The sequence below is a fragment of the Microchirus variegatus genome, assembly GCF_963457635.1.
Source record: "Microchirus variegatus genome assembly, chromosome: 1".
Taxonomy (NCBI): Eukaryota; Metazoa; Chordata; class Actinopteri; order Pleuronectiformes; family Soleidae; genus Microchirus; species Microchirus variegatus.
In genome coordinates this window covers 17,612,352-17,684,440 of record NC_139802.1, presented here as the reverse complement: position 1 = coordinate 17,684,440, position 72,089 = coordinate 17,612,352, and the positions used below count along the sequence as shown (strand labels likewise).

At 39.5% G+C, this 72,089-nt stretch overlaps 2 protein-coding genes across 2 annotated transcripts; one reads left to right on the top strand and one right to left on the bottom strand.

Moving 5' to 3' along the window:
- The first annotated feature begins 31,343 nt into the window (after positions 1–31,343).
- Positions 31,344–47,771, top strand: cep162 (centrosomal protein 162). The gene is made up of 30 exons (XM_083890917.1): positions 31,344–31,434; positions 32,794–32,895; positions 33,171–33,306; positions 33,692–33,745; positions 34,072–34,218; positions 35,554–35,731; positions 36,387–36,460; positions 36,558–36,622; positions 37,065–37,095; positions 37,225–37,299; positions 37,760–37,972; positions 38,279–38,357; positions 38,768–39,044; positions 39,218–39,431; positions 39,982–40,109; positions 40,539–40,673; positions 41,004–41,135; positions 41,370–41,482; positions 41,748–41,847; positions 41,926–42,052; positions 42,242–42,405; positions 42,964–43,068; positions 43,155–43,394; positions 43,985–44,194; positions 44,331–44,649; positions 44,880–45,012; positions 45,086–45,227; positions 45,314–45,412; positions 46,342–46,476; positions 47,368–47,771. The coding sequence occupies exons 2-30, from the start codon at positions 32,836–32,838 to the stop codon at positions 47,584–47,586; spliced, it is 4,104 nt and encodes a 1,367-aa protein (XP_083747043.1). The 5' UTR covers positions 31,344–31,434; positions 32,794–32,835; the 3' UTR covers positions 47,587–47,771.
- Positions 47,772–48,575: 804 nt separating this feature from the next.
- On the bottom strand, positions 48,576–53,516 carry cyb5r4 (cytochrome b5 reductase 4). Its single transcript, XM_083890804.1, has 15 exons — positions 53,141–53,516; positions 52,753–52,906; positions 52,477–52,577; positions 52,254–52,338; positions 51,910–51,994; positions 51,764–51,821; positions 51,302–51,395; positions 50,846–50,878; positions 50,635–50,757; positions 50,374–50,514; positions 50,032–50,229; positions 49,824–49,968; positions 49,520–49,606; positions 49,255–49,416; positions 48,576–48,979 (listed from the first exon to the last, which is right to left on the bottom strand). Exons 1-15 carry the CDS (start codon positions 53,222–53,224, stop codon positions 48,925–48,927), a joined length of 1,605 nt encoding a protein of 534 aa, XP_083746930.1. The 5' UTR covers positions 53,225–53,516; the 3' UTR covers positions 48,576–48,924.
- Positions 53,517–72,089: the final 18,573 nt, after the last annotated feature.

The following is a 72,089-nucleotide window of genomic DNA, read 5'->3' as shown; positions in this document are numbered from 1 at the left end:
GTTGTTGTTTTTAGCCAGATTGTAAACATTGTAATGATTCCACTTTTCTTCATCTCTCTATGCCTGTGTCTCTGGATCTGGAGTAATCAGACATACAAACGTTATCTGTGTTATTATTTCCATGGATAATTTTACCTCTTTCACAGGCTTACATTTTTAGATTTGATAATTTTGTTTGTTTGGCAAAGTCCTAATCTAGCTTGCAATCCAACTTCTTTTTCAATTTGCAATCAGTCTTTTTTTGAAACTATTAACTAATTTTATCTGCAAGCTTTTTTATTCTGCACAATATTGTATTACATCTCATTGCTACAGAAACACATGTTCACTGTGAATATGACCCGATTCAGACCAGAATCAGAATTAATACCAATTCTGAGTGACCTGATCACGTGCAGATTGGAATACATTTTGAATGTGTCTTCTGATCTGATAACAAAAACACATTCTGAGATATTCTGGATATAACTGACGTAACTGATCCTAGGTCGAACTTTGATTCTCCTCTCACATCTGTACAGTCTGAAAACACAAATGTGCCCTCACAAACAGGGCAGGGAAACCAGATCCAATGTCTTATGCTCACAGGAGACCCATGTATTCCATTGCCAGCTGTGAACAGTCATACTTAGATCACTGTTGATGATCACGATAATAACAAGTGTCTGTGGAGCCCATAATATATTCTTTACCTGCAGCTCCCAGACCACCCACGACATTAAATCAGAAATCATGACTCGGAATATGTACTAGAGTGGGTCAATCCTCTGGTGGAGGTTTGATGTAGGGAACGTTTTGGTTTTACAGAAACATATTGATTTATGGAGATCATAATCTGATGTGGCACAGAGGAGGGAGAGGGGGGCTAATTCCGGTTTTGTGAGACTTACACTTTAATGAAGCCATTTATCTCTGATCTGAGGCTCTCTCTCATCACACAATCCACCTACACACACACAGACACACACACACTGACACTTTTGCAGGCTCTGATTACCAGGATGAGTCAGGACTACTGCAATAGCTGAGCCCTTCTTTTTTTAAAATGTCACCTCATTCAAGTCACTGTGTACTTTTTTTTTTTTACGCAGCATTCTCTTGCCCATTTGCATTTAGTCAAACCAGTACCGACTGTGAACATTAGGATGTATCAAAGCATACATATGTTTTGTAACTTGAAAGGTTAATACTACACACAAATGAACTATTACGAGTGCCACTAAATCCATTCCATGCAGCAAGTTTTCAGTAAGAAGTCAAACGTTCTTGTTTACACAGTGCCGGGGTTAGAGTATTGTGCATACAAGACACGGCCATTAATTTATCTGCTTTACCTCATCTCCTTACATTTTCCTCATTACACACTTGGTGCACTATCTGGTGCCCCAGGTATCCCAGTCTGAGAGAAGCCTTTCTACGATAAAGAAAAGGATGGATTTGGTCAATCACACTCACATATCTTATAAACCTCTGGTACCCTCTGTATCCAGCATAATAATGAATAATGCATGCTATTCTCAGCTTCCCATCTCGTTCTCATATGACCTATAGCCAAAATGATTATGCAGATTTAGGTAAATAAATAAATAATCAAATGTTATAAATGGTCACCTGGGGCATGGAGGACTACCATGCATTTATCAGTCTGTAGAGGACAGAAAGAAGGCACTGTTTCCTCTTGTTATTTCAGGGTCTTTTTTTTTTCAGTAGAAGTGATTGGCCTGTATTAACACACTAATGTGGTGGCTGTTGTTTGCACAGCCATTTAAAATGTAATTATTTTCAGCTTGGCAGACCGGCAAGGCAGCTGAGGGCTGCATCTCGTGGATTAGTTGCCTCAATAAAGCTTCAGATGCAGTCCTGCATTGCCAGTCAGTGGCTGAGAACAGAGAACACACACAGATGCACACAGACAGTCTGTGCCTGTACAGCAGTGTCCCGTTTCCACCCCGAAGACCCAGTTGGTTTAGTTTATTCTGAGCAATTCTTGTTTGGTTCAAATTGTCCAAATTAATGCACAACATGACCTGACGGTATAATTAGTTCGTTAAAGCTACATTAATCAATAGTTTTTGATCAAAGGTGATGAAATGACTGCATGCAATTTGAAGTGTGTGAAAAATTAACACCAAATTGTTAATTTCCCTCAGCTCCTATCAAGCTTAAAATGTGTCTTCAACCAACCATGCTAAGCTTCAAGACACATTTTGCATTGTTTATGATTGTTTATTTACTTGAATTCCCATTAGCCCCTGTGCTGTGGTAGTGCCTATGCTCTTATGGGGTACTTACAAGCTTTTATTGATTAAATTGGTGAGTTCTTGAATTTAAAGTAGTGGCCATAAATCTAATGACCTACTGCTTATGATTCTGTTATGTGTTTTACATAAGCTACAGTCTCCCAATGTATTTGTGAAATGTGAACGGCAAACATCCAAAAATCCCTAAACCCAATTCTCTGGCCACTGTCACATAATTCAGTGATTGTGAGTGTGATGGGCTCCAGGTATAACCTCCTGTAACTGGCTGGTGTGTATAATTGTGCATGGTTGGCGTTTTATGGGATTTAAGTTGAGCTTTCCACCAATCTATCAAGTTCACATCCTTAAACATGCCTTTACTCTTTGTACGTACTTTCATGTTGGATAATGTAAATGATGATTAAATAATGTTTTGGTGGGCAGAGCTAGGTTTTTGACTTTTCTATGTAGGTGTTCAGTTTGCATTTCAGTCGACCGCTGCTATGTTTGAATGGTAATTGCATATGTTTGGTTTGGTTTGATTTTTCACTGTTGTTCATTTGCTGTAGCTCACCATGAAGCCAAATGTTCAAAAACAGTAGCTTGTGCTTTCGGTGATTTTCTTTAGAACTTGAAAGATGGGAACATTTACATAATGTTCTGATGTTTCTTTCAGACCAGGATTGTGTGTGTGCCTTCTCTTGAAATAGAGGACACAAATCCAGCCATTGGCTATTTCAGCGCAGTTCAAAGGGCTTTGCTCTGAAATGAGGATGTAAGTGCTGTAACATTCAATTAAATTGCTTCAAACCACAGCTTGTCAACATACCCATACACCTTTAGTTAAAAGAACAAAAACAAACATTCTTGTTTTGTTCCTTTGTTTGTTTTAGTATCTTGGCCTAGTGACAATTCTGCTGGACTGAGTTGTTAGTCCGTGTGATTTCAGCCAGGTAATCACTGCTCCACACTCTGCGAACACGTTCTGTCAGATCATTTATGTTTTGTTACTCTGCATAGATTGTTAATGACATTGCATGCACATTATGCAGTCATTTGGGATTCCTGCTCTGCTACAAACGATGCCATGGCTGTTCACAATTCACCACTCTCGGTGGCAGAGTTGCCGTGCAGTTCACTCTTCACAAATTGCCGAACTGCAGTCATTTTGAGTTTACACTTCAAAGTAACAGTGTTGACAGGGGTCACACACAACATGATCTTCCAACCAGTAGATGCTCTGAGTAGTATCTGGTCTCCAAACTACATTTGATCATGACAAACACACAGAGAAAAGTGTCACTGGGAATGATTTATCTGAACTTATTTTGTAGCAGCACTGTCTGTGATCTCTGCCACATTTTGTTATGATAATCTAGGGTTGCTGAAGAATCTGATCGTGTCAGCATGCTGGAAATCAGATGTGTCGCATATTTGAATAGTTAACATAATGATGCAAGACTGCTGGTCAAATGCAGATCAGAGGTCAAGGTTTGTCCACCACAAGTTGTAAATAACTCATCACCCACTGAAAAAAGTTGTTACCTAATGCTGGTTCATCCACCCTTACCAATTGTTGAAAACAAAAATATTTTTTGAAAGATATTGTCACAGTTATTACCCATTGCAGATTCACTGCAGTCAGGCAGGAACAGTTTTAGCTTTTATCATAGGCTTAGCATAGCCAAACCATGAAAGTTTGTGGCAAATCTTATTTCATACACTTGGGGCAGAGCTCTATAGTTTTTTTATTTCATCAGTCAGAGCAGTTGAAAGTAAAATAGACAAAGTAATAATCACTGTGACATTGTCACTGAGCTCCATTGTGTTGTTATTTCTTGTTCTTCCTTTGACTCGCTTTGTTTCTGGCACATTCAGGACAACACAGTTCATGCAGGGGTGAAAAAGCACCACAGTGCAGACCGAACACTGTCAACTGGCAATGGTGATAATTGCTTCTTTTGGTGGGTTTGCCTAAATTCAAAAACCCCAGGTGTACTCACTTATTTTAGTATGAAAGAGGCTTTAGTGATTCACTCATAACTCATGTTCATGGTACTCCTGCTGCTGTGTGGTGAAACCCTGGAGTTCTATTAAGACTATCGCTGATGAAGTATAACCCCTGAAACGTCTCAGCACGGAGCCTTTTGCTTTCATAGTCCAAAAAAAGAGGTTTTGCCATTAATCTTTGAAGATATGACAAAGCATGTGTTCAGATCTTATTTGCAACCACTGTCGAGATTGCCATGCTTGCTATGAGGGAAATTAAACTGGATCATGTGTTGGAGGCAAGCAAGGCTTCTTCTTCCTTTATGAATGAAGGAATATCAAATTCTGCCTCAGAGATAAGAAGCTGCGAGTTCTCCTCATCTCCTCGTCTCTAAGATGAACTCAGGAAAGGAAATGTGTACTCACAAGCGACACAAAGTAATATCCTGTCCAAAGGTGCATCAGGGCAAAACATGACGTTCAACATCACTTTCTTTGCTCTCCCCGACTGATATGAGCGCTCTCTTTATTACATTCTTGTCAAATTATATTGATTCCTGTTCAGAGTCAATACCAAACATATTGTGGGTAAAATTAAAATTCCTATATGTGTGAGACACAGATTGTAAGAAAGAAAATGCCCAAAGCAGTGACCGTTCACATGCAGTGTAACAGCTATATAGTTGACTGCAAGCTGGCTGCAAATCATAATAATAACTTTTAGGAGTTTTAATTCCATCAAGTCCATCAAGTGTGCTTAAAGCTGCAGTAGGCAAGATCATTTCTCATCACCAGGATATTAAAATCCAGTTTGGCGTTTGCAGCTCACTGTTGTGACATATACCAAATCAATAACCCCGAATAGTCTTCAGAGTTAAAACTAGAACACGTTTTTTTTTCCTTTTAGGATGCTTTGCAGCATAGGCAATTGTTATTGATGATGGAATAGTGACCTTTGCCCCCTCTGTTGGTACAACAGACAATAGATGCGCCTTCTCACTCTAAACTCCTCTATAATTGGTCAATATCACAGTCAGAAGATTTCGAATCAGAACCAAGAGGAAGTGCAGAGGTCACCAAAAATATCCCAAAAATACCCCAGCTTTAATTGTATTTTACCTGCAGTCTAAGTGTACATTGTGCAAACACATGATGTTTTTTCTACATTCTGCATTTAGACTTTCTCTGTACACACATTTTGTCCATCTGTCCCATTTCTTTTTCTTTTTTTTTTTTGTGACAAATCTGAAATCAACTGAAACCAACAAATCATTTAACTCAAACCATTTCTCAATGCTGCACCCACCAACTGAGACAATGCTGGAATTCCAAGTGTGCATTGATTTCCCATCGTTCATGAAAGAAATGCATTGTGTAAATTGGCTGCTTGTCACTACTGTGAGGCATTAGCCTGGTGGTCAGAAGGGACATTTGTCCTGCCAGATTACAAGCACAGCAGCAGACAACAACATACCGGTTTGGCCACACACGCGGCCAGGGCATCCCACTGCATGCTGTCAGCTGAGGATATGTTGTCATAGCACCCATCAGGGATTATACATTTCAGAATGTAGGATCACCAAGAAAATGTTGAATGATATGTTTCATCATTGGATTGTGAAAGGGAACACATTATGCAAAATCAACTTTTTAATCATTTAAATCCTTTTAAATGCAGACTGATAGGACTCTGGAGGTCGGCAGCGGCCCGGTCGCCGTTGCAAATCGCTTCCATTCTAATCAATGAGAGCATTTCCACCAGACGCGTCTCAGCAGCGTCCCAGAAGCGGCTCGCCACGCCGCAGCGCTATCGATAGGAATCAGTTCTATTTTTTCCGTTGCCGCAGCTGAACCTCGTAAATTTCAACGAAGCAGATCGCACAAGACAGGAAGTCCGACACAGAATCTAAGTAAAACACTTCCGCCCCCCTTTCAAAATAAAACACAATACGCAGGTCATATAACCTGTCACAACTTCACATCAACATTACGTCGTGACCGGTGCTGCCAGGTCAACAGACAATGAATCAGAGCGTCTCGGAGAGTCATAATGTACGACGAGAGACTGATTGTTGAAGTGGAGAAACATAAAATCATTGATGACACCAGATCAACAGTTCTTCCACGTCGGAGAATGAAAGAAGCTGTGTTGTTGTTTCCTTTATACACACAGTCTATCGCTGGATCTCGCGAACTCGCGTCCGTTCAAGATTATTGCGTGATCTTCCGTAAATACCGCTGGCTCCCAAGGCACCGCGCCGCTGACGTAACGCGCCCGGTGGGGATTGCCGCCGGGCAGAGGACGAAGCAGAACCGCGCCACTGCCGTTCCGCGGCTGTTCCGCGTCCAGTGGAAATCCGGGGTTATGGTATTTTGACCAAAGCATATCACAGACATTTTTCATGAGGTTAACTTGGAGAAATAGGGTATGGGTAGGGTATGTCCCTTTTAAAATACTCTTTGAAAAACTAACAATGCTAATCATAAACTAATAAAATGAATACTAATAATATGTGACTCAGTTACTGCAGGTCACTATATTTATTGAATCTACATGGCAAGAAGTTTTCAGAGATATTTGCACTCAGACCAAGAAATGTGAAACATTTTATCCAAAGTTCAGTCACTGCCAGGTTTGGCTGTGTTCATTCATAGCTGACTGCTTTGAACAAGTTCCATTTGCTCATTTAGCCCACAGCTTACATAGTTCCTGAGAATGTAATGTGGTTATGAGACCATGGCTAGTTAGTTTGAAGTTAGCATAGCTCTGTTGAAAAGAAAAAAAAAACAGATCTACCAACGGCAAAGAGAACAATGTGAGTCTCGTCATCTGCAGGAAGTGAGGGCTTACATCGCAGTCTTTTATAGTACAATTCCTTATTTTTGTGACAACTCAGTCCACCCCAGTCTCCATGGTAATATGTTGTTATTCTAACCCACATATCGTTGTGCAAAACTAGGTCAACTCAATTAATAACATTAATGTGTAACTTGCATAGCCATGTCCAACATTGTAAACAAAATGAAAACAGTTTATTATGAATGAATGAATGAATGAAATGAAATGAAAAGGCTGTCTCAAATAAAACCTTTCAAAATTGCCGGCAGAGAAAAAATAAATACACTTCATATGAACCCAAAAGGAATATGTATGAAATTAATACGGAAACTAAGCACATTTTCGTACAATTTTAGTTTGTTTTATTAACACACAATTCATTTTCAATTAGGTATAGCAACCTTGGTGTGTAATAGGAATGGGGTAGGTATATATAAGTTTCTTATATGAATGTTGAACATTTTTGAGTGAAATGGGATTCAGTATACGATCAATGAATGCAACAGAGAAGTTTCCAGAAACTGAATTCCTGGTAAAAAAAAAATATATATGTGTTTGCTTCATGAGGCGAAACCAAAATTACCTTCAGTGTCCTCTGTTTTGTTGCAGTCATTTTATCTGCTTGATCTCCCTAAAAAAAAGACATTACTTCTCATTACCGCTTGCAATAACAAAGAGCCATAATGTTGACTGAGACCATGGGAACAGAGGCCTTGCGTTATTAGGATGTAGCTCTGCTTGACGGCGCTCATTAATGCTAATGAGGGCGAGCAGCGAGATCTACAGTAAAACTAGTTTAATCTTGGTCGCCGCTGTTTCAGCTCTGAACCCAACATGGGTTTGTAAATCCAGTTGTTCTGTCACCTCTCCAGCTGACTCACCGCTGTCTTCCTCATCACACGCCACAAACAAGGGAAGCTGGGGATTAGTCCCAGTTAAATACGCTAAGCTCATTTGATAACCGCAGCCTCTCCCCGATCTCCGCTAATTAACAATGAACGCGCAATTAATCTACATGAATGGCTGTGAGTCCCCATCAGTATTATCAGCGTTAACATGAATAGATTTTGTTCCTGAATTTCATGGCCTTTGTGGCGTTAAACTGTTCCTATCAAATTCCAGCTCACTGATATGCAGGTGGCTGAATATCACCACAGGGTGCCCTTAACACCATTCAAGGGTTTTACTGTACATCTTTTTTTTATTGAGTCAAATTAGCATATGACATATAGCATATTATGTTTGAGTGCTGCTGTTTCCATCTTGTTACTGAGCATAATAGCTGTGTCGCAATCCAGGGGACACTCGGGTCCCAGCACCCAAACAAAACGGGTAATTAGAGTATTTAACTCTTTGAACACAGAGCATTTTGGCTGTTTTTTTCTATTGCAACATACTGTATAAGCATACTGTACATAAACACACCTGAGCAAATCAAAATGTTTGAGATCGGATTGAATTTGGGAAATTTGGAAATACGTCACAGTTCAAAGTTCTCTTGGCAACAAAAAGAAAAGAAAAACATAAACATCTGCACAATTATTGCTTTATATCGCTACTAAATGCGACATAAAATGAACCATAACTTTGACTCAACACCACATAAGAAGATGAAAAAATTGCATTTTTTAAAGCCTGAATATGTGACCTATAATATATCCAGATTGAGGCTTCAGTGCATATAAGGAGTAATATTCCCATGGCAAATTGCCATGGGTGCACCTGCAGCACAGATCCTAAGCACTGAGCACTAAATGTTAAATTACAATAAGTTGTAAGAGCAGATTTTGACTTTTATTATCACTTTTTAGGTGAAATTTTAGGCCTTTACAGTAGATTTAAAAAGTGAAAGAGCATTGCTATTTGCAAATAGTGTTGTCAAAAATCAAATTGCTCAGCTCTAATCCACAAGGAGGAAGTCCAGTAACGTTCCACAACAACCTCTTGTTAGAAACTGAGCACCGAACCCTCCCGTATGTAACTTCTGTTAGCAAACCACTACTAGAATCACTAAGCCCACCATCTCTCCAGGCGCATGAAGAGAGCAGAGCACTGAATTAAAGACACTAAAGCTATTTTTCTCAGTTATTATCGAAAGCTGTTGGAAGTAAAACCAGACCAGAACTGAGCTTCTGTCTACAGCTTTAAATCTGGAGGTTCTGGAAAGCTGTTTTCTTACATCTATGTCACAAGGGGGGCTGCTGTCTGTGATCTTCACCACATGCTGCACATCCTTAATGTCTGCAACAGAAAATTCATTCAAACAGTGAAAAGGTAAAGGCTCAGATGTGTGACACATGCAGTAGTAATAGATTGTTGGCATTATTGTTGTTGATATCTTAGCTGAGTTCAGATCATTTTTATATTTCCAAATGACCTCACAAGTAATTAGTCTACATGACTACATGGGATGCTGGTTTACTATTCAAACAATTCAATATGGACACAATGTGTCCATCTTCACAAAGTTGGTTCCAAATTCACTGGGAGTTATTTCTCACCTTAAATTTATGCTTTTCTGCTACATTTTACATTGGATTGTAAGTATATAAGGGGACAAAAAAGCACTATAAATGATCACTGACTGAACCGTAAATACACAAATAAATCTTGTGAGAAATGGGCCCTAATAATACTGAGGTAAGAGGAAAGACAGAGGGAGGGAAAGTGTTTCTGCAGAAGTCCTGGGTGTAACAAACCACTTAATTTCAATTGGAGCCGAGAATGATAAACAAGTTGAATAATATAGCTGAAGTGGTCTAATCTCTTTAGGACAGAGCGAGCTGGAGGATAGAGGGCAAAACCGGTGAGGGGAACTGTTAATTTCATCAAAATGGCAAATCAAGGAGTTGAGGAGCCCGGAGATTAAGCCCACTGGGAAAGAACTCTCCCTCCGCCTTTATGCTGTTTCATATTACCACGTGTCCCACTGCTCAGCCTAATGCTTTAACTCAATTATTCCTCCCACAGTCACAACAGCCTCAATGGCTGGGGAGAGTGTTCTCTATTTCCCTGGATGCATGTGTACAAGTGGTGTATGCCTGTCGCCTAATGATACATTAAATAAGACGTTGTATTTTGTTTGTTCACTTGCTTGTGTACGACTATCCTCGATCTTCTGGACTGATTCAATGAGCCATTATGAGTTAGAATGTAAAATATACTATGGGGTAGTAGAGGATGGATTGAGTGAAGAGGACTAACATAGTTTTACTACTGTTAGATCCACAATACTGCATTTTTCACACCATCATCATCCTTGAGTCTCACCTGAAGGACAGAGATCAGCTGAGGTTCTTCGAGGGCATCTGATCAGGACGTGTAGTGGTTAACTCCTTTGACCATGGGGCAGGAACCAGAATGTGCTGCAGAGATTACATATCAAAGGTTGAGGGACTCTGTGTCAAATAGCATAGCAGGGAAAAGTGTGACCTTTTATCGAGTGAGGCGAGAAGACAGTGTGGGAGGTCAGGGTGGTTGGGCATTCCTCATAAAGACTGAAGCATTATGCTAATGATAATTATGTTACAGCTGCTTCACACTCATTGTGATTGATCTCAACTGACCAAAACCTCAAATTAGGGTTTTGAGGGACCAAAACCTGCACAAATTAAAGCTCCTAAATTAGTAATTAATTCTTCAACACCAAGCATTTGTTTGCCTTACTGCAATTACGCAAAGGTTTGTGCTGTCGGAAGAATTCCAACAATTTCTGAAAGCTGAGAAGTTGCACGTCAAAACCAACATGTGGTTATTATCCCTATAATGCCAAATGTATCACAAGTCATTCATACATGTGGGCCACTTCGCCCATGTGTACTGTGAGAAATGCAGAGTGCATCTTTGTCTGAACAATTGTTTTCAAGCCTACAGTCACTCAAAATAAAAAGGTTGTGAACCGCTTTCAGTTATTTAGTAAAAATAACTGAAATGCTGTCTTTCCGGATTTCCACCCTGCCAGTTCCATTGCTGCATTGTTTTTGTTGGATTTGTTTGTGTATTTTTTGTTCAAGAAAAAAAAAAATATATAATCATTGTGACCCGCTGTATCAAATATGACACAAATTAAAACTCCTATTTGGAAATTGATATTTGATTTTTGTTTTATTTGTTTGTTCAGAAGGACCAATAAAGTATTGGAATTTTCTGTCAATTATTTATTGGTTTAGGCTTTACAGGGTTAAGGTAATTTCACTCTCTCTGTTGCAGGAAGCCGCCGAGTCAGCATCTTTGTTACCAGATAGGAAAAAACGCTTGTACATAGTTTCCAGTTTTTGGCCCTTTTTTTGGACATTTTCAAATTTAACACGCAGAATCTGGTGTCCGTATATTACAACACATCTACAGTGTTTTTTTCCTCAATAAAACTTTTTGTTCTTCTATAAATAATAAGAAAAATGGGGAAAAGCACTTACTCTATTTCTAATTTGCTGACCCTTTATGGTTAAAATTAAATAATAGTAGTTTAATTTGTAATTATTGAAATAATGCACACATTAATTAATATATAACAACTAATTCTCTCCTTTAATTTAGTCAACTATTGTTCTCTTTTCCATTTCATTTTCAAACCTTAAATGAATAAACATATAAACGTATCTGTTGTATTATAGTTAGTGTTGACAGATTTTGCAATCCGTTCTCTGAACACAATGGGCGGACACAACTTTGAATAGTCATTTGGATTTATGGCATCATGGATTTATGGATGTGTGATTTGGAGCTGGAGCAACAAATCTCTCTATGAAAAATGTAGTCTGTATTGTTCATAAAGATTAGCCATTTGTTAGGTATTGACATTTTACCTTCACTAGATTGCTCCAATCCAGATATTTGGGGAATGCATTGATTAAGTCATGAACCCACACACCATTGAGACCAGTTTTTATTTGTCTTTTTTTAGATAAAGGATGAAGCAACAGAAATGAGCTCATGCCCACACTTAAACCGTGGCCTGCTGCTTTGCGGAAATTGCTCATTACACTACTTGAAACCTCCAACTAACAATTTTAGCCTGAAATTGCTTGTGAACTTCATACATTTTGACATGACATGTGTGAAACAGTTCCACAAAACTTTAACTTCAAAGCTTTTTTTTCTGTACAGAATGCTACAAAGGTAACATTTCCCATGGTTTGCAGAGGACTAAATCGTAACATTTTTCTGGGGGACCGGGCTGTGCACACAATTCTTGTCACGTATGGTGTTCTCCCTCTCATACCAGCTCCACCAGGCTCCTTCTTCAAAAAGATGATATTTTTTCAGGATGTTGCCCTCTTTTTCCCCCTCCCCCCTTCTTTTTTGTCATCTGATGGCCACATGAATAATTTAAAGGTCATTAAAGTTTTAGCCTCCTCCACCTCAGTGGTAACAACAAAAGCCACTCTGTGCACAGGATGCAAATCCAACATTTATTCATGAGGAGACGCCACACAGCAGAGCGAGAGTTGAGCTGGACACAACCCCTAACATCAGCCGTTCTTCACTACTGAGCGCTGCTGTGTGTTGTTATTATTAGCAAGGTCAAAGCTGTGCAGCATGCTGCCTCCCAGTAGCAGGTCGCTGACTGACCGGCAGTGTAGCAGGGATTATTGAGGAGAACAAGTGAATTATAAACGGGAGGCTGAAATAAGTCGGCTCTTACCAGTAATGTAACTTTCCTAGCAGCCTTGTTGTGTGACAGACAGATGGATTATCTCAGGCCATGGTTCTCAAACTGTGGTACCTGTACCACCAGTGGTACGCGAGCTTCCTCTGGTATAGTAGTAGTTTCATTTGTAATTATTGAAATAATGCACACATTAATTAATATATAGAGAGCTTCCTCTGGTGGTACTTTGAGGAAGCATTTTGGCTGCTTTATTCCATTACTATGTTTAAATGTACAGAGGGTAGAAGAATGTGTAATATACTTACTTACATCTTACATCTTTTTTTTCAGCACAACCTACAGGCAATTGAATTTGTGAAATATGGAAATATGTCGCAGTTCAAAGTTCACTTGGCTCGTTTTTATGAACAAAAAGAAAAGGAAAACAATCTAAGGTCGCTGTCGCGACGTCTTTAGACACACCGGAAATCTGAAGGAATCATAACTCTGACTCAACAACACATATGAAGATGACTGATTTCTGGTCTCATAAAACTCACTTTGCAGATCATAATGTGAAAAAGGGAAACAAAACAATGGCATCCTTTGCAAACATTACTGACATATTTATACTGCCAGTAAAAAGAAATAAAGTTGGCGCCGCGTCAGTCCCAGAAATACATTACTATTTTACTTTTCTGCAAACCATGGTAAATGCTACATTCGTGCACAATAAAATGTTTGAAAGTCATGTTTTGGCAAATAGTTTGATACGTTTCAGAAATCATGTCATTCATCTATGTATTTATACATACATACATACATACACCTGACAAGTCCCACATACATTTTCTGTTGGTATTGCCAAGCTATTGTGATTCGTACGGAAATAAGATGGTAATACTGTATCATTATTTCCCTGTTACAATATTATTACCATACTGTTATGGTAATAGTATTGCATTACCATGGGACTCGCCGATATCACTGGGCATTGTGCTCCAAAAGGTTGTTGTTCTAAATATTGATCTGCTGAACTCTGAAGCCCCTGTGCTTATTTTGCACAGTATTTGAGACACACTTGGGGTGAAGAGTTTGTTGATTGCGTGAAATAATAATCAGCGAGACATCCACGGGAAAGCAGAGACCACAGAGAATGAGCCTCAAAATATTTGCTTTGGCATCCACAAGACAACCACCTCACAGTTTTCACAAGAAACATTGCATTTGTTGCTAAAATGTTGTAAAGGATATAGGTGTTTTGCTTTATATTATTTTTAGAGCTTGCACGCACAGGTTGACAATGTGAGGAAAACCTGGCATCCTTAGCCACCTGCTTTCTGATGTTTTGTGCTTTTTTGAGTGTTGGCAACGTCGCTGTGACTGCTGGAGGTGTGAATCAAACCCAAAAGTCTTCCTAATTATATTTCCCAAATGACAATCACTGTTTGTAAGGTGACAAAAATGTTATCAAAGCTGCAGACAGATGACAACCTGTTCTGTGTTTGGTCTTTTTTGTTGGAAGATTGATTCCTTTTCAGGGAGGTTTTTAGTGACTCCTGTACTTCATCTCACTTAATATCATTTTGACATGATAGCAAATATAATCTGTAGTTAGGCAGATTGCTTTGGGATTTACTGAAGGTGTTTTTTTGCTCCCCAGAGGATGAACCCTGCACAGACATGTGGAAGGGCAAGGGTGAAAACATTAAAAGGTCACCGGGGGTCAGGTTGGTATGTTACTGATTACTGATATCTCAAAGCACAGTTTATTTTTTTTATTTTGTTTGGTTGGTATGATTTTGTTTTATTTTTTACCTGATGCAAAAAGCAGCTGGCCTCCAAATACTTTAACATGACCTGATCTGGCCTCTATTCAAAACCCTGGCTTGTGACTCAAGATGGCACTTTAGCACGCTGCATTTTTGTCCATTAGGGCACACACACACACACACACACACACACACACACACACACACACACACACACACACACACACACACACACACACACACACACACACACACACATCCCCCATACACGTCACTGACCTTTCGTTCATGGTATTTTATCACTTATGCATATTTCAAGAACTGAATGCTTTTTTTTTTATTTTCAAGTTTGCATCTCAGCCACCATCTCCATTTCATCAGCCATTTTAGGCAAGTGCGGCTGAAGATCCCTGACTCAGTCTTTGTAAGCCACCCCTGTAGTTTTCGCTCTAATGTCGTCTGCCTTTAATGTATTTCTCTGTGATAAGATTTGAAAGCCTCAGAGGTGCTCAGCATCAGTAGAAGATATGCAGATAGAGACAAGCCAGCGGCGGCTCAATGGCCGGTTGCGATAAAGCCACAGGAGATCCGATGGGTTTCCTATGACACCAGCTCTCACTGCAAAAACTCCCCGAAGACAGCTGCAGATCATTATGGAGTACTGCCCATTTTTCCAATAGCAAAATCAATCCCAGGGCACTGCAGTCTCCACATGTGACATGTCACACAACCCTGCAATGTATACCCTTAGTCTCAAAAAGGCGGCATTTCCTTGACGTGTATGAATGTAGCCTGAGGTTTTTCCACACACTTTAACTCTACATGTGCCTTGATACATACAAGGGACTCAGTGTGCAGTAAATAATAACTCTTTTAAACTGGTTATTTACTTATTCATTAGTAAATAGTGTACAATATCAATTAAGTGTTGTTAAAAAGCGCTTCTTATGGCTTGATAAACCACTTGAAGCTCTTTCCAATACAACACAGTCCCACCAGTCTGCAGTAATGTAGTCCCTGTTTCTGTGCACATGCAGCCTTGAAAACATGCTGTTATTTTTGCTTTACTAAAAACCATGTGAAACATTTTGTTTCGTATTTCTGTTTTGACAAATATCAACAGTTCTAAAAGAGATGTAGTCAAGCCGTTGGGGACAACTGGAGGAGTAGGAGGGGCTGGTGGTGGCCAGTAGAAGCAGTTTATGGATTTTAACATGATTATTATGAACAATAAGAATAATAATAATAATAATCATAGTGATTGTGGAAAATGATGACTGAGTGTGATGTGGAAAAAAACATCATAGAGCCTCCAGAGTAAGCTGTGCGACGTCTGAAAATATCAGTCACTCAAGTCACCATCAGTTGAACCGTGATACCTACTTTCATGACAGAAAGTGGACAGATAATCACAAAAGTTGTGGTGACATTCAGATTTTGAATGGTAGACCCGGGGCTGCATGAGAAGCTTCTGAAAGGAAAGGGCTGCAATCACAGTATGATTGAGTGGCTGATTATTTCTTTCAAAGCGACAACATTTTTGTGAGAATCTATTGAAATTCTACACAATAATCACCTTCGTACCAGACTACAATGGCATTATTATATTCATAATTGGTTTCCACTTTGTAAGTACATAGTGGCAATGTATATGCACCATGAAGAGCTCTTATGTTAAACAGATTCTAAAAAGAAAACAAAAGCAACATTTGAGTCCAATTGTAACCACCATACCAAGTTTTTGCTCAAGTCTTGAGTCCTGGACATTGTCTCACTCACTGATGCTACATCATCACGGGGCAATTAGGGATGCATTATCTGCCTGAGGACATTTGCAGACTAACAGAAATCCAGACTGACTCTGTTATTAGATACATCACAGTATCGATTGTACATCTCAAACAGTGACTTTTCCATTTCGACAATTCCAACCACGTCCTTTTGCTGCACGTTTAAGTCCTTACAACAAAATCCCCAGATGTCAACGGAGTTACCGTGTTAACCCAGACTGAACTCACCACAGGAATGATTCCTCTCACCGTACAGTGAGTGTTACATCAGCAAAGGATCAGGGTCTCCCGTGAGAACATGTGACACACATGAAGACACACAAGACAAAAAAAAAACCACACTCAGACTGGCTCTACTGCTGGAGAGGAAAAGACCACTGGCTCCCTCTGGTGGTAGGAAAGAGAGACAGGGGAGCGAGCAGGCACGTTTGTCCAGAGGAAGACTGCAACCTTCATTATTAGCAGCATGTTGAATATCGTAGTAATCTCTATGGTTGTGAAGAATGTGGGATACTTCCTGACAGGACAGAGGAAGGAGAAGATGAAGCATGTGTTGTGACTGATGTATCTTAATGTCCACACACTACCATGAAAATCCATAAAACCAGAGTAAGTTCCATGACAAGTGGTGGTACTTAATGTCCTACTTTTCGGTAAGATTGGTTTAAATTGTAGTTGATTTTTTTTCATATTTTTTATCACTGAACCTCTTCTTTGAAATGCTTGAATTTTCTGTGGATTTTCACCCCAGGTTTGAGAACCACTGTTCCCAAAAACTGTCACATCCCTAAATTTGAACACTTTGCCATGTCTCTGTCTGTCTGTTTGTCTGTTCCTGTGTGTCATTCAGTCCCTCTCTGTACGATAGCAGGACAGAAAAATAGAAAAGAAACTGTTTTGATTTCTTGCATGACTCCAGAGTTTCATGTATCTGTCAACGTTGCTGCGAGTGTTTGATGGGGAAATGTGGGAATGACGTGATTTGCAGAAAAGTGTCATGATTTCTCTCCCTTCTGGCCCAGAAAAGCTCTCTTTCTACAGATACAGCTGTAAAAAGATGTCCACCCACTGCCTCTCAACATGGAAACAGCCTAATAAAACTCAAGTCTGGATTTGTGGGCATCCCATGGTTAACATTAAACTTACTAAACTTAATGTTTCTATTCTTATGGGCCACGATGACATTATGCCCTCCCCATGATTGATTACTTTTGGTCTCCTTATGAAATCCCACATTAACATAAATGCATTTCCACAAAAAGGAATACAAATCAATGTCATTTTCTTTTTCTTACACTGCACCTGATCCACACGCAGGCACTTATTGTTATGATACAATAGCAGTCCCTAAGTCTACAAGTTAGGATTTCACACAGTCTTGGGATGCAACACTCAGAGTCAAAATATCACCATTTTGGCAGGAAGCCGCGTTGGTTTAAATCTGCAAGGCGGCTGTATTCATTAATGTGAAGATGGTGGATAGCCATTGTACCCCAGGATACCAAATCAGTTAGGGAAAACCAAAAGCAGAGCATTTCCTCCCCAAAGATCTTGAGAGAATAGAGGTGGCGCACATGGGAAACTTTGTCAGAAAGTTGAAGATGACAGGATACTGCAGGTCTGGAATAATTTTCCCTCCAGCTGTTTCCATTCTCACAAAAAGCTCCACAGGGACATTATAAGGGTCAGTTATAATTAGTATGTCAAGTTGTGCGATGAATTGCTTGATTTCTGGGATTTAAAGTGCACATTGGACTCTGACAGCTTTAAACTGGCACTCTTGCATTTTTTGAGAAGTTTTTCCTGTCACGTGACAGTTCAGGGTCTCTCTCAGTGTGTCTCTATTGCTCCTGTAGACTTTTCTCTTATCCATCACCTTGTAGACTTTTCTTCTACAACAAAATGTCGGCTCACTTAAAGTTCAGTTGCAATAAAATGAAGTCAGCGTAGTCAATCACTCATTCATGTTGCGTGAATAAATCCTCAGTCTTATCTGCGTTTAACTTAGCATTAGTCTTACATTTTTTGCCAGATGACAACAAAATTAATTTGATCCAAAGGCAGTGCAACTGTCCCCTCGTTCCTTCTTTTAATGTACAACATATTAGATGATTGTTTTTTCCACCCTAAAGCAAAATATTCCAGGACGTAGGCAGCATGTGTTTTGGCCCTGCGAGTCGTCTGGATTTCCATCTCATTTGAGATTAACTGAGAAGAGCTGTTTTGGATTAGCTGAGCTCCTCTCTCTCGCTGACAACCTCAGATAAGAGACTGCAGTTTCTCAAACACAGTAGTTGAGCAAAACGCCCTTTTCTACATGGCCAACACTGCTCGCTCTCTTCTCCCTTGTTGCCCAATGCTAATTCTTTGTGGAAAGGATTACTGGGACAGACTGTGAAGAGCCTTTATCGTGCTGTCAAGTGAATGGTGACTTTTTGAGTACAGCACAAAAGGGTCAGAGCAATATACATGGCCAATATTGGTCTCTTAAATTTTGACATCATCCTCGTATAACTGTCCGAACGCATGATGGATGGTACAGCTAATACAGTTCCATGTGTTTGCTTTTAGTTTGTGTAAAGTTCTCCACTTGTTGTTATCAGACTCTGCTGGTCCTTTAAAGTCAGGAAAGTCTTACCACTTGGCATCTTGACTGGGAACTTGCAATTAAATCTGTTCCTGTCATTGGTATTCTGAAACTCCACAGCGATTATCCACACATTTGACTTGGCAGAGTTTATTTGTTAATCCTCATGCAACCTTTCCATTTATGCAGGCTTGGGAGCGACACAAGGACAACCTATTAACAATGAGCAATGGGGGTTGGATACGTAACCCAGCCCTCGACCTGGCGGGGACTCAAAAAGTCGAATTCTCTTTCCGCTTGGCTCATGGTCATCAAGATTTTTTTTGTAAGTACTTTTCAAAAATTTCGTTTTTATTATGTCCCTGTCTACCAAATGCTGTGGTTCGGTTTGTTTAAGTAGGTGTGAATGTAATCTCTGTCCTTTGGTGCGCACCAAATCAACCGGTCTGAGACCTGCCAGAAGGGGTGGTCTCGGACTGCTTTATCCGCCCTACATTGGTACGGTTCTTCTGGTGTGAAAGCAACCAAACCAAATGGGACGAAACGGTCTAGTTTAATGCATTATGGGTATGCAATACGGGATGACCCCAGATTTCCACCTCGGAAACCTCAGCGGCGCGGTTTTGCGCCGTTCTCTGCCCAGCTTTGTGGGATTGTTACGTTATGCACACATTTCACTTTATCAAGATTTAGATTATTTGAATTCCAAAGTTTTTGTCTTTGGGAAACACTGCTTATGTACATGCATGTTGTACATGAAGTTGATAGAAACGTCAACAGTAGATTTTATCATATTTTGATTTATGGCACTCACGTATTTGGTGCACACTTGAATCTCTCTTCTTTAATTATATTTTTCTCTTTCACCTTTGTCATTAAATGTTGAGAAATGTGGGCACAATGGGAACTGTGTTTGAAAAAGCACAGAGGAGTGTGTAATTACACTTGGCTTTGATTACCTCTCATTTGAAGCAGTCTGTTCAATAGCTGTTACACTGAGACACTCATCTGGCTGCTGTTTAATAGCCTACTGGCCCAGGTTTCATTAGCACCCCAACCTGCTGCTGCTGTTGACTTCTCTTAAGCAAACCACAGCTGTGCTTGCTCCTCTGACCAGTGCTTTTGAAATGGACAGAGAGGTGAACACACATGTTTCAACAAAACATCATTTAAATGGAACAAAACCAAACTGCAGTTGTAATTGAGCAACGTGTGTGGCGTTTATCACTCGATAAACAAGTCCTATTTAATTTAAGTGTAGTTTTATTCGATACACACTACAACCGCTATGTGTAAGAAGAGAACAATAGGATCCCTGCTACGCTGAGATGGACATGTCAGATATCCACTGATAACGCCTCAAAATTATGGGCTATTGAGTCTAACCGTTGGCAGTCTCATTATTGCAGCTGCTTTAATCTCCTCGATTTACTGTCACAACCATGTCACCAAGCAAATAGATCTAGATCGGCGATAGCTGTCGCAATATCTATAGCTAAAATAACCTTAACATTTTTTAGATATTATTTATTTATTTATTTAAAAACACTGGAAATACTTTTAGAGTTAACTTCCTAATTGCATTAAATTGTTTAAGTTAAGAGAAGGAAGGTTTCATTTAAGAGGGCTGTGTATCTCTGTAACATTTAAAATGACAAGCAGTGTCAAATATAGATGGAATGGACTGGAATTGATGAATTGAAATTGCGTTGTGTTTTTCTTTGTTATTTTGTGGTCAGAGTTTGTTAATGATTGTTGTTTCACTCATACATTATATCATTTCATCATTTAACTGAAATATTTAAAAAGAAAAAACTACTGGAAAATGTGTTTTTAAAAAAAAAAAAAAAAACAGGTTCCAGAGTGGGAGAATCTCAAAAACTGCACTAGTGCCACCTCTCTCATGTTTTTTATTGTGTTATTGTTGTCTTCATCATCCGGCAGGCTCTTAGTCAACACAGTATTACTATTTCATTATGGCCCAAACTATGAAGTGTCTGTAAACACTTTATATAATTGGCAAACATTGATGAAAACTTCACACGTTTATTTTCTACACTTGATATTTTCTCAGTCTCTCTCACATCACTGATGAAAACTAAACTCACCTCCATCCGATGTCAGCTCACCGCTGTGTTGTCTTTGATAAAGATTTGTCACCGCAGCAACACTTCTGTTTGCCAGTGCTCCCAGTTCACTGCGTGTACTTATGTGTGTCTGTGTGTCAGGGTTTGGAAAAAGGGGGTTTAAGTGAGACAGTTAATTACAGAATGCAAATGATGCTGTCAGAAAAGCCATTCAAAGATGGCTTCTTATGCCTTCCTACTCGCCTGTTCAGGCAGATTTAATAAGCATTGCTCTCAAACACTCCTGCAGGCAGCCCATCTGCATGAAACACAAAGTAATCTCTCAGTGATGAGTCCCACTGTTCCAACCATGACAACATAATTCATGCTAAGTACATTCATAGTAGATGAGAGAGGAGACGTGTTCAAACCCTACTGAAGAGCATGCTTTGGACTGTCGGTGAGAAGAGGAAAGGGTTACAGCAACAGATTTTGTACAGTCACCCGTGCAAGGTGATACTATAGCCATGCTGTGCATCTGTGTAGCCCCAGTTACATCATCAAGCATTTTAACATTGTTTATTTGCAAAGTGAGCAGCATGTAAAAGTTAATAACCAGTCATAAACTATGACATGGGTGTACCAGTGTATGTGTAAGATAGCCAGGTAAATGAGGTCTAATGTGTGTGACAGATTTAGTGAGGTGAATTGTGTTCATCCAGCATTGCAAATTCTGCTAAGACATATAATTCGCTTGCTTGCTTCAGTTGAGATATTTAAGTAAAATAAAAAAGAATTGCGTGATGCAATGTTGCAAAAGCCGCTGCACATTTAGTTTCTTCTTATGGCCCAATGTTGTATCCAAAATGGAGTACATTTGCTGTATGCAAACACCCCTGAGTGAGCAAGCGAGTGAGACTAGACGGGGCTTGGTGGAAAGTAAGAAAGTTGGACTGCCTCACAGTTTTGTGAGGAACACAATATGAAAAATGACCCTGCACTCAGTATCTGCATGTCACAGAGTGGAATCCTAGTAGAATCCATTAGAATAGAGGACTAACTTAAAGATGGGAGATGAGGGGATGAGAGGAACTGCGATAAAGTATTTCAAACTGTGATTGAGAACTTCAGACTGTGATTGGGAACTTCGGAATTTATTATTAGAAGAACCTCATTATGTTATTTGAATGGTACAATTTAAATAAGTACAGGTCTTTGTCCTTTTTTTTTAACTTCACTGTTGGTCCTCACCTTGCCTCACCTCACCCTAACCCTTGCTGCTGCTGCACGCCTCAATCTTCAGCGTGCATGAACTGCACTCCTCACCCCTTAAAATCTCCACAGAGCTCTTGAGAGTTTACAATAAACAGATAAGAGTTTTAGAGAGTGGGAGATTGCACACCCCACACACACACACACACACACATACTATCAACCACCCTCCCTGCACGTTATCTTAATTGTACAAGACAGGCAGCCTCAAACTACAGAAAAAAATCAAGAGAGATCAGCGAGACCATGCAGGCAAATAGGAATCTCTAATTACTTATGCTAATACAGTGATGACAGTGAGGCAGTGGAGGAGAGAGGCGAGGAGGGGGGGCTGGAGAGTGGGCTACATTTGGTGTATCACTCAGGCTGTGTTGTAATGAAAAACAGAATTAATCTTTTGGACGTATGGGCTCAAGAAGAGGCAGCAGACCCTTCTCTCACACTGTGTCCCCAGTGAGGAGCAGAAGCCTCTGAAAGGTAATTACTGTTATCTGCTGGCCATTTTATTAACACATGTCCTCAAAGAATGGAGGAGTTTAAGTTAGCCCTGCTCTGACTGATGCTGTGCTTGATAGAGCTGCACAGAAAATGGTTATAAAACGGAAAAGGGTCCCACATTCTTTTCTCTTTATCCTAAAAAAAAAGAAAATGGAGGGCTGTTCTCTCTAGTTGCTAGTTTGTTTGTTCTTTTTTTGTACAACACCCACTCTAAAAATCTACTCTTGTGAGTGATATTTCTCAGATTGATGAGGAGGAAAAGCAAGTTAGGTACAGCATTGTGATAGGAGGGGGAGAACCTGATCAGAAGAGGAAAAGTGGAGTAGAGAAGGTAAGAGATAGATAAATAATAATAAAAAAAAGATGTAGTTGTTTCGGTGGAGAGCAGAATGCGAGGAGAAGCACATGCCAATCATCAGCCCACAGGCCAGTGCAGGGATTTAACTAAGTGAAGAAATGGTCAAATTCAATTAAGAAAATGAATGAATAGCAAGCAGCTCCTCCTCCAACCAGAGATTAGCTTTGTAAAAACAGTTTAAATTAAAGCTGCGAGCAGTGTTGAATGGACCATCACACCATGTCAGAGTGTATCTTACTTACTGCACGGAATATGTATTGGTGGACATAATGTATTGCACATTTTATATTACTCCCTGTGTCCAGTTCGTGGTGCTACAGAATCTGTACCGCACACATGTCGCATTGCTGTTTATCAAGAAAAGAGGACTTACTTCCTGGCATTCTCAATAGAAGAAAAACTACAGATACAGACCATGAAATACAACAGCATTTTTTCTTCCCTTTTTACTTTAATATTTACTCTTTTTGAGACTGTGACTGAGACTCGAATGTATATGTTGAACTGCTTACCATGAATACATTTAATAAACACATTGACTTAGAGCTCATATGATGAAGTCCATAATGTCCAGTAAATTGTCATCACTGTTCCAGGGCCTGCCCAAGCCTTTATAGCACCCTAAGCAGAATTAAAATAAAATCCAATTTAGATATTTAAATACATCTGGATTTCATTAAAATGCAAATATATATATATATTCTATTAGAGAGGGCCCTGATCACCTGGGGACCATCACTTAGTTTGCTTGTGCCTTGGGCCGCCTCTGAACTGCTCTGTGCTCGAGAGCAATGTGATGATTTGGTCGTGTTATGCACGTTATGTCAGCGTCAGCCTCTGGATTCCTGCTGTCCTCCACACTGACATGACACTCTGCTTAGTTGAGAGATTTATTATAGTGAGTGTCATCTTAGTGACAGGTCAACAGCCTGGCCCTCGATAAGCATTATTAACCAGGTAATTAGCAGGTAATTATGCTATTGTTTGTTGACACTTCACCGGTGTGCATTATTGCCTGCCTACTAATATGATTTATGAGATCATAATTCATATTTTACCAGCGTAATTACATCCTTTAAGCCTACGTCATAGTTTTTTTTTTCTGTGAATGATGATGCCTTAGTGACGCTTCAAGATTAGCGGCTCAATTACGGTCAGATTTATGATTTGTCTTCTGACTTTTGTTCATTCAACAGACTGATGCATTTCTATTCTGTTATCATGTAATGACTTGGACCATTTGGACATTATGTGACACTGTGTTGTGTATGAACAAAGAAAATTTACTCTTCTATAAAATTTCTGTCAATTATCTGTGACATGTGGGAGTGGACCAGCAGATAATCCAGGACAGGTCCAAACAGAGACAGATCACTGATGTATATGTCCCTCAAGGGAAATAAAAAGGACAAAATAACTCATCATTTCTTAATTTTGTTCTTTACACATTCTTCTTTTGTGGTAATTGTTGCCATTGCAGTGACATTTATAAAACAAAATGTGTGACTGTGTTCATTAACTAAGACATGCAAGATCACATTTTCCCCAAACTGTGCCACTTCCTCGGTGGTTTATTGTCTTCAATGCCCTGGTGGATGCAACAAAAAAGGAGATTCAAAGACAGACTTGGGGAGCATAAAACTTAAATGTTAGATGTTTGCATGTGGAGTTTGCATACACTCTCTGTGTTTGTGTATATTTTGTACAGATCAGGCATTTCTTCCGTTTTAGAGATTAATTGGAGACGTTAAATTTCCCTCAGGTGTGAATTGTTGTTTTTCTATGCATCAACCCAATGAGCTACAGTGGCTGATCTTGGGCATACGTGGCCTCTCACCCAGTGTCAGCTAAACTTGGCTCCAGCCCCTCAGCCACCCTCGAAAGATAAGCAGAATAACAAATGAATGAATAACTAACAAATTAATTTCAAGCAAGTCTTGTGCTTGTATCTCAGCCAGCCAATTATCCTGGATGTAGATCCATATTTATTTTGGACATTTTTGAAAGTAGCTATAATGATCCCTTATGATGTGCAATATGCTGTGAAGCTTTCAGGCTGTGTTGAATTCCACGAACAAGTGACATAATTACCAAATGGAAGGCTAATGTAAAGTTTTATTGAGAGTGGAGGCAGTATTAGCAGTTACTGCAGGGCTACTGTAAAAGATTTGTTTGACACTAACCACATGGGTTTAATATAACTCACTGTGGGTGTATATTCACTATATTTCTCTCCCCCAGCTCAGAGGAGACAGGTCTCTGTGTGGCACTCCTGTAGTAAGTACATCTAAATATAACCCAAGATTGGGAACCTATTTTTTGCTTTAGCCCTGAGCTAGAGACATTTTTGTTTGTCAGGAAAATGTCAGAGGCTCGGTGAGAACCAATGTCCACCCACCAGCAAATGACGTTACCAGAGAGGGCAACTCAAGTTTGAAGTTCACACTTGAATCTCACTGGTGTTGCATACAAATTGACTTCAGTATCTGGTGTAGGAGATAGGGTTTGTGTTACCTAAGCACAGGGTTCACGCTCTGGGCAGAACTGCATTATCTGGCAGCAGTGACCTATAAGAGCTGTTCTGAAAGTAGCTTTAACATTCCCCAGGCTAAATTTAAACGTTCTTTCTTTTCTAATTCTCATTTATTTTTAATCACATAATGTTTACTCCCCTTCAAGGATTATCTTATTTTCCTGATGCAAAAAGTGAAAGCAAGCAAGAGCATCATACCAGCCAAGAGTGGGCACACAGACCTGTACAACAAACACAGATCTGTAGTTGATAAACAATAAGGAGTGCTACTGTGGTGTGGAGTAATTGGAACTTGATTGGTCTCTTAGTTTTTGAATGCATTTAAAACAAAAATTGTTTATATTTAAAAAAAAAAAAAAAAAAAGTTAATTGTTGTTCTGATGTCATTTTCATTTATAGATGTGCATTTTTTTGTCTGTTTTTTTTGTTGTACATTTTGCCATGTGACCTGAACCGCCTGCAGTAGCTGAAGCTGACGGCCATTTTGTATGTTTGCCTTGATGAAGGCCTTGGTGGCTGATGCGTGTTTTTACTGTTGATATGATTCAATAGCCATGCAATTTTAAAGGCTTTTTAACTACCACCGACCGAGTGCCTCAGAAGTGTCAGGTTGTCAAGGATCTGTGGTTATTAAGGTAACTTCAAGTGTGGAGCAAGTTAAGTTATTCCATTCTATTATGAGCCCGTGCTCATGCCGGTTGTTGGCCTCGGACATGTTATCGCACATAGAGCCGACCATGTCCACCAGTGCTCTCCATCTCTGGCAGTCCTGTGCCAGCCCTTCTCCAGGGTGATGTTAATCCTTAATCATGTCAGGTTATGATTAAGTTAAATTAGGTTATATGAAATTCAAACCTGCCAACTATACTGATATATATACTGATTTTGTTTAATCTTCATATGCTAACAGATGAAACAGGATTTTCACAAACACCTCTGGCAGCTTTAACAGTGCGGGTCGATGCAGCCCGTTACGTGGAAGCCAAGAACGAGACAGCTAACTGTAGCAGAGGCCAAGCAGACCACTAAAATCTGTCTGAGAGCTCTGACGCCTCCTCTTTGATCCCCTGGGACTCAGCTGTCTGTGCAAATGAGCAGTGTGGGGGGCTCCTGTCATCCCGCCAAAATACTTTTAAAGAAACCTGAGTCGCAGAGACAAAGAGGCTCCTCTGGAGATGGAGCAAACCATTCATTAGCTTGTGTTTGCGTGGATGATTCTCTTCATGTATCATGTTTCAGTGACTTCTCACTAGGTCTGATGAGACCGGTAAACTGTGAGGTGAGTCATTTCTCACCCAGGAACAGCAAGAAGGCAATCACTCATCTTCTACTGCTTTATCCTCCACATGAGGGCTGCGGGAGGTGCTGGTGCCAATCCCATCCAGAGGGGTAATATCCTGGACAGGCCAACTAAAATTACTGAAGATAGTGGACAGTGCTCTTTTTAACAATTCAATTAAGACAAAGAAGATGATCATTGTCACCCTGACACCTTTTACCACTTCCCACCAGATCTGATCTGGTTTTAATATTGAAGTTTTAAATATTTAGGAACTTTCTTTGATAGTACTTAATGTTTTAGAGTCAACACAGAAATGCAACACTTACATCTAATCGGAAACTGAGCTTCTTTTCATATAAGCCAGAATATTTTAGCAATGTTTTTTTTAGAAGCTTTGATCAAAGTGTTTTACTGTGTGCATGCATTGGGCCACGAGACACAGTGCATGTGACTTATCTCTGGGTTCTCCAGGTTGGGAGACACAAACACCGTGGTGAGATGCAATCGATGGGATGTCTAGGGTGTACCCTGCCTTTCACCCTATGTCAACAGGGATTGCCACCAGCGGCCTTGAAACCTTCATGTGGAAGTCGATGATGGATGGGTGATATGGCCATCTGGGGACTAAAAACAAAAACAGAATGTCCAGAATTCTGTTTTTTTTGAGAGAGAGAGAGAGAGAGAGAGAGAGAGAGAGAGAGAGAGAGAGAGAGAGAGAGAGAGAGAGAGAGAGAGAGGAAGAGAGAGAGAGTAGAAGCAGCTGGGATGTTTATATAAAACAGGTGAAAGGTGTCTTTATGTGGTTTAGGTGGTTTATCATGTAATTTATTGTGTGTGTGTGTGTGTGTGTGTGAATGAAATTAGTGTGTACGGCCAAAGAGAAACTCCATATCTGTCAACAATAAAAATATATATATTATTATTACTATTAAGATGTCCACAAATTGAAAGTGTTTGATTGTAGGAACACTGAAAAGGACTGTGAAAGGCTGCACCTGTCCTCTACGAAAAACACAAACTCATGATAACATGAATACAACAGCAACAATGGCAGGAGCCTAGTACGAACCAGGATTTGATTATGTACAGTAGGTGGGATTTTTTTCACGTTATTGCTCAGTAATTCCAAAAATTACTGAGCAATAGTGATCTGAGAGAGCGAGATTTGTGCACCTCCTCTGGGTGCTATGTTCAGGACAGGACAGCTCAGAGAGAGAGAGAGAGAGTGAAAGGAAGTGTGTAATACTCTGCACAGGTCTAAGTAGAATGATCACTACTCCAGCCCCAGTAACAAATGCCAATGCTTTAAAGGAAAACCCTTAAAATGGTAGCTTTTAAGAGATTAAGACAATAAATACAATATAATTGATTGGCAGAGAGTCATCACGTGTTTATAAGGGACAAAAACACATAGGCTGGAATAAAACAAATGTACTTTAACGAGATCCCTCAAGTTAAATTGCAAGTTCCCATGTACTAAAGGTAAACAAGATCTAACTAAGTTTTTATTTCCATCCTTTGTGGTGAGCCTCATTCTAAATAAATACTCAGACAGACAAACAACCATATACATTTCGAGACGTGAACGGACAGTTTAACAGTGAAAATAAAGTTTACCTTCACCTTGTGCCAGACAGTTTTCAGTAGGCAAATCAACACCTCAAAAAGCTCAAAGTAAAGAAGCGGTGAGTGGAGGAAAACTTGAGTCAGAGTCTGTACTCGCTCTTTTTTTTCTCCCTGCAACCTTCAACATACACATCAGCGTGCAAACTCATACGTGCAGTTGCACACCTACACACACACACACACACACACACACACACACATACACACATACACACTGACAGTCTTACCCAACTCCACTCTGCTCATGTGTGAAATGAGCAAGGGTCTTATCTCTTCGAAACACACCACTGAGCCAGAGGAGAAGGAGAGAGAGGGAGATGCACAATGGGAGAGAAGGGAGCAGAAAAAAAGAAAGGGGGTGGGGGTGGAGGGGTCTGAGCAAGAGGGAGGTGTCACGTGGTGTGCATGCTGATGACTGTGGACACTGGAGGCTGCAGCAGACTTTACAGTAACCGTGAAAAACCTTGTGTTTCTCTGTCACACTGACCTCGATCGGCAAGCTATAACGCACAAACAAATGGCCGATATTAATATTCCTACAACAATTTAATCAATACACAAGTTTCTGCTCATTTTGTAGACGTCTTAAAGCGGGGGAAGGCCGGATATGAATGAGCAATTATTCTATAATGTGAGTCAAGTGAGAAATCAAGAGAGGGCATGGAGTCCAGCATTGGAGAAATCTGGCCTGCAATGAGAGACTTTGACCACTCAAACGGGCAGCTCTGAGAAAGAAGGTCTTCCTCCTGGTTGTTCTAGGCAGCTGCACATACATGGGATTTTAATTGAAATGTTTATTTTCCAACACTGATCGAACTCTCTGTGCTGTAAAGCAACCTAAGAAACTGAACGTGTGCAAATGAGAGTAGGACAATATTTGTATTAATACAACATGTCACTCTTTAAGAGATGGAGAGATTACCTGTAATCATCTGCTGTGTGTGATACTTCTCTGTCAGCTGTTACAGACTGTAATACCTGTTGTTATTTTGATCATTTTAAATACCAGACATTTTTAAGAGATGTGTTTGATGGGTCAGTCTGATTTTCGTTTTATGGGTGTGTTGTTTAATAAATCTTAAAGTAAAGGGCTAAAAATAATAATAATTTGGTGACACATTTGGGAATGACTGATATATGATAATAAAAACAGCAAAAACTCACATTTCACTCACAAACAGCTTATGTTTAATGTTTGGCTGGTGGGGTCTAAGTTCTTTCACTTGTTGCTTTTCCTGCAGCATTCCTCCTCTTGACTGCCATTGCTTTTGGAGACTTAACTGGATTTTCTTTCACCATCTCCATTCGGTTCGATGCATCTCTCTCTCTCCCTCTTTCTCTCAACAACAAGCGGCTCCTCCAGCTCTCTCGCTTGCTTAAGTGTCTTGCACAACTTAAAACATATAAACTTTGCTTGGCGTGCTGAAAATCAATGCCCAGCAAGCTCCTGTCTCTCCTGTTGAAAACGCAACTGAGTAAAGAAATACGGCAAATTGATTAAAGCAAAATAGTGTGTTAACAGGATGTAAGAGCACAGAAGAATCCAGGTGGATAATTTATCACCAAACACCTCAAATTAGTATGATTAGAGATATTATTTAAATGTCATATTTAAAAGGTGCATTTACTCCATGGAATACTGAATGTTGCTTTAATTTTACATGCTATATTTAATACATGCAGCCTGAGGTTGCACTCAACTCAAGGTGGATTTCTGTAGGCACAGGCATAACTTATTTACCTGATGCTAAACTACAGGCATTAAATTCATTTCTCAATAAAAAATAACCTGAACATTTTCCCCAAAAAAAACTTTTGGAGATGTTGAACCCTCGCTCTGAACTGCACGTGCTGGAGACAAAATGTGCCAGCTGCTCTGATGTGCTGGAAGAAAGAAAGTCACACAATGCACCAATTAAAAATGTAAAAACATGATTAAAGGGCTATAGCTGAGCACAGATAAAGCATTAAATACATGATCAACAGTGTGTGACATGGGAAAACAACAAACAAAGATAAAAACTCAATATAAATAAACACTTATTATCTTATGCTCTCTTTAATGACATACAGGAGATGGTGAAAAGGTGAGAATGTCTATTTTCTGTGACAGCTCCCTCTTTCTCATAACCTCATGAGGCAAAACTTTAATTCTGAGGAACCAACGAAGTTTGGGACTAAGATTTTAATTGTGGTTGTGGTTAAGGTCAGGGTTACATGCATTAAGAGCTTAAGTTAGGGATAATATGTGATGATGCAGACCATCACTGCGGGTTTGTGGTATTAGTTTCACACTCACTATTATGCAGACTCTCAAACAGGAATAAAAACACCAACACATACATGCAAACTCAACAACACATGTAGGAAGTGTGCAGACTGCCATCTAGTGGTGACAACTAGCATGTCCCCTGTTGCACTCTGTTGTTGGAATAAAGAATATCGACCAGCATTGATCCAAGACTGTGTGTTGTTGTTAATTGAAGACATATACAGTTCAAGGGAAACTACAAAATGTTATTTAAAGATTATAATAATTACAACAACAACAACAACAACAACAGCTCCAGCTCCAGCACTAATACTACTGCTACTTCTACTACTACTACTACTACGACTACTACACACCAAACTATAAAACCATGACTCTCCCCTCTATAACAATTCAGAATATTTCCATTCTCAACAATATGTGTCTCACTGAAAAGACATGTTACAATTGACCACAATGTCCAGTAAGTCCCCATGTGTAATAAATACGCTTGGATTTTGATCAATGATCATTCATCTACAGGACCAATCATTATTCTACGTGCATGAATCTACACCAATAAGAAATAGGAAGGAGGCGGGTCTTCTTCCACTTCCGTATTATTCCATGACCAATCAGGTTGGCGATGTCGCCCGGGTGATGTCGCGGGAACTGCTACTCTTTCTAAACACGAAACATTTACACCTCAAGTCCTGACCTGGGCGAGCTGCCACCAAAGAGGTATTTCAATTAATATTTGTTCACACAATACTTTAATGAAAGTGCACAGCTCTGTTACAAATGTTTGACCCAGGTTTTCTGGTAATTTTCGAGTCGGCTAACATTGCGAGCTAAGGAGATAAACGACTCCGAAGCTAGGTATTGGCTGTGTAACCGAAGTATACCGGAAAAGACTCGATAGTTTCTTCAAAATACAACGGTCTTCTTTTGCCTGTAAGTCAAATCATTCGTTAGCGTTTTGTATTTTAATAACGATAATTCTGTGGCTAAATGCGTTTTTGTTTCTAAAGGGAGATATTTCAGAATAACCTTATTTTCTCCCAGAAAGTAAATGGTGTAGACGACGTGTTTTATTTTGACAGTTATATCCGGATGTTGTTTTATCCAAGATGTTTACATTTTAACTCTTTGATAATATCCTGTGACGCACCATATGACATAGAATGCATACTATTATAGAACAAAAGTTTCGGCGAACGTTATTTATGGAGGGTGTAGAGTTTTTAGCATTTTCTGTTGCAGATTGTATTTTCTAATTTATATTTTCTTTGTTCGCTATCTCTGACATGTTAAGCTCGTTCTGCTCGTGCAGGGCATTTACCCTATTATCCACCTATTATTTTGTTTTAAATGTAAGTGTTTAAGCAATCAATATGCAATCTCTATGCAATCCATAGAGAGGATGGATCAAAGACAGGCCCGGATCACAGTCAACATTCACACACACTTATCGATAAATCAGAGAAAGAGACGAGAATGCTCAGCAGTTCCACCTGCGTTTTATTGGAAAATACACGTTCTAGTTGGTTCGTTAAATAAATGCATTTTTAATTTCTGATGTTATGTGGCAGTATATGGGAATTGCAATTTGATACTTTCACATAGTGTGCTATTTTAAATTGAAGTGGGTGATGTGATTTGTGAGAAATGGAAATATTATGTAAATTTAATAAGCAAGAACAGTCAGCATTGATCCTTCACTGATATAAAAAAGTTAGTCAGTATTATTTGGTCAAAGACATTGTAACACAGTTAACATTTTTTGTCACAACTAAAATATAACTGAAACAAGATACCTTGGATTAATTTTTGTCTCAAAGTCTAAGGTGAGACGGACTCAAATATTTGTCCTATAAACCAATTGACCCTCTACATTTCATGTCGATTATCTTACTCTACCAATGTGCTGCTGTACTGGCATCCACTAGCCACACTAAAAACAATATACTGTACCTGTAACAATATTGCACCTTGAAGTGTGTCATTTGTCAAATGTCAGCATTTGTCTATAAGATATGCTACACACACACACAAACAAGCCGTAATGTCTTTTTTTTCACGCTTTTTCTTTTTCTTCAGTTATGTGACTTCTCATTGACTGATGGACTGGATGGTATCAATATGTCTCACAGACTGAGCACGGAGGAGCTGGATGCACAATTTGAGCTGTTCTTAAAAGAGGTAACTTAACATTCTGTATACTATTGGCATTGCTTATTGTGCATGTGATACTATACGGGTTGCTTAAATTGCACGGTATGAACTGAGCCATTCATTTGTAAATGTCACAAGCAGCAGCCAGCTTTGATTAATATGAGTGTCTCTGAAATCACCTAAAACATAAACTCAATTCTCCTTTGTGTGAAAACCCATTGTATGATCATATATCTGTATTTACAAGTAACAATAGTTAAAACAGTCTTATTCTGATGGCATTTCATCTGGTTGCATGTCAGTGTGTTTCAGACGAATCAGTGGATTTGGGCAACTATGAAAAACAGCCTACGGTTAAAGGCGGCCAGAAATCAGCCTCTAAACCAGCAGTGTCATGGTGGCAAGATGACAACCATGGTGATGAAGAAACAGGCAGAGGTAATAATGAGGAAAAGACTCTCCATAACAAAACATTTGCCACACTGATTGTATACGTTCTTTATGTGGCCCTTATGACAAAGCTGTTTTCATGAAGGACACAAACATCAGTTACTGTCATCTCTCCATCCTCCTCCCTCTGCTGCTGGTGTGGATTTATCTCCTACATGGTCATTGCAACCTCATGAAAGCAATATTCTTGCTCATTTTGGCATGTTCAAGAATTCACAAGACAATTAACATATAAGAATACATACATTATATGCTAAATATTTACTCATCTTTATTTTACTAATGTGTTGTCTGTCATAAATTAGACTTATATGTGATAATGTCCTATAAACTAATATCTCACACTGTTTCTTATTTCCTCTCTCCCCAATAGAGACGCCTAAAAGCAGATTCATCAAAGCCAGAACGCCACAGCCCGAGAACGAGGGTAAGAACATGTAGACTGAAGCTTCTCTCAGAGCTGCACTGAACTTCAGACATTCTCCAGAGATTGACAGGTCAAAGTGAACTGACAGGAAAAATTGTTTTTGTGGATTCAATTGGAAGGAAGTCTTAGTCTTATGTCTTAGTTGGGGCATGAAAATATAAAAGCAGCTGTATGTGTAGTTTTTAAAAAAAAATTTTTTTAAGTAGGGAGTCACATTATTTAGGTGTTAGTTTTCCTACAACTATAATTGACAGACCAAAGCACCTGACTGGACTGTATTTGTAGTCTTTTGTTGTAATCTTTGACTTACTTAATTGCTTTTTCAGGACTACTTGGTTCCAGGAAGTCTTTGAGGACATCTTTGGGGAAGTCTCACTCTATTCAAGAGGAGCAGGAGGATTCAGGAGACAGTGGTTTGAGGAAAGAAGATTTGGAATTATTTGTTCTCAGTAGAGACAACACAGATGCAGAGGGTGAGCTCACATTACTGATAAATGTGTTTTTTGGGTGCTGGATAGCTCGCCTGGTAGAGCTGGCCAGGCACTTCTGACGCTGTGGCCTCCTGCCATGGTAATGCTCCTAAAAATATCTTAAAAATTGTGCTTCTAGTCAGGGCAGCTTATCAGCATACTTCATCATGAGCAAGTGGAGTCTGAAAACACGGGCAGCCACTTTTTAAAAAAACTTATTCTATTCTGTTCTATTCTACTCTATTCTAGTAACAAAAGACAATTTTTTAACAATCTTTTTACTCCCACAATGGGGAAATTTACATTGTTACAGTAGCAAAGACAAGGTTAAGATAGTGAATAATAAACATTCATTTTAACTAGGGATGCACAGATTGCCATTTTTGGGGCCGATTACGATTTTTCAAGAAGTTTGACCTGCCGATACCGATTTTAGCCGATTTCGATTTCAATTTTTTAAACCACTTTAAAGCATACAGAGATATATATATTTTTGCATAATCTTTAATAGAACATTTTAACATAGAAATACAATCAGTTCACATCCAATATCCAACTAAAAATACAAAAACGAATCACTACCTGTATGTGTAGTTTATTTCAGTTTAGACATATTTCATAACATATTACCTACACACAAATAAGTAAATTAACTAATGACCAAGAGCGCAGATCTCTCGCTCGCTCTCTCGCTCTCTCTCTCCCGCTCTCTCTCTCCCGCACCGTGCCTTGCTCTCTGCGCACACAGGTTTAAATGACAAACAAACAAATGCTGATTGCTGATCAAAAGTTTTCTGCAAGTGATTTCTGACACTTGTCCCAAATATGACAGGCTTCGTTCAGTGATTGAAACAAATATATAAACATTAATGAAACGTTTACATGCAGAGCGCTCACTCGCTAAGCAGACAGCAACCGCAGCCGCGCGGATGTTGTGTAATCAAATACACCGGCATGGCGGTATATTATAACCGAAAAAAAACTATTCGGTGTGAACCGGTATACCGCCCAGCCCTACACTCTACTACATGTGCGTTGCTGATGCTGCGCGATGCGGGTGCATTTTGATCGGCTTATTAAAATCGGAATATTTTGACTGACCGGCCGATCACGTGAAAATCGGCCTATTCCGATCACTGGCCGATTAATCGGTGCATCCCTAATTTTAACACTATAAAGTAGACGTTACATAATCGAAATATCTACAGCATGAACTTAATACTTAGTGTAAAATTGCCAGGAATATTGCACATAATATGTTGCACTTTTGTAACACACACACTCATTGTCAGATTTTGAGGTCAAGAAAACATTATGTGTGCTCTCGTGTGTGTGCAGACTCTGTGAATGTCCCAGCTGTGAACATGATCAATATGGGCTTGGACACTCTGGAAGAAGAAGAAGCGAAAGCTGGGTTTTTTGCCCAACTGGAAGCTGGAGCCTCATCAACTATAGATTACTCCAAACTGAACAAAGAAATGGACTCAACTAGTTCTACCTTTGGACCCAATCTCAGGTATGCCATTACACCCACTAAGCGGAGACAAAATACTCAGGAGAGGAGTGGGACAAAATAGCGATACATCATCATCCTGACTCATGAGACCTGATTATCGATAAGCTGGTGCCAGGGTTTAACTTTGAAAATATTGGTGCTCTCAACTGATTTCCCCACCTATTTGACATTTTTTACTCTTTAGACAGACATCATGATGTATGATATGACTGCCTTGTCTTTTTCACCCTTACGTAGGGAAGATAAAGCAAAAAGACCTTCTATTAAACACAAGCCAGGCCATATTTGTCGTGTATCTGCACTATTCTTAGGACTTCACCAACATAAAGCAGTGCTGCCTTTAACGTTTGCTCTGAATGTTGACATCACATGAGAAACCACTGGTCTGTGGTGCACACCACACTACTGCAACGTCCACATTCAAGCTTTTTCTCTCCCCCATTCATCACCTCTCAACCCTGCCATAGAGTCAAACTTTTACTTTTTACAAGTTCACCAGGTCCTGTGCCAAAAGGAAATACTGCACACAGCACTAGCATACTTAAAGAACACATGCTTGCTCATGGTGCATCTGATGCAGTGACTTTGTTGCATCTCTGTCCTTGAGGCCCAGGGTTGTCAATGTAATTAATGAGGATGGATATCTTCCCTCCAGGAAAGCTGATGAAGCAGTGGAGCAGAATGATGATGGTCTAAGAAAGGCACGAGTCACAGAGACCACCTCTCCAGGTAAGAGAGTTTATCCCTGCCAAACGTCTTTGTTATTTTATCACTCACTGTCTATGTGCACTTTAATGTCTTTTTCCCCCTGTATGTTGTTGCATAGGCTCTCCACACTATAGTGAGGATTTTGAGGATGAAGAGCATGAGAAAGAGCCTCCTGAGCAGGGGGTTCGTAATCTATGATAAAACTATACAAATACATTATTGATTGGCATTGTTTCCATATAACGCATTTGTGTTCCTAGCATAATATAGCATAAATAATGCCTTGGTACTATGATGAGGAATAACATGACACTAAATGGCAGGAACTACTGTATGTGTGTCAAGGTGAACTTTATCGGTTTGAGAGATGGATAAAATCCACATTGTTTAAGATGCTGAGGAACTCGGCCAAAATGGCTGTCGTTTGTGTGTGTGTAGCTTATTATGGCAGGAGTTTATCCTTTTTAAGGTTGTAACGTGCCTATGATGACAGGATTGTTTCAAAACAACAGTTGATGCTGAAAACAAGATTCCTGAAATAGTAATCATCATGATGATATGCACCGGCCTTAATATTTGTTTGATTTGAAATATCACTTTATGTCATGTCATGTTTTTTTTCCAGAAGCCTAAGATGTCCTCTATAATAGCCAAAGGTAAGAGCCAACAGCCTAATATTATATAATATGTCACTATTCAACACAGATTCTAACTACTGCAGCTTGAATAGATGTATAACAAGCAGGATAGTAATGTTTGTCACTCTAACTTACCGTTTCCCTCAGTTTCTCTGTTTGATTCGTTGGATGACACTGGTGGAGACGACAGAAGAAAGGACACAGCAGGATCGCTGGACAAAGGTTCATAACACAAACACACAGTCAAGTTGAAGAAGCTGGATTAAATGTTGTTACACTCAACAAAATCATTTTGTACCCAACTGTATTGTACATTATTATGTATTGAATAGCAAGACAAAAGTTGGAACAAATTGTGGCGGGAAGAAGAGATCCCTCCTCATCTCAAATAAACCAATCAATTAATAAAATAAAGCTTTTTGGCCTTTAATAGCCTTTATGTATGAATATATGATTTTTGTTTCCCCACCAACAAGAAACCTTTTGACTGAATCAGTGACTGAATTTGGCTCAGTAATGTAGCTCTGTTTTTTTGACATGACATTCAAAATAATCAGTGCTTTGAGTCCCTGAGTGTCTGCTTGTTTCTCATCCCGACACATTTATTTCAGTTTTCACTGCTATTGCCGATTTGTCTTTTGTGTTTTTCTGATAGAATACACTATATTTGTTATCTGTGCAGGTAATTCATATGTGAAGAGTGGAGGCTCAGAGATGGACGCTCTTCAGGAGGCCTACAGACAGATCCATGTTGTGGAGGATTCGGATGACTATAAACACAGTCAGCGTTCGTCATCTCTGGAAGGGAGAGGGAGGCTTCACAGATCTGTGTCTCCATCCTCCCCTCCTCAACTTGCCAGACAGTCTCTTCTGCCTGCTTCTACCAATGAGTCAGGTGAGACACTGCCTTTCTCTAAACAGTAGTCCTTGTCTTTCTTTCTATCTGTCTGCAGTTTGCTTCTACAATTCCCTTATAGCTTTCTTGTTTTCAAATGTTGAAGGCACAACAAGTGTATCCTACACAAGCCATGATGCTTAGTAAATTCTGTAGTGATTTGTTCAGATTAGTTCATGATAATTAATGAATATATATATATATATATATATATATATATATATATATATATAATTATTAAAAAAAATGTTTATTGTTTATATTGTTAAGTACTTTGTAATGAGAATTTTGAAACTTTGTATATAGACCTGCCCACTGCAGAGGAGCTGATGAAGCCCATCCGAATCGAGGAGCATATAAGAGGATTTACCCTTCAGCCTGTCAGGTTAGTAATCTTAAAAAGAAATCTGGGAATTGTCCAAAATTATGATATCATACGGCATCATTATTGGGAATGAAGCAGTTCTGATTTCATTGGTCAAGATTGTAGCTCTTTAAAGTTCTAAATCTGTAGACCTCTTGTATGCAAGTAACTGTGGATTGTGTTTTCGGACTTTGTATTGGTGTTCTGCACTGCCGTCCTGTTTGATATGTGCCTTCATTATAGGCTTTAAAGGGTCTTCAATTTATTTTTGTTGAAAGCTGCAGAAACCCTGATCAGTGACTCTCACATCAATAACCAAATGTGCAAATAGAGAAAATTCTTCCAAGTCAAAACCTGAATTTAGCAAGTGAGAAACAGTAACACATAATGCTCTAAATGATTTCTTCTTTCTTTACGTTTTCTGTTCACAGTGGTTTAGAACCAAACCAAGAAAAAACACTCAACTCATTGGAACATTCTTTCCCAGATGTGACGTGTGCCGAGTCACAACATAAGGAAGTGGGGAGGGAAGACGTGAAGGTAAAGGGAGCTAAGGAATTGACTTCCCGTCCTTCCAGTCCCCAACCAAATGACCAACCAAATGAGCTGATATGGAGCATCAGAGACGAAGTAGAGAGGCTGATGGAGGATCACAACAAGACTTTTTCTTTCAGTTCCCCTCAGGCTGGAAAAGTTAAGAAGCAACCGGTGAGAACATGTCAGCAGTGTTTTGATTTGTTGTTCCTCATAAATAAATTAAAAATGTAAAGACATTTTTTTTGGAAGAGGATACCTTTTTAATCAGACAACGGGTTTCTCGTGTTCCTGTCAAATCATTTGTCTTATACAGCAGTGTGTCACTTTATTTGCGTTTTTCACAGGCCACCCGGAGCACTACTACTTCTCATCCTTCTACATCCTTGTTGAAGAAACCCACTGTGGCTCCTGTGAGAGGCAGGGAAGTGGGGAAGAGAACAGCAGTGACCTCCAGTTCATCAGGGATCAGTAGAGTTACAGCTGCAGCCAAAACCTCATCTCTGCAACATCCACGAAGAGCCAAACCAACAAAGAGCCAAGAAAAAGACGACAGCACAGGTTATTAGTGACACGCACACACCAAATACCCAGGTGTGAAAACACAAGGATAATTTTAGACAAACTTCTAAATAGGTGTTTTCAGACTTGAACTTCACAGTTAACATAAAGATTGCATTTGTATTGTCTCATGAGTTTCCCGATACCAATCTCTTATCAGTTTCATCTGATATTCAGTGCCTAAGCACTCACAGTGGTGCATGGACCAATTGTTCTTTGAGGAATTTTTTATTTTACTTTTATTCTGCAACGAGCAGATTTTTTAATCCTAAACGTTTGTGAAAACGGTAATTTCGAATTTAATGTCCATCTTGGCGATTTGTGCGTTTAGTGAATTAACAAATTCGTCTGAACACGACGAATGACACATGAAAACGAAGTCAAGGGCATAGTGCCACCTGCTGGCAGCACGGCAGCTGCGAGGGCCCACACATTCTCTTTGCAGCTTTAATTGGTTTTGATTTGTGAATGCTTGTGTATCTTCATAATTGCTGGGACATGGTGTGGAATCAGTGTGTCATGTTTGTTTCTGTATTTGCTTGATTTGCAGAGCCAAGTGTGAAAGTGAGCAGTGAGCTTGTGTCATCCGTTCACTCCTTAGTGACTGTCCTCCAACAACAGATGGACACCACTGGTCCACAGGAAACCAGGGAGATACATCATCCTCCAAAGTTCAGAGTAAGAAAAAAACCTCAAACAAACTTTTTAATGAAAAGCTTTGCCATTGCCAAAGGGTCTTATGTTAATGACTATACATATAATTTTATGTGCAGCACCAGAATCATCAAGCCTAAAGGTCTCAGTTTTTAGGATGTGAAGTCACTGGGTGATCTATACAGATATTACAGGATGAACATTGTTTCTGTTTGTCATGAGAGAGACATTAATCAGTCCCTAATATCATTGTCGTAAAAGTTTACATGGACTAATGTGAGGAGGAATAGACCCATGGTTGTGTAGGTGCTATTGCCAAGGTTTTAGCCACAGTCACAGTTTGGGGTATGATGTATACTGCCTTTCTCCTTAGGCAGGTTGTTGTTAACACCTTTATTTGAGGTATGAGTCATCATCATTCAGGTGATATTGGTGTCAATGTCTAACTTGCAGAGGGATGAATACAGCTCTCTGGTGGATGAGCTGAGAGTCCAGCTTGCTCAGAGAGAGGGGGAGCTGCAGGAGATGAAAGAAGCAGCCGAGGAGCTCCACTCACTCAGACAGCAGAACTATGTACTGCAAAGCAAGGTACTGAAATCATAATGCCTTACAAAACAAAACATTGCTATATTTAGGAACGCAGTAAGAGTGGTGTGGAGCTGATACTAGGCTTAATCAAAAATGTGTAAACCGATTTGAAGCTGGTTTGAATGTAATATTTGTTTAGATTTAGCATTTACACACAAGAGTAATGTAGACCTTATTTGTGCTGTTTAGCTGTAATGTATGCAGATGAAATATGCTGTCTCAGATTTGTAAATGATCAGTACTTCAGATAAAATAAAGGGTTGGATTTTCCACGTAGTAACAGTTTATTATTGTGTTGTGTATGCAATGTGGGTTTCCCCCTCTCATCAGCTACGAAGTGCAGAAGAAGCCAGTCAGAGGAAGAGACTGGCCGAGGCCACAGACTCTGCGACAGAGGCAATGCTCAGACGGATGGAGAATGAAATGAAAGAGCAGGAGACACTCATAAAGGGTTACCAGCAGGTGTGTGTGACGGGGCCTTCTTATATTGACTGTTCTTAGACTTCTAGTCTAGTTTTGCATATGGATTTCCCTTTTTTGTATGCCCAGCTTAAACATTAAAACATGTCACCCTCATATTTCTGATATATATATATATATATATATATATATATATATATATATATATATATATATATATATATATATATATATATATATATATATAATACAAGAATAAAACCAGTTATTTTACAGGAAAATGAGAAACTGTACGTGCAGATGAAAGGTCTGCAGGCAAAGACTAAAGCCAGTGAGGAGGCCATGTTTAATGAAAACTCCAGGCTGCTGAGTGAACTGAGCATCATGAGGTAGGTTCAGTGTTGTTTTGTCTAACATTACAGATGTTCCTGGACAGTTTACAGTGATACAATTGAGGCATATTTATCAGTCAAGCAAATTGTTTGCTATCAGCTGATTATTATTAATTGAGTATCACTTCTTTATGTAGATTTGTGTACTTCAGATTGAAGAGACCATAACTGTCTGTCAACTAATCTTCATTTAATTTTTTTTCAGTTTTGAGTATCAGTAATTACAAATTAGACTTCATATTTAAACTATCTTTGGTACCAGGGAACAGATGAGTAAAGCCTCAATACCCGCAGAAAACGTCTGTTTAATGGATCACGCTCGACGCATAACAGACCTGCTGGCTGAAATAAAGACATTTCAGGTAAGGACCACAACCGCTGAGAAGGAGCATGTGTTTCACCCTCCTCATTTACCATAAAAAGCATGTGTCTGTGTCCAGAGGAATGAGGCTAAGCTGTCTGAGGACATTCACAGACTGAGGCAGGAAAAGCAGGCTCTGGATACAGACCTACAGCTGTTGAAGAAAGAGAGAGACCTGGCTAAAGCTCAAGTCATGTCCACCTCAGGTAAAACTGGATACTGATTAAGACTGAATGACTCAGAAATACTGTAAAACTCGAATCCATTCAATTCAATTCACTGGGAGCTAAAAGCAGAATAATCGATAAAAATATCAGTTCAAACTTGCGCCAACTGGGGGAAAAAAAGCTCACAATGTGTATAATTTATTAACACATCCCTTTTCAATGTGTCAGCTGATAAGACTTCTGAGATGCATGTATTGGAAGACAAGCACAGAGAGGACGTGCTGGCCCTGAAGAAGAAGCTACAGTGGTTTGCTGAGAACCAGGAGCTGCTGGACAGAGATGCGAGTAGACTCAAAACTGCTGCAGCAGAGATAGAACAGCTCAAACAGCAGGTGAGGCTCTGATTTGATGTTATTTTTGTAAAAGATAAAACTGAAGGTGAATGAAATTAGAATACCAGATACCAGTTTTTTCAAAATAAGTACAACTTGTTTGATGTACATAAAAGCTGGAGAAACACTTTTATTGCCTAGTTTGACAGTCAGTATCCTGGAAGAAAACATCAATTACATAATTTTAATGGATGTAGCTTTTGCAGCTATTTTAATTAAGTAGCTGTAAAAGTGCTGCCACAGTTTATAAAATAAAAGACCCTTAAAATTTGAAACATTAGCAGTATAAAACAGTGCAACAGAAACTTAAATGAGAAATAAATCAAGGGAAAAAAAAATAAGGCTTTCTTTAAAAAGCTGTTAAATTTCTGCCACAGATGAAAAAAATACCCTTGAGTTTCTGTGACAGTGTTGGTATAAAACGGCATTAGCATGAAATGGATGAAACTAATACACTTTAAAGTCATGTTATCGATCATATGTAACGATTTGTGAACTTGCTTATGCCTGATCACAAATTGCTTACAGGTAACAGATAATAGGTTATCTTTGTCTCAGGTAGAAAAACTGAAAATGGAAGTGGGCAAAAGAAGCAGTGAGCACCAGAGGAAGACAAGAGAGAAATCTGTCGATGTGAAGAAGATGCAAGACCTGCAGCGACAGGTTTATCTTACAACCGAAATGACTAATCTCTCCTCCCACAAGTTTATTTCTCTCCATTTCTCAACAGTCGTCCTCTTTTTTACCAGGTGAAGGAGCTGGAACAGATACTTAGACATCGAAACCCAAACTCCCTACCTGCTCTTATGTACGCTGCAGCCAGTGCTGGATATGAGGAGGACGGGGACGCTGACAAGACAACTCGGAACAAAAAGGTGTCTGCTCTGCTGGAGGACAGGATTCAGCATCTGGAAGCAGAGCTTGAGAGCCACGATGAGGAGGCCAAACGCAGCCTCAGGACCATGGAACAACAGTTCCACAGTGTCAAGGTACAACCGAATACAATGCAACATTTTGTCTATAACTGATCTAAATAATTGATTTATGTTGCCAGATGTACATCTACATAAACCTGCTCCTCACTAGGAACTGCATTTATCAAACTTCTGAGAATTACACCGTAGAACTGGAGAAAGCACTTGGAGAGTACAAAGGCTGCTCAGGTTCCAATAGTGACAAGAGACTTGTCCAACAAAAAGTTAATGTGTACATTTTACAAAGTACTAAATAAAGGTGACCATTTCTATTTGTAAATTAGCAATTTATTTATTTGTTTTACTTTTGAAAATAACGTTTTCACATTGAATAAAATTGAGATTTGACTAGATTTCAGGGTGCCTTGGATGTACTGCATATTCTGGATTAAAAACCACCACTACTATCTGTAATTGCACAAATTAGCATTACATATTATGTAATGCTAATTTGTGCAATTACAGAAGTTTTTAGGTTATTAGATTTTGTTTTAAGATTTCAGAATAGCAATGTGTTAGCCATCAAAAACATGATCTGAAAAGGGCTTTGTGAAACTGAAGCAGAAATGTCTAAAGCTAGCGGGAAACATGCTCTCTCGTTTCAGATGCGCTACGAGCAGCAGATTTCAGAGTTGGAGCAGAATCTGCAACAGAAACAGATTGAAGTTTCAAGCTCAGTAGTCGAGGGTCAGCCATGCATATCTGGGGTTCAAACTTTGGAGACGGAGCTACGGCAGGTGAAAGAAAGCCATGAGATGAAAGAGAAATCCCTCAATGAGCAGATTAAGTCTCTTCAGCAGCAACTCAAAAGCAGGGTGAGTATAGGATCTACCAAGGTCTAAGATTTAGCCTCACTGTTACTGCAGTCGGCATCACAGTGAGGTTGATGGTGCAAAGTTCTGTGTTAAATAGCTAAATATCCTGAAATCCTAAACCCCTTCCACCCTGTAGGCCCATCAAAGTCCAGGTCGACACCAGCGCCAAGCTGAGGAAGCCTTCGGGGTTCGGATAGAGCGATTAAACCAGGAGCTTTCTTCCAAAACACGAACCATTCAGGATCTGAACCGCACTGTGGAGAGACTGCAGAGGGAGAGGAGGAGCATGTTGTCTGTCCCCAACCCACGAGCAGAGACCCAGGTCCCACAGACCAAACGACAGCCTGGCCCAACCAAGACACTCGTCTCTGTTACTGCGGCACATACATGTGGAGTGGAAGAAACATTTCCTGCTGCTCAATATGAGAAGACCTACCAGCCAACGGAATATGAAGGTAAGAATGTGGACATTTGTTTTTGTTGACCTTCATGTGCATGCTTGCCTGGATACTTTAATGTGTATTGCATTAGGCATTTGATCATATCAAAATGTCATATCACAGTTATATCCATATCAAAAGGCTGACATTTTTAATGGAGTTTGTGGTATTGCAGAGAGTAGCTGAATGAAACAATCCTAACTCTGACTCTGCTGAACTTTCTTTTACTTGCATATCTTTGACAGGGAGTCACGTCTCAGAGGTTCTGCAGGAGAACACTGCTCTTACCCAGCGTCTGGAGGTGGGCGAACAGCAGTGGGAGAAGGAGAGGGAGGCGTTAAAGGCTGATGCTGCTCAAGCCAGGGAAGAGCTGTACAGGTATGTGCATCTTTATGAACCCATCAACATGTGTGGAGAGAATGGACTGTAACATGGCTAAAACATCTTCTAGGCTCCAGGAGCAGTCAGCAGAGCAGCTGTCCTCTCTGAAAGCAGAACATCTAAGAGTACTGGACCAGCTGCGGGCCACTCATGCCCTGGAACACTCGTCCTCAGTGGTTGCAGAACAGGCCAATAAGATCAACACTCAGGAGGTACAGGATCATTAACCCACCAGCTTCATGTTGTCAGAACGTTCTTATGATGTTTATAATGATGGAAACCTGTCGTTTACCCCCAGATACAGCTGAAACATCTGCAAGAGCAACTGAAAGAGCTGCACGGAACTAAAGATGCTCTGGCAGTGTCCAGGACTCGAGAGAATGTCCTGCAGAAGCAGGTTAGCGCACACACACACAGAAAGCACACCTAACCCTAACCCGAAAGCCGTTTACACTGTCACCTTAAAATAACCTTTATTTTATAGATGAACAAAAGGAAAAGCCCCATAACATTAAACATTAACGCTGCTGTCGAAACCATTTGTACAAATATGTGTTAGAAAAGCTCCATGGCCTCCTTCAGCTAACACATTCATGGGAGGGATGGAAACATGGGTTTTGGCATTTACTTGTCATTTGGTGTCGCACTTTTAAAAACAGTTGTGTGGCATATACAAAAAAAAAAGGAATACAAAGTCACTTTGGGAAAAAAGAATGTAGATCAATCACTAAGTCATGAAGTGAAATAAATAAATGAAGGATAAAGGATACAAATGCTGTCGCATTAACATTTCGGAAGTAGATTTAGTGTTACCTCAGGCTTGTTGCACTTCTCTTGATCTGAAATGAAGCAATAAAATAAAAGTTCCTCAAGTAACCTTCTTTGCATTCATTTGATTTAGAATCCAAATAGACAGCAACAAGAGACACTTAACATTCTTAATGTGCACGTAAAGACTTTTGTCAAAAAAAATCTTCCTTTATTTTACTGATGTATTATTGTATATTATAAATGCTGTTTGGATACAAATAGGTCTATTTCACTTTGATGCAAAAATAAAAAGTACACTTGAACTCCCTTGAACTGTAACCACAACCTGTAGGAAAACCTGACCTGACACAAAGCTCATTTGCTTTTTTATCTTTGTGTTGTTTTGTTTTTATCATTTCATCTGCAGAGCTCAAATATGTAGCTGGGCCTTTCTGCCTTTATGTCAACAAAATAAGTATTTTGTTGACATACATATTTAACCTTCTTCATTCAACCAAGATTAATACTGATTATTATTGTGGTTTTTGCCAGTCACTGATTCCTCTATGTTTATAGCTGACCAAATTGCTTATGGAGCTGAAAGAAGCTAAAGACGCTCAGAGCTCAGAGGTGAAGCTCCTGTGTAACCTGGAGAGGAAGATTGTCAACTTAGAGCTCAGGCACCAACACAGACAGACGGAGCTGAAGCAGGTAAAATGATCAAGATGTGAGTTTTTACAAAAAGCTTATAACAATAATGTTTGTAGCACTTTTAGTGCAATTTGTTGTCACACAGGACTTTTCCAACTACAGGAACTTACTGACGTGTAACATAGTTTCCCTGTCCTGACAACTGATGTTCTTGTTTGTAAAATAGAACACAAAGTGGTGCTGCCACATATTGTTCTTCCATTAACATGATGATGTTTAAATATAGAAGGTACAACCACCTGCAGCAGTAGGTTAATGGTAAAGAAATCATTTCAAAAATTAAAATTATATAAATAATGAAACTTCTCTCCTAATAAATTATCCTCAGCTTTGTTGCCAGGCGAGAGCCCCGAGGGCAGGACAAGCTGGTGCTGCATAGAGAAATCCTCAGTGGACCAGCCAGTCTCTTTTCTGTTCAGCCTCCATTGTCCACACGGCTTCGGTTTAAAGATTGGAACATGAAGACATATTTTCTGTAGCTTTGTGTGCTTCACTGGATGTGGGCATGTTCCTCAGTAAAGGTCGCATGTCTTGCAGGGCACTTTCTGTGCTTTACACATGAACAAACACACACTGCTAAGATCCATGTATTGAACATCACCATGAGCAACAGCTGGTGAATGAACCTTTCCTGATTTTTTTTCTTCTTTTTCTTTTTTACATTTTCAAAAGAAACCTGTAGCAATGCAGTGCTGCCTTGTTGCTACATGGATTAAACATTTCACAACAGAACCACCAAAATGGGTGGGTAGTGGGTCTATTCTCATGTTATAATGCCATTCCAGAGGTGAACCCGCCCTCAAAGTGTTTCTAAGAATTCAATGAGAACAAAGGCTGATCCGGAAATGAGTGCAGAACCACAAATATAGTACGTCTTCCTGTCCATTGCAGATCATTGGTGGCTCATGGCCGAGGGTGGAGGCCAGTCATCAGTCGGAGGTGGAGCACTGGAAGCACGTGGCTCAGGAGAAGAGCAGAGAGATAGAGGTGTTTCGCGTGGAGCTGGACTCCATCCTGGACATCATCAAACACCTCCAGAGGCAGGGAGTGGTCTTCCCTGCTCCAGGTCAACTCGCCTCGCTCACTGCACCCACAAGATCCTACTCCTAGAAGTCGTTCATAACTATCACGGTACTGAAGTAAACAACAAAAGCAATAATTAATATTCTAGCATTAGTCCAGGTTCAGTAGAAGTTGAGTAGAATGGACTCCCATTGATGAGCACTGCAGGAGTGTGAGGGAGATGTTTGTTTTCCCAGATCAATATTTCATGTCTACATGGAAAAAAAGCTACAGGAACATTCAAAGATGTGGCTCTGTAAAGAAGAAAATGTCATTGCACATTTGATGTGGCCATATTTAGTCACTACGATCTATTTCAATTTAAATTATTGTAACTTATTTCAGGTGTAGTGAAAAATAAATATATATTTTTTTTAAACATCCTTGTCTAACTATGAGCTTTGTGTTCACTGGAATGACGCGAGTCCTGTTTAAATCTTCTGCAAAGTATTTACAGTAGGATTTTTTTATATAAGGTTTAATATGGAACATGAACATTTATTGAAAATTGACACATTCTCGAATGTTACATATTTTTGTATACATTTGGGAAATTTGTATATTTCTCAGTAAATGTTAATGTATCTGCGCTTGGTTAAAAAAAGAAATGAATCAGTCTAATTATCAGGATTAATTATAAGAGGAAACTTAGGCTTTGATTCACAGACTCTGACATTCACTGACAATACCAGAGTCCTTAAAGTTGTTTTCCTTTCATCCAGTTCTGACACTGTTCAGGTGAGAAACAGCAATTATGTTAGTAATCGGTATCAAACTTAGTTGTTTCTGGAATAAGAATGTTTAGAATGTTCACAGCAATCTGGAAAGAAAACTGCTGTTAATGCTGTTTACTGTGTAGCAAGAGCAAATATACACATATAGCTTCTTTAAAGAACTAAAAGGAAGCCAAAGAAGGTCACAATTAAAATGAAATTTAATGAACAGGAAACTAGCATATGTGGATCTGTCAAAAAAATTCACCCATATATTTATTGCACTGAAGTGTTTACAAATGCATTTATGCAAAAGAAACGTTAAGAGCCATAATTATCTGCCACAGTTATCTGATGCTGCACACCGACCTTATATTGCATATACATCACTTTACACAATCTCATTGTCTCCGTATATGTAACTGCTTTTATTTGATTTCTATACTGACATTTGCTGAAATGAAATCTGTTGACTTTGTGATAGACACTAGCCAAAACTGTTTAAAATCAGTAGAATCTGACAAACAACCCAACAAAGAAACCTGGGCTGTGCTGTTTGTCCTCTGTTGTCAGCATCGGCAGATCTATGGTGCATAGAAATACAAGTTCACTTAAGTCCATAAATAAATTCAAAACTTGGTGCAGAGTGAAGTTGGCTGGAGACCAGAGCATGTCAGCCACAGAAGGTGTGGAGTTCCCCGTCACTGATGCCCTGTTGCTTCAACAACCTGAGAGATTAACACAAAGGAAACCAAAAGCTGATAAACTTCCAACAAGTTTTGTTTTCAGTGATGCATTTTAAAAAATCTATAAGAGTATGGAGCCACATGGTTGGTTTACTGGTTAGCACTTAAGCGGTTGGAACAATGGCCTTTCTGCATGGAGTTTGCGTGTGTGTGGGTTTCCTCAATCCATCTCAACACATGCAGACGACAGTTAGGTTTAACTGGAGGCTATATAAATGCATGTTTAAAGTCAGAATAGTGAAGTGTATTTTACAAACCTTATTGCTAAATCTGTGAAGGCAGTGGGGCCACACACGCACACATAGCATTTAGATCCCTCTGGCTTCTTGAGGAAATCCTGTAACTTGGACTCATCAACCCGACCTGTCCTGCCAGTCCAGCTTTCACAGGGTTCAGAGAGGACGTACTCCACCTGAAACCTGAAAACACAACAGTGGTTTTTTATTGCTTTTGTCAATTATTGGCATTCTATAAACATAATCAATTTTCACCAATTTAGGAAGAAACAATAGGTTGTCATACTTGTCATTATTAGCAGCTAGCTCGTCCAGTTGGCAGTGCCACAGAATGTCCTCCTCCCGCCGGTTAAAGAACAGAAGTTTGGTTTTTCTGAGAGCACACAAAAAAACAAATTGTGACTTTGTAAATCCAAGGCTTTGTCTGTCTATCGCACACTATACAGTAGACACTTTTTTCAAACATGCCATGAGTTTTAGAGAGAGAAATACACTATTTAACATCATAAAATAAAGAGATAATGCTAAGAGTGATAGAAGTAATTTAGAACAACTATTGATCCTCCTGATCCAAGTCACACAGTTCCCACCTGATGCTGTCATGGTCCTGGGCCAGCTGAATGAGGCGAGCCATGGGTGTGAATCCTGTACCTGCTGCTAACAGGTAGAGGTGTGTGACATCACGGAGCGGGCGGACAGTAAAGGGGCCCTCTGGACCACTAGTGGATACATGGTCTCCTGTAGAGTTAGAAAGTACTTGAATAATAACACTCATATACAGTATATATAATGGATCACACGAATTCAAAGGCAGAATGTATCCAAGTATGAGTATTATTTTTGACTTGCCAATGTTGAGGCTGTTGAGATGTTTGGTGAACACTCCATCAGAGTAGATTTTTATCATGAGGTAGAGATCTGATTCCTGTGAGGAGAGCTGAGAGGCTGCTGTCAGGTCCTGATCTACTGGAGTGTAGGGTCTCACTACCTCTGTGTCTGGATATAGAAATAAAATGACAGGTGTTTATTTTAGTTTGTCTAACACATGTTTATCAATGATGGTGAACATAAGAAATGAAACAGAAATATGTCTGTAAATTGCAGTAGAGCAGATTTCAACGTTTGAAGTGAACAGTGAACCTTGAATGAGGGCTTTGAGGTAGACGTGTTTTCCAGCAGGCACGTGCATGACGGTCCCTGGTGGCAGTTGCAGTCTGAATATATGGGTGTTGTGGTTTACGTCAGTCTTGGACACCAGCACACAATCCCGATAGTAAGGAGCTGAAACATACAATGGGTTTTACCTGTTATCTAAATAAAGCTTTAAAAAATTGGTATGGAAGAGGAAGCGGCTCTCACTGTGATGAGCCTACCCAAGCCTCTGATTTATTTGTATGTCACCTCTGTCTTTTTTGAGTAGAAATGTGTTGTGGAATTCCATTGGTTGACCAAGGCTCGTCCATTTTCCTTTAGCCTGCTTGCGAATGCTGACCTGGATCTTTCCCACAGAGAAAGCCGTATTTACTGTTGAAGAGATAACAGTTTAAGAATACAAGTCTATGAATTTAAACACACTTTTTTGTTAACATAGTAAGCTCTTTTCTTTTCTTACCAGAAACATTTTCCTCTACTTCATCAGCTAAACCTGAAAGAGCATGAACAGCAAACGGGTTTTGCCAACAACAATATCATGTGTACATCAAAATATTGTGTGTTTTTGCTTAATGGAAATCATGGTTGATGCATGCAGATGTGTACAGAAAGACAACACTCAGTAGTCTCAGGATATCTTCTGTTAACATCAGAATTTCTACTGTACTTGTTTTTATATGACAGGAATAACAGAATTAAATATTAATGAAAACAGTTGGTTTAACATTAATGACACTCCTGAATGGCTACCTACAAAACAGTAGCTAATCCTAGCACTAACAAACAAGCAAGTTAATGTTATTTACTGGACACTATGGCGCTTTTTAAAACTGAATAAAGACAGATCTAGGGAAGAAAGAAAGTAAATATCAGGGAACTAAGTAATAAGTGCCTCACTTAATAAATATGTACTCACATAAATGTATCATATAGGACAGTTTGCCAAGCATTACTTCCACTCGTAAAACACCCGCCTTGAGATCAACAGTAGTACACCCTGAGCTGGGAATCTGATGGGGAAAAAAACAGAATGCATAAACATTGTATGCCAAGACATATCCATATCTGTGAAAGCAATGCTTATAATAGACCAATTACACACACATAAAATGGTGGTATTTCCTGTCACCATATAATTGTAATATTACGAGCAATAAAGTTGTTTTTTTCTGCTGTAAAGCTGTCATTGGAAAGTCAAATTAATTATCCTGACACATTAAGTTTATCAAAGGGACTTTAAGCCTGCTTTTTAGTTTAGTGTATATATTAATGCTGTGTACTGTTGTTGGATTTGGTCTCCTTTACACACTCATACTATGTGATCAACAATGTGCTGAGAATCTCAACAGCAGCTTCACTCAGCTCATGGAGTCCTTACCTTTCTCTTGGCATAAACGACCAGATGAACAGTCCCATCGGTTTGGAACCAGTCAAACCTACATTAACGGCAAGTATGAAGTTTACATATAAATGTGTATCACACTGTATTTCATGTTTTACATGAGTGTGTAATATATTCTATACCGAGGCCGGGAGTCTTTGTCGCGCGGAGGAGCCAATGTGGTTGGTTGTGAGAGGCCAGTCATTGGTGGAGGTGGAGGGATGATGGCTGAGAAGAAAAACTGAGACCATCACTACAATAAAAAGGTAATCCACTGTTCTTGCACTGTACATACTAGGACTGAAAAAATGAATCTTGAAAAAATTAGAACAAGCTCCCTGAATGTGAATAATATAAGAAATCATTAAAACTGAATATTTTTGTTTTGTATAAAAAACAAGACCTATGAGAACCTCATCATTTTGAGGTGTGGGAAACACCAATCAGCTTTTTACTATATAATATGTATGTCTGTGTACATGTGTACCTCTCATAGCTGTGGTGGACTTAGTTGCCATCTTACCCACCAGGCACTCTTTCAGCATGGACTCATAGTTCACCCAACGATGGACCTGTGTATAAACATACCGTAACCATAGCAACATATGTCAACCTTTGTGGTTTCCCCAGAACATTTGTTTACAAGTCTATGAAACAGTTAAATACAACTTTTTACCATCCAGGTGTACTGTAATGTATACATTACATACCTGATCAAACAGGTCAGTCCCATCTATTCCAGCTGCCCTCATCAGCTCCTCTTCTCCACCAGGGTGGTAGTCCATGTAGGGAGTTACATTGTACACAAGACCTGAAAACATAGAGATAAACTACAATCAATTCCAAGCTCATGTCATCCTGCAGACTGGGGTTCAGTGCAAACACTGTAAGGTAAAAGTAGCTCAACCTGAATGACTCAGTATCTCCTTCACAACTTTCTCTAGAGTGAAAACCCCCTTTGTACCTTGCTGTTATTGCACACTCACCTCTAATGCAAGTCCAGCAGTCATTTCTTGTGTTGTGTTTCTTTAGCTCCTCCACGGTCACTTCGATCAGACGCCCCCTGAGTCCAGTCAGGTCTTTACCACTCTTGGAAAAGCGGATCCAGTCCATGAGACTGTGACCAGGCTTTAAGGCCACCTAATCAAGAAAGGGCAGAGTCGTGAAATATTATTTATGCTCATCTGCAGATGTGCTGAGGCATCATCCTGAGTCTACAGAGAAAATTATACACTGGATGATGTAAACACGAATTACAAATTTAACATCAAACATACACTGTATAACTTAATTATAAATGATCGGGTTGAAGATATAATTTATTTTCAATAGCAAAATATACATGTGTAGCCTGTTTTAGCTGCTAGTGTTTACCTTGCTCCTCCCGGACTGACCGGATGATGAGACCCGCTGCTGGGAGCTCGGCGCAGGGAAGGACTGGGTTGGAATGTTCAACATGTTGTGAACGCTTCGCAGACAGCCCCAAATTCCGAGAAACCCTAATCAAAAAACGGTAATTTGCCACAAAAGCACATTAACGACACTCCCGTAGTCGCGCCGACTGCTTGGTATCCACTGGTACAAGATCTTCCTGTATTGAAACACATCACTTTCAAAACAGTGTTGAGCAATGCTGCTTAGCTAGAAGGCTAGGCTAACCAGACGTATCGCACTGGCGTCCTGACTCGTAACAATAAATTATACATATTCAGCGCGTTAATTAAATAAACAAGCAAATACAGTCGCCGTTGTACATGTATTCGTGACTACAAGCTAACTTTGACGTCCCAGCTTCCGTCTGTACTACATTAGACGTCGCACATTTTGACGACAACGTACACAAATGATGTCATCAAGGTGCGACACACCCCCAAATACCATTTCCTGTCTGTTTTATTCCTCCAGTGTTTAAATGTATGTATGAGACTTAGGTTTGTCAGCAAGAATGTAATGCTGTTAATATAATTAAATTAAAAAATATTTAGAAGAGGCATACGTGCCAAATTAATAGCAGTAATAATTACTGTATTACATTCAGTTGTGCTAGTTATTAGTTTACAACAGAAGCCATTTAAAATAAAGGAGATAAACACGGGTGTAATGAATCACATTAATTAGGTGTCTGCATCTTTGGTAATGTCATTTGTTAGATATTTGTGTTTACATTTGTTTAATGACAAAATGGCTGCTGTAAAATTATGTGACGTAAATACTTGCTTACATTGACATGGTTAAGACAGCAACTCGATCATTAATTCAACTTAACATGACAACAGTTATGCTGATAACTCACCTGCGCTAAATCTCCTGAAGAATGCAACAAAAGCTGAGCCTTTGCTCAAGCCACTGTCACTGTCGTCCTCATCTTCCTCATCTTCCTCTTCTTCTGAATCTCTCCGTTTGTCACCTAACATAGTGAAAGCGGAGCATCTCACACAGATTTTGTGTAGTATACAGTGTATTCTTCACTGTGGCAGCTGAAGGGTTTGCTTCTGGAAGGCTAATCTGCTAAGAGGATTTTAGTACAAGTGACTTGCTGTAGGCGTGCATGTGCATGGAAAACCTGATGAACTGATGAACACATGCAAGTTACACATTTGGTTTTCCTTCCACACATAATCATGCTATGTGTGCACAATTATAATAGTTGGATGTTCAAATTATAATTCTATGCAGTATCATAAAAAGCCATGAAACCCTCATGTGGAGCACAAAGTTGTAGACAATGAATGAATAATGAAAAGCTATTCACTTAAACGTATGATACCCCTGTGCCCTAATATGTTCCTAAAAATTGGTTCATATTCCCCAGACATTTGTTCATGTTATTAAGACAATCATTATCCCATTGTGAAAGTGGTTCCTGCACACCTGGTGTTTCATTCTCATTCATTGATTAATTCATAACAGTGCATTACCTGTGGTGTTGAAAGACTGAATAAAATTGTATAATCATCTTTAGTCGATCACCCTTCCAATTGCGCCTTAATTGTTCAATACGATTATGTAATATTTGTGTTTCTTTTGTTATATGTTATGCAGCAATAAAGGACCAGTGGACTTGTGTGGAGTGCCACATGTTTTTAATGCAGCTACCAGCAGATGGCAGCAAATATCATAAACTGGGATACAAAGTTCTAAGTGTTATTTTGTTATATTCACAACATTGCACTTAACTTTGAGATAAGTTGTATTCTCTTACACAGGTATATTGATACTTTTTGAGCATATATTTCACACACAAGCTGAGTGCTGTGACTGTGATCTGACTAGTGCATCTTAAAATCATTTGTTTTTTGTGTTTTTATTAATAATCTGTTCTCCCCCTGTCATCCTTTAGTCCATCTCTTCTTGTCATGTGTTCTGTCACTCCACCCATTTCCCCATTTCTCCCCATGGACCCAGCACAGGGGCAGATAATTACAATTTCAAAAACCATTTGCCAGATCATTACCAGCTAATCCCATGTTTGGTCTAATGAGTCACGCGCCTTATTTGCCACGGTGATGGGCAGCTTGGGACCCTTTCACAAACACTAGCCAAGGACCACCAAGCTGCTTCATAGGGCCCCCACATTGTTGGGACTGGGGTGGAGGGTGGTGGTGGGATGTTTCTCAAGGAAAACCAGCTATCACAAGCAGAGATGAAATTAGAGCACAGAGTACTAAGTGTAAATCAACATTTTTGTAATTATTATTTAGACGTGCTTGCTGGAAAAGACTATCAAATATTAGCATTTGTCATCATCATATTGACTAAAGTATCTTTATATAGTGCTCACTAAAATGTTAATTTTCTCAAACGGATGAATTATCCTTTTATTTTTATTTACTTAAGTCCTAATTAATTACAGACTGTCAGTATCTCAACAACTCATTATTACCCATAATGAAATTTGTGTTTTATAAACTTTGTAATTAGCTGAGTTAATGAAGCCATTTTAAGCAGCACGGTGCCCTGCAGCAACAGATCCAGCATGAGTTTGTTTTCCTACCAGTGCCTGTTTTTTCTTTTTCTTTCTTTCTTTTTGCCGGGGTCAGCTGTTAATGGAGGCTGCCAGGCGTTGTTTTACTTAAGACACAGAAGGACTCGTTACAGTGTTTTTGAATCCAAGTTTCAGCCAAGTTGTGTACAGTGTGCATGGCAGGATGGAGCTCCAGGCTGCTCCGGCACACAAAGCAGACACAGTTGATGTTGGCAAAGATTTCAGTTAATTATGTCCTTAACTTTGGTGAGAGTAGTACCACCTGGTGAAAGACTTAGTGCAGCCTGCAGAAGGTAAATATACTGTATCTAACCCCTAATCGCAATTAGCACCTAAGCATATGTGGGACTGCCTCCAGCTATATTAGCATATAACTCTGATCTGATCTGGTTCTGTCTTCAGGTTTTTTTTTTCTGTCCACACTACTGTCAGTGAGCCCCTGCTCATGCTGCCAAGTTTCTCTCTATAATACTGTATGGTTTTGATCTCAGTGTTTACGCCTCATTTGTTCATCTGTATAAATGGGAAAACAAACTTTTTTGAATCCGTGACCACATGATCTCCTGTTCACTAAATTTGTACATGCTCTACAGAAAGCAAAAACAGAAACTTTGAATCTGTTGATTGTTTGGGCCATAAAATCTCAGAACATTTTTTAAAAAGCTTGATTTGTTGATTGTTTCCTAAAGATGCAATTACGATCTTCTTAAACGTCTTAGTTTGAACACAAACCAAAATGATTCAGTTGTAATGTCTGATGATGATTTATTTGTTATATCACCCGCAAAGAAACCAGGAAATTCAAGAAGCTGGAAAATCAGAGACAAAACATCACTCAAACCAATAAATCAATGATCAAAATATTTGGTGAATAATTCAGTAATCACTGACAATTCATACAACCCTCTAAACCTCACTTTCATATCTAACCTCACCACCTACATTTACTTATTTCTTCCAAAAAAATCTAATGTATAAACACATCTGTAGACATGTAAGTATACACAATCATTTGTTGGTGTATATGCATTTCCTAATTCAGATTGGGGTTTTTTGTATAGTCTTTGGTAACTTCCTGCCGGAGTCTCCATCTGTGCCAGGGCTTTACATTGTAGCTGTGAAAACAGGCGGCATGACAAACACGTCTTCGTACCAAAAGCAGCCCATTAGACCTTAATGTCCATCTGTTTCTTTGTCTACATGTTCAAGTCTCACTGCCAGTGTCTTCCTGCATGTAAACATTAACACCCGATGGACTGTTTGCTGTCGTTGTTGACAGTATTTTCCCAGCGCCACACAGGTTATGAATGCACATGCATGTCCATATGGTTGTACACGTGGCGTACAGGACTGTGTTTACTTCAGCCCGAAGCAAAATGTTAGCTTTTTTTGAGGGGGGAAAAACAGGGAACGATATACTTTGCTGGGGACTTTTCAACTGCAGAAGAAACACTTTCTCAAATGAGGAGACATCACAGGCAGAGTTTACAAGACATTAAGATTAAATACCTAAAAATAGATGGCTACAACTGAGTAAGATCGACGGGGTGAAATAAGAATGTAAATCAATATTAAAGAGCTGGATTAACTGGCTTTAAAATGGAAACGGTGCAGGGGATAAAATAAATCAATTAGAGAGCATAAACCTGCATCAAGGCTGCTCTGTTTCCACAGTGTCAAGAAAAACCTTGATCCCTGTCTGTGTTCTGGGTAAATCGTAATAAAAATGTTACCTAAATTATGGATTAAAATGGAAATGGACAAGTTTTTGGCTTCAAGATTGCACATTGTAATGGGGGCTATTATTATCTCCTTTTTTAACAAATTAAATGCACCATAAAGCCTTGCGTTTCTGTGGGAAAAAAAACGAGGACTCTTGATGATTTTTGTATTCTGCATACACAACTGCAGCTCAGAGCTATAATGTACCTATGTCCGGCAGTAATGCATTATTATTGATGCCTCTGTGTCTTTTGGACTAAATCCAAACAATAATACACTTAGTACTGCTCGAGACAAGCCGCCTGTTGCCTCACCCAAAGTAGTTTGGAATATTTAAAATAGTGTGAGGTGAAAAAAAGGCATCGATCTGGGCACTATGGTAACAGAATAACTTGATAGCAACTTGTTGTGTCCTTTTGCAAATACTAACCTGTCCAGAGTGTATCCTGCCTTTCACCCTGTGTCAGGTGGGATTAGCTCCAGTGATCCACGACCCTCATGTGGAGGATAAAGTGGTAAACAATGGATGAATGGTGCTAATACATATTCATACAATGTATGTGTTTCACTTTTCTTAGTTTCCTCGTACATCTCTGACCATGTTTACCAGCTTGTCACTGGCTGTCTGTTACCTGAGGGATGGAAGTATGTGTTTATTATGTTTCAGCTTCTTATCACTGGAAAATACTATCGCATAGTTCCTCACAATGAGCGACCCCTTTGTCCTCCCACAGCTATTTGATCCAGTAGACATATTAGATATGCATTACTACAGCTTTAAATATCTGATCAGATATGTGAGACTGCAGAAGACTTATATCACCTTTTAATGCGGTCTTTAGGAGCTGCAGTTAAATACAGCTGTAACTGTGAAAGGTGAGATCTGTGAACAAGCGCTGCTTCCCACCTTCTTACTGACCGCCTTGCTGACCCATCACCTTTGACCTCAGCTCAGGGATTGATTGATTCTCTGAACTGAACTGATTCTGCCTCGACCCTGGTGGCTGTGTCTACCTCAGCTCCATGGTCACAACAGGTCAATGTCCCATAAACACACGACCCTCTGTATCTTTGACTGTATGATGTACCTAATTAAATGAGTTTTATTGTATTTCTTTGTAATTTCTCACTGTGTTTTATCCTTATTTTATAGTTTATGTTGCACTTAAGTTTTAGTACCAATACCTGTGTTTTATCTAAACTTTAAACTTTTATTTTAGATTTTAGTTTTATAATGTTTTATCCTTGTTTTTCGAGTAGTTTATAATCAGACTTACATTCATGCATTTTTGTAACTTTTATTTATTTGTTTATGTTTTAGATTTTAAGGGTTTGTATTGTCCAAGTATTCTTTAATTTTCTTAATTCTGGCTTGCTTCTTGGAATGGGAGCATGTCTTTTTGAGGAGAAGACATGGCTCCGCCAGCCAGGGCTACGTGAATGACTCCATGAAGTAACTCGGCTGGACAAATCTCACTGAGAGACCGTTCGACCTGTGGGAGGGAACAACATGGCATCGGATTCAAAAATGTCCTCAGGGTGACTTTAGTTATGGGTGTAAACATATCCAGAAAGTGCTTAACACAAAATCTCTTGAACATTGTGAAAAAATATTATTGGGCCTCATCTATCATTACTTTTTTTTTTATTTAAGTTATTACCTAAATAAAAGTTTGTAAGAAAACCACCTCATAGTCATGAAGTGTTATTAAAGGTACAGTGTGTCTTTCTGCATGGATTTAGCATGTTCTCTGCCAAATCAAATACGCAAATCATCCGCTGTGGCGACCCCTTATTCCAAATAAGAAAGCACTGGTGAAAATCTTCACAGCACTTTTTAAAGATTGAATGTACAATATATGCTGCTCCATGAGATGAAGCCATGGGGAAGAATAAACACAGTTCACTCACCCCCCAACTTCAAAGCATCTTTACCATGCTAAAAAATACAAAGGGGTAGTTGCTGTGGTCAGACTGCATTAATGTCGGCTAATGGCTTCTAATGGCAACCACAAAACACGATCAAATTGTTTCAAAATGCAAACACTCGCACTGTCATGCTGTATCTTTCATTCTCCCCCATCCAAACATACAGTAGGTAAAGCAGATCACATCAAAACAGATAGAGGTTGTTCTATTGGTGTTCATATTCTCTTTGTCTATCAATAGGTTCCATGGAGAATTCTAATGACCCAAAACATGGTGTATTGGTAAGTAAACTACTTTTTTTTTTCTCCACACGGGGAATAAACCCACACCAAACCTCACACACATAAGAGGATCAAACTGAACATCTAAAAGTCCTATTGCTGCGTTGTTGAACTGTCTCTTTGTTTCTTTCTTTGTGTGCTCTTTGTTACGAGCCTCTGCAAACTTAGTGTATCACTATGTGTGAAAACATTTGTATTCAAAAAGTACACACACTCATATTGTCCACCTGTAGCTCAATCCAACACTGACAAACTTTACAACCTCAGGAGCTTTTTTTCATGGTTTTCTTGGCTATGAAACTAAAAACAGAGGAAAAGAAAGTAAAAAGTTATATGCTTGTGTTTATTTTTCCTTTTATCCTTCTGATGTTTAGTGCATGTTGCCTTTCACTCTCATCTTGTCAGGTATTGTTTTTTTTTCTTCTTCTCTACATTCATCCTGTTAGCTTCAGTCTCTTTATAAATACTATTTCATCAGTCGGTCCTGACAGGGTTAATTTATCTTGAGCGGAAACAATAAGCAGGAGACAATGCAGTTGACACTAAATGATGTCCTCCGTAATAAGTCTGACCTTTGATGTCTTCATAAATGCGCCGCACTTGTTGTAATTAATAGAAGCATCATGCTCATAGTAATTGCTTCGTGCCTCGTTGCTGACAGTCCTAATAAAGTAGAACAGGGCTTATTAATTACTGCTTACAGGGTGCTAATGATTTCACATGGAGCCCTGCGAGGTCAGGCCAGGCGGTCTAATCACCACTGAGCAGGTAAAGGCCTACTCCGTGGGTCTGTGGTGGGAGTTTTAGGGGGAAGAAAAGAGATCTACAAAGACATCTAAAATAGTTTGGATCATTTGTCCAAATGAAGACATTTTCTCAATTCAGCTACATGATTGAGCTCACGTTACTAAAGTGAGATTATGTTACTTGCCTGTCTAAAGATGCATATCCTCGTGATTGGTGATAATAAAAGTGACAGGTTAGGTTTGGTCTGGCCTCATGAGCAGGGATGTTGCCAACAGATAATTTACCTTGGGTCCCAAACAGAGAGTAGACCCTCAGAAACAGCTGGCATAATATTATTATGCCAGTCCAAAGCATTCATTTCTTATTAAAAGTTAATTTTAATCTGGAGAAGAACCGTGCAAAGAGCACACAGCCTTGGTGGGCTCTGATGCTGAGGATCAGAGGTTGGGATGTGGTCCTATTCACCTTGACCCCCGCCACCTAATCGCTGATGCGGCACACTATATTATTTCTTCCCTTTTCGCTTTTTGTCAGCGATACCTGGTTGTTGCACTTTTCCTGGATAATAAATTCTGTTTGCTTCTGATAACAGTGAGGCCCATGTTTACCAACAAGTGGCAGTGAAATGTCTCACCTTTCAAGGGTAAATATTTACTCTCCCACACTTCACTATCTCAGAGAGGGATAAAGACTGGGCTGACAATGACTTAAAGAGAGTGAGGCCAGATTTAGGGTGCAAACAGTGGTTGAATGAGCTGACAGTGTGAGCACAGCTGATAGTGTTTAAATCATGATATCTCCCTCCATAGACCCCGCATTGTTCTCGAAAGCCTCTGGCCATGTTTTACAGCATAATTAGAGCTTATTTTACTTGAACCCACGTGCTATACATTCCCATCTGTGTGGCTCTCACTTCCTTCCTAATCCAGACGCTGGAAGAGATGCGGTTGCTTTGCATGTGACTTTTAGCCGTATATCGGCGGTCCTGTATGTTTGTGTCCGGTAAAGAACTTTCTATTTTTAAATGGCTCTTACTGTATGTGACAAAATCACACAAGCATAGCTGTGTTTTAATTTACAACCATTTCATGAGAGCCTTTTGAAGTTGTAAGCATTAAGTTCTGGTTTGTTAGGTGCAAACAGACATGTCTAAAAAGCATGAGACATGTATCCATAAGCAGAAATGCGTTTCTGCTAACACAGAACATGGGAAGTATGTTATAACTGATTTGAAAACACTTTGCTAATAGTAAAATAAACTGTATTAAATGTATTTATTAGGATCCAAACCGTTGCCTGCTGTGAAATCAGCCACCTAAAAGGTTTGCAGGTATGTCCAAAAGACAGGAAATGGCAAGCTCGTTGATAATGTTGGCAGGACTCTTCGGTGAGGAGTTTCCCACATTCTTATGCTTGTTGCCAGACCATCAGCAAATCACTCAAATATGTTTTTTTAACATTCCCAGGTGGGAAAGAAGGACATATCACAACCGCCACTAGCTGGCACTAGTCCCTTTGAGGTAGGGGGACAGCTTGTGGAGGGAATGCATGTCTTACTGCCATGTCCTAATATGGGTATTAGCTGTTCTATAGTAAATATCTTGTGCCACTGCCTACTTGTAACTTGAGACTTTGAGATTTTGTGTGTTAAATTGTCTGTTGTTGTCTTGGCGTGGCCAACAATTCAGAGTTAATTGGCAAACTGGTGTAATTGATGTAAGAAACCTGGCCACTGCAATGTTTTTATGTTCCGTGTCGACTTAATCTCACCAGGTCATATTCATGAATTCTTCCAGTAGTTGTACATTGTGAAAATATCTGTCCTGTCCTCCACGTTTGCTCATTCAAGCTGTCAGGAGTGTCACAGAGCAAACATGGCCTCAGGGGGTCAGCAAATTGGATGATGTGAGTTAAATCAGCTTTTCCAAAACCAAGCAAATGAGAGCAGCCTGTGAAGTGCATATAGTGGTTGACTTGAGATTATCTTCTCTTGATGAAAGTGTGTACGCAACATATTAAAACGCCATTAACACTGCGTTGCAGAGCCATGTTCATGGGCAAATACTCGTTTCAAATTTGACAAGTACTTTGGAGGGTAACACGTCAAGCCCATTGTGCAGGAATTTTAGCGGTCAATCAATTTATAAACTCATCATAGATGTGTTTTCTACAAAACTATAGTGAAACTGATGGTTCTGAAGGTTTTCCACTGTGACCGTCTTTCTATGTATTATTACTTAAGTAAAACATATGATTTAATGTTTAAAGTTAATACCAAAAACCTGTCATTTTTAGCCTTAAGTTTAGGATTAGTTTGTTCAAATTGATGCTCAAATTGAATGTTGAATATGCAGTGGAAGTTATCAGTGCTGTTACTAATGGAGCCATACTGGTTGCTCCCCAGTTGATCAGCACTTGCGCCTAATTATTAAAAGCTGGAGTGGAAACGGGTATGATGAAGCAGAGAACTCTTCTTCATCGTCCAACATCCTACTCGTCTTCATCTTCTCTCCTTTATTTCCATTATATTCAGGGCTATAAATGTCAATATCATGAAGGGCGAACAGATGATTTAGGTCATTCTACCTCCCAAAAAAACACACATCACCCTGACCAACCTACTACGTACAAATACACATCAATAGGAAACCCATGCTTTACTAATCAGCTAAGCTTTCTCTCGCCCCCGTCTCTTGATCCACTTGCAGTGTAGGATTGAAATCTGATTATGTCGGGTCACTCATCCAGATGGACCCATGTTCAGACACCCGCTCACCCCACCCTACACCACAATGGACCTTTGACCTCCCGCGTTGTTGCCTTGGAGACCTGTTCTGTGGAGATGGAGAGGGCGGAGGTGGGGAGGGCCCAGGAGGAGGAGGAAGAGGAGGAGGAGGAGGCAGTTGGGGGTGGTATATGTGTTTTGTATTCTGGGCTAATCTCACGGCTGGTTAAGCTCCATGAATAGAGAGTGAGCTGGCCATGAACATCTCGACCCCCCCTTACCCCCTTCCCTTCTCTCATCCCTCACTGTCTCTCCTCTGTGTCTTTTCTTGGGTACTCCACCTCTCTTAGTCCTCTTCTACTCTGCTCTCTGTTCTCTTTCTCTCTCGATCTCTCTCTGTTCTCTTTCTCTGCTCAGTGCCAGACAGATGGTTCAGACAACAAACATTTGTCTGACATTCAGCATCGCTGTCCACCCTGATAAATAAACTTTTGGGAAAGCAAGGGATTTTGTAAACAAGACATGTTATTTGCGTGGTACAGATGCACTTATTCATCACGTCTAAACACAATGATACAGCTCTCCTTGCCAGCTGGCACGTTTAACACAAAATATACTGACGATTACTAGATATTGTGCGTATACTGGATGTAAAGCAGAAGCAATTTTGGTGAAATCAAAGGAAAATTGTGGATTATAATGTCTTGTTTTCCTTATATTCATTCATATTGGTTATGCAACTAATGAAGGATTCACATTTGTTTGTAATTCTATCATATTTTTTTTATTTTTAGGTATTTATTCCAATGAGGTCAATGTAGTGTGAGGTGCATTTTTGTCATTTTTTAATGTAGGAAAGGCAGATGTGGACAGAGAAAGGCGTAGCAGGTCAGAATCAAACCCAAGCATCTACGAGGTAAGCTATCCAATGTCTCAGATAGATTTTTCTTTACTGACAGGCTGCATATAGACAGTGAATGGTAATCCTTCACTGTCATTTCAGCTTTATTCGTGTCACTTTTTTGAAGGCACTCGACAGGTTTTTAAAATCTGGTTTATCTTATTACACTGGCTCAAATACAAAAACTGGACATTTGAGTCAGTATTGCTAAATTTGTGTGGTCCAGATACAGATCCTATCTGGGTAATGGAATTACAATATTGGGTCAAAATGGATAGAGGTGTTTTCAAATTAAAGGCTGAAGATGTCACCAGCATGTTGAATATGACTTTCCAGATAAACCTGTTGTTATGCTGTAGAGGCTGTTGAATTAGAATTTTGTACACACCGTCTTGCTCAGAGGCACCCCAGCTCCTAACCCAACCCTCCGGTTTCCTTCCCAATTCCTTTCCTCTTGGCCATGTGACTCTTGTCTGGTGGAAATCTATGAACTCAGCAGTGTGGCTGACACAACATTTACCTCCAACATATCGCTTGCACTGAAAGATTTACCATTGATTGGTGAAGCAATAAAAGCACAATACTCTCAACATGGTGGAAGGCAACCCTATGTTCATAGTCGACAACAATCTGTTGTCACACATCCATGCTTTTTTTCTTTGTTCACACACCTCAGCTTCTTCTTCAGCTCTGAGGTCTGCTGGGTTTCCACCTGGCTGAAATCTCCTCCGTCCATCTGTGACGTATTGCACATACACATTACACTTCAGCCAACACCGTCCCCCGTTTATAAATATATCTATATCTTCTCTGCAATTATCAATAAACCCAAATGCACATTTGCACTTTACTTCATCTACTGTATGAGTCCACTTTAAGTGACTGAAAAGTGCAGGTGTGAAAGCACCCAGAGTCGTGACAGGTCATGGGATCACCACAGTCATTAGAATACATCTCCTGGGCACCAGGAATGGAGGGGGCAGCCGTATCAAATTTCAGGGCAATTTATTTAATAAATGACAAGACTTTTTTTTTTTAAAGCCAAACAGGTCCACCTTGTGGTGGTGCTATAGCGATAAAGTTAGCAGATGTCATGAGAAGTCTCAAAACCAACTTGTTAGTTTTCATTTCATTTCAACAGAATATTACACATTTGAGACAATTTATGGAAATGTGATGTCCTTGAGTTACATAAATGACTATGGTTCGCCGCATTCACTTGCTGTGGGGGGCACATCCTTGACCATGTCTGCACCCAGTAGATTTCCTGTATGAAAATGGCTGTAAAATCACACAACTCCACCCACTACATCAGTCAGCCTCTCCCAACCACAACCCTTAGTTCTAAAAACCCAGCCCTGAAGAACTGAGACCCCCGTTTTCCTGCTCTTCTTCCTGCGTGTAAGTTCCTGAGCAATGTCACATAGATCATCGAGACATCATCCATCATTCATCCTCTACCACTGGTTTACAATAAAATGTTGAAATGGCTTCCTGGAGCCAGTGTTCTGTGAGCCAGCAACACCAGTCTCACTTTAGTTTTTTCAGGCACTGTATGAATGTAAGTGTGTGAATATAATGGTCATTTTAGACTAGGAAAGCACTTTATTAGCTGAGTTGATCTGAGATATTGTATGTCTTGATCCCATCAGGGAGAACTGAAGTCCTAGAACTGACTGAATATGCAGTCATATCCACTCACCACGTCCTTCTGAACTGAGACCCATGTCATTTAATCCACATCTGGTGCTCCTGCTGCACAGAAACACAGACAGGTATAGACCTAAGTATCACATGTAGTCAATTAAGCCCCTGTGTCACTGTCCCCACACTCTGAGTTAAAATAATGTACTTGCATGCAGTCTGTTTACAATAAACTCTTTGTAAACTTCAAAAGTGTAGTCACACATTCTGTGAAATTAAGGTGACAAATCCCAATGTTTCAACTCTCTCTCCCCCTCTCCACACACACACACACACACACTCATATAGACTTGACAGTAACAGGGAAGTGTTGACAGCAGCGTCGTTGGTAAATATTGAATCTCGCCAGGCAGGCTCAGTCTAATCTCCCAGCATGCATCGGTCTGATGCTCAGCTTTCCAGGCGGACAGCTTTGCTGAGAGATATTTCCTAAACAGCTGTCATATGTTCTGCTATGTTGCAAACCAGACAAACACGTGAACAACTCAAGTCGGTCGTGTAACTCAAGTCAACAAGTGGAGCTGGCGACAAAATGTATATTTACAGATATTGCAACAAGACTTTAGCCTTTTACAGTTGATGAGAACACAGCAGACTAAGACGATGACATTATAGAATATAAACAACTGGATAATTTCTCCTCTTTTAACTCCATAATTGTAAGTTAAGTATTTCTGGTTTGGTGCTGTGTGTTGTGCATTATGTGCAACGTAGTGTTAATTGCTTCATTACATTTATTAGACGTGTTTGTTGTTGCTTTTCAGTATCTGATGACCTACCGCAAAGAGCAATTAATTCATTCCAATTTGCTGCTCTTTTATTTTTACAGTGTCTAAGTTCAGCTTCGATTTGATGTGATTGGCATCATAAATGAAATAAGTGCTCACCAAAGAATATAAAAATGACCACGTCATGTCATGTCTGTTATAGTTTATTTGAACTTCTTCAGAGGAGATCAATGTGTATTTGCTAATTCTGTCACCTACATTATTTTATGTGTATATGTAAACCGTATATAATAATTGCAATAGATTTGTTCATTTGTCATTTCTATCATCTTTAGCGTTTCCAGAATCTGTCACTGAGACAACTGGGACATTTTTTTTTTTTTTTTTAATGTAGTATCACTTGAAGTAACTTGGAAAGAGCTGTGTTTACTGGGCAAGAAGAAGAAAACAAGAAGAGGGAATAGCAACAACATTGTGGATGAAATAAAACGGTCATTATAGCCGAGGCTTTCTCACATCGTCTTTCACCAGTCTTCTCAGCTCTGTTTACTCCAAGACGAGAGAAAAGCAGATTTGTGCGGCGGCACAATCATTATGTACCTCCTCATGGACATTCCTGCCAAGGTTGAAATCTCCATTGCTAATATGAACTTTGCATAAGTGCTTATAATGGCGGCGTGGATTCAGCCTGGTTATTGTTTTTCCACTAAAGTAAAGCAAAGCTGAGAAAATTCCTGGGTAAATATAAACTTTGCTTAAGTACTTATATGGCTGAGCTCGCTCTCCCATATGGTCGCCAAAGGCACAAAGCCTCGGGGGGAATACCAAACAGTTCGGTTAAGCCGCCTCCATCCCCAGTCCACTACACAAAGCAGCGCTGGGCCTTTAGATAGTTAACAGCAGTGAGTGCTTTTAAACGTGACAGTGTTTGAGAATACTTTGCACCACTAAACACATGGAGATCTCCCACACTCCTGCTCTCGGGAGACTGATAAGATGAACTCATGGCTATAACCTGCTTTCAGAGTGGATTATTTATCTTTTCTCTCTATATATGTATTTATTTGTCTTATCATTAATGTTTCTCATTTATTATCTTTAATTGCTCTTCTATCACTTAAACACATTAATGCTACATACAGGATACAGATCACATGCTGAGTTGTGTATAATCTTTTAAAATGTCTTACATTTTTATGCAATTAAAAAGAAAAAGTACAAGCTACATTATATTTTTTTATCACTAAATTTATTATGTTCATAATCGATTAATCTGTCGAATATTTTCATGATTAATCGAGTAATTGTTTGGTATAAAAGTATAGATTAGAAATATCTTGCAAGGTTAAATAACATCGAATACAATGGGATTTGAAAAAGACACGTCAGCAGCAATGGTCATTACATTATGCAATAAGTTCAAGATTCATTGCCCGACTTGTGTCAATGAGATTCGAGATTTGATGTTGAACAAATGTAGAACTGCGGGAATGTTGACAGCACAGTGAAGACGTCGTAAGAGTAATTACTGTGCGGCTGTGGCGACGTTCAAGAACACCGACTCCTCTGCTGCAGCAGGAGTGTGAAGTGTCATCATTAGTAATGTGATTAACACCTACCGCTTTGTGTGTGTGAGACAGAAAAGAGACAATTACGTAGTGGGTTTGAAGAGTGTGTGTGTGTGTGTGTGTGTGTGTGTGTGTGTGTGTGTGTGTGTGTGTGTGTGTGTGTGTGTGTGTGTGTGTGTGTGTGTGTGTTCTTTCCCCTTTCTCTCTCAAGCTTTTAATATCTGAGAATGATGGTGGGTTGCATTTGTTGCAGTGGGGCAACCTCTTCCACAGCGTTATAATTACCTTGTTAATATATTAGCGAGCAGCATTGATAACAGGGCTAATCCAATCACTGAGCCCACAATTGATCCTTCTGCAAGCAGCCAGACAATAAGCACTTTGAGCAAAGAGATCCTCAATAGCACACGCACAATTGGCGCTCTCACAGCTTAATTGGCTAAAATAAGCCAAACATTTTGGTTTCCCTCTCAACACCGCGATCAATGGAGGGAATGAGGCCTGAATTCAGATGACGTTCTTAACAAGCTTAAATGAGTCGCCCCCCGCCACCACCCTCCACGACTCCCTTGTGTATTTTTTGATCCTTTTTTCCAAAGATTAGTTATTGGGCAGCTTTAGTTTTAGAGACAGAGGGAACAGAAATGAACGATAGGGGACTGGATTTCTGAACTGTCTGCCACATAGTAAACATTTGTCAGATGATTCATATAGAATATACTGTATGTCAAGTTTAGATGGAAGCATTTCAGGAGTCTAAACCAGACCACCCCTCCCCCCTCCTCCAGAACACATAATACATAACACAACTTCTGAATGTGAGCATGCAAAAAACAATATTATAATCATTATTTGTTGAAATTATAGATACAAAATTATGGTCAGAAGTCAAGAGACAACTTTTTTAATATTTATATTATTTTGTATAAGTCCTCGTAGGTTGCTTTGACGGTTTGTGCTATCACAAACATTCCAACGGTTTCTGAAAGCTGAGAAGTTGCACGTTAACGCCAACGCGTGGTTATTCTACGGTAATTTCACTGGCGCTGTTGCAGGAAGCAAATATTAAAATTGTTGATGCATTATTTCAACATGCAGTAAACTGTAAATAACTGTCAGATATCGAAAGCTATTCTGGAAAAATGGGTAAAGTTACACTAACTCACAGGACATTTTCTGGCCTTTTTATGGTTAAAATAAGCAAAAAATCCAGAATTATCAAGAATCTATGTATTCAAATAAGCCATAGATATATGTAATGCATATACATTATGTTATTATGCTTTGCTTATTCCATTGATGACATGTTTGCCTGGCTTCCACAAGCTGATTACATGCACATGAAGGTCATTTTACACATCACAACGGCAAATGCAAACAGATGTTCAGGAGGATTTGCTAAAGACTGACAAAACTACCACGTTCATTTGTTTTCTTTCATTTTTAACTCCATTGTTCAGCATCATATTGTCCATTAGTTGGAGAAGCAGCAGAGAGCAATGGGAGAAAGTGATTTGACACATTCAGTTGTGGTGGCGGACAGAACAATTGATTAAAAAAAGGGGGAAGATATATTATCTTAAATAAGGTACAGCATATCAGCGTCATCGAGGCCTAAAATTTGGGTGGGGGGGGGGGAGAAAATCCAGTGGTGTGGATTTAGATAAAAGAGAAATCGTTGCTCATCACAGCTTGAGGTCAAAGTTGCACTGTGAGTAATGTATGAGCCAAATGTCAATTCCTAAAAAAATTAATGCATCACCAATTTACTGAAAATGTCAAGCCAATTACTGGAGTAAACGTCGCTCTTTTATTACAATTCAATCATCATTTTTCCACATCATACCTCCGTTATCCAGCTCGTGAAGCTGAGGCCCATCTGAGGACCAGCTGGTGGCGGAGAGCAGCTGAGGGCCATAAATCAGACGTGGAGGCAGAATTCCTTACACAGCACTGGCATTCACTTTGTCAGCCATGAAATAAAGATGTAGCGGAGCAGGAGGTCAAAGCATGCAGAACCCACCCCCCCCTTAGAGCAACAACAACCTCACATCCACCCTTCTAAAATCTTTATCCTTCCTCGGTGACTTTCTCTCCACAGGTGGCTGCTCTCATCACCTCTTTGTTTGTGTGGTCCGTCTTGTCCGGCCATAATTTACGATTGTTATGGATTTCTGACAGCTATGGCATATTTTAAGCTTTTGTGAAAAACAGATCATGTTCTGGTGGTATTATTATCTTTTATGCTATCTGACTTTAATGTGAAGTAAAATAAATGTTTCACGCTTGACCATAATAGTCTCTGATATCCAGGTAACACAGTAATTAAATCCTATGGTAGCTGTCATAAACGACAAACATCACCACCTTTTTTGGACCAACAAGGTAAGTAGGAGTAAAATATTTAATCAAATCCTCTTATTTACTTTCATATAGAACATAAAATATGGTTTTAACCCTTAGAACACAGAGCATTTCAGCTGCTTTTTTCCATTACTATGATTAAACATATAGAGGGTATAAGAATGTCTTCTATCCTTTTTTCAGCACAACCTCGACGATCTGATGAAAAAAATATAATTTTCACCAACTATATAAACACACCTGAGCAAAAGGTGACATTTAGAAATAAGTCACAGTTCAAAGTTAACTTACTACGGTCTAATTTGTGAATTCTGCACAATTATTGGAACTTTATATCACATACATCATCATAATTATTCAGATCACTACTAAAAATGTGATCATACCTTTGACTCAACAACACATAAGAAGATGAACAAATATATATTTAAAGCCTGAATATGTGACCTATAAACACACACACACAGGATGTCCATATAAGGAGTTGTGTATTATTCCCACAGCAATTGTCCATGGGTGCACCTAAGTACTAAGGGTTAATGGTCTATGTTGACTGTCAGCAGTCTCATCTTCAGCATCAGACTGAAGCGGTTCCTTTGATAAACACAGCAAACAGCCAGTTTTATAGCCAAACAGACACAAAAACAAACTGTTTCCTTAACAGAGGGGTGAACCTCCTGATATTTATCATCTTATAGAAACAAACCGACTGAATAGACTGAATAGAAATCCACGAAAGCGCAGTGCAACAGTGGCACAACAACAACGTCAGCACGTTGCAACGATTCCATTTAAAGTTTCCCCAAATGAACCAATATTTGCGACTGTAAGTCGACTGAGGAACCCCCACGAGTCTGTGAGTGTAATAGAATACAGTGTTTTGTTTGTCAAAGGAAAACGCTCTGTTGATTCTTCAAAGTGACATCATGTTTGTTTGACGCTAAAGCTAAAATACAAAGGTTTACACTTGATCTCCTTGGTGCCCCCTCTCTCTCTCTCACTCACACACACGCACATGTACAACAACATTCGTCCACATGTTAAAGAGCTCACTGGTGCAGCAGCACACCTGCCTGGTTCTCCATCTTAATGGAATCTCATGTAGGATTTTTGCTTAATCCATGTCCCGCTTGTTCCTGCATTAGTCTGCGTGTCATGGTGACATGAAGCCCTGCGTGCTTCTGTTATGCCCCGCCAGGAGAATAATGTTCACACGTATGTAGTATGTCAATGTGTATAACACATGTAAAGAATAATATGCTCGCCACCTGGTAATCGTGGCAGAGGACACAGGTGAAGAATGTTCACTTATGATTTGTTTTGGGTTTAATTGCAGCATTTGCCATTGTTGAACTCCAGCCGATTGAGAAGTACATTTTTTTGTGTTTTCCATTAAAAGTCACACTTTTATTCATCAAAAGATTTTTAAAAAATGAATAGAAAATATAGTTGAGAGACATTCAAAATTAGAAATAATGATTTTTATTCTAAATAATAAACTTTGCTTTGCTAAAAAAAAACAGCAAAACTGTTCAGCTGTGCTAACATCATTGCACAAGGGTTTTCAAGGGTTTTCTAATCATCCAATAGCCTTCTAACACGATTAGCATGTACCATTAGAACACTGGAAATGGGCCTCTATACACCTATGTACATATTCCATTAAAAA

What these genes read in the sequence shown, in the direction of transcription:
- cep162 (XM_083890917.1), top strand. Translation starts at nt 32,836, where the DNA reads ATGTCTCACAGACTGAGCACGGAGGAGCTGGATGCACAATTTGAGCTG. An exon ending in GTCCTCTATAATAGCCAAAG is followed by an intron (nt 37,096 to 37,224) that starts GTAAGAGCCAAC and finishes CGTTTCCCTCAG; the next exon opens with TTTCTCTGTTTGATTCGTTG. An exon ending in AGAAAAAGACGACAGCACAG is followed by an intron (nt 39,432 to 39,981) that starts GTTATTAGTGAC and finishes CTTGATTTGCAG; the next exon opens with AGCCAAGTGTGAAAGTGAGC.
- cyb5r4 (XM_083890804.1), bottom strand. Translation starts at nt 53,224, where the DNA reads ATGTTGAACATTCCAACCCAGTCCTTCCCTGCGCCGAGCTCCCAGCAG. An exon ending in GGACTGACCTGTTTGATCAG is followed by an intron (nt 52,339 to 52,476) that starts GTATGTAATGTA and finishes GTTTATACACAG; the next exon opens with GTCCATCGTTGGGTGAACTA. An exon ending in AGTAGAGGAAAATGTTTCTG is followed by an intron (nt 50,758 to 50,845) that starts GTAAGAAAAGAA and finishes TCTCTTCAACAG; the next exon opens with TAAATACGGCTTTCTCTGTG.